This window comes from Zootoca vivipara, chromosome 1 (assembly GCF_963506605.1).
Source record: "Zootoca vivipara chromosome 1, rZooViv1.1, whole genome shotgun sequence".
Classification (NCBI taxonomy): domain Eukaryota; kingdom Metazoa; phylum Chordata; class Lepidosauria; order Squamata; family Lacertidae; genus Zootoca; species Zootoca vivipara.
In genome coordinates, this window is record NC_083276.1 from 102,861,483 (window position 1) to 102,927,149 (window position 65,667).

General features: G+C 43.1%; 2 protein-coding genes across 7 annotated transcripts; both read right to left on the minus strand.

The window, feature by feature from the left end:
- Positions 1 to 25,079: 25,079 nt before the first annotated feature.
- On the minus strand, positions 25,080 to 42,459 carry RBM43 (RNA binding motif protein 43). Of its 2 annotated transcripts, none has more exons than XM_035131453.2 (4): positions 42,380 to 42,459; positions 30,803 to 31,001; positions 29,808 to 29,902; positions 25,080 to 26,568 (listed from the first exon to the last, which is right to left on the minus strand). In XM_035131453.2, the coding sequence occupies exons 1-4, from the start codon at positions 42,380 to 42,382 to the stop codon at positions 25,798 to 25,800; spliced, it is 1,068 nt and encodes a 355-aa protein (XP_034987344.1). In that variant the 5' UTR covers positions 42,383 to 42,459; the 3' UTR covers positions 25,080 to 25,797. The 2 variants fall into 2 exon arrangements, with proteins under 2 accessions (XP_034987344.1, XP_034987354.1); XM_035131463.2 differs by lacking the exon at positions 42,380 to 42,459 and adding an exon at positions 41,245 to 41,832.
- Positions 42,460 to 44,233: 1,774 nt separating this feature from the next.
- NMI (N-myc and STAT interactor) lies at positions 44,234 to 60,209 on the minus strand. 5 transcript variants are annotated; one of them, XM_035131477.2, is made up of 13 exons: positions 59,951 to 60,209; positions 58,431 to 58,533; positions 57,600 to 57,732; positions 54,367 to 54,441; positions 54,191 to 54,265; positions 53,968 to 54,036; positions 53,149 to 53,307; positions 51,831 to 51,947; positions 50,408 to 50,570; positions 49,406 to 49,512; positions 48,021 to 48,207; positions 46,046 to 46,152; positions 44,234 to 44,956 (listed from the first exon to the last, which is right to left on the minus strand). In XM_035131477.2, exons 3-13 carry the CDS (start codon positions 57,615 to 57,617, stop codon positions 44,756 to 44,758), a joined length of 1,278 nt encoding a protein of 425 aa, XP_034987368.2. In that variant the 5' UTR covers positions 57,618 to 57,732; positions 58,431 to 58,533; positions 59,951 to 60,209; the 3' UTR covers positions 44,234 to 44,755. The 5 variants fall into 5 exon arrangements, with proteins under 5 accessions (XP_034987368.2, XP_060135680.1, XP_034987394.2 ...); XM_060279697.1 differs by lacking the exon at positions 59,951 to 60,209 and having other exon boundaries at positions 58,431 to 58,761; XM_035131503.2 differs by lacking the exons at positions 54,191 to 54,265; positions 59,951 to 60,209 and having other exon boundaries at positions 58,431 to 59,245.
- Positions 60,210 to 65,667: the final 5,458 nt, after the last annotated feature.

Below are 65,667 nucleotides of genomic sequence, written 5' to 3' on the forward strand. Positions count from 1 at the left end.
GATTAGCATATCTACTGAGCAAATTCACACCAATGGCAATGTCTGGCCTGGTACACCTTGCTACAAAACTGAGCTTGCCTAACACACTCCGGAACAATGTGGTGTCAGAAAATGCCTCAGCATTTGTGTCATGTTGGAAACCTGTGACCATAGGGGTATCTACAGCATTTGCATCAGTCAGGTTTAACTTTTTCAGCAATTTGTTGATTTTGCATGTTTGGTGCAGCAAAACATCACCTTTCTCATTTCTCTCTACTTCCAGAGAGAGATAATTACTGACTTCCCCTAGATCTTTCATGTCGAAATGCTTCTGCAATTTCTCAAGAGTGCTTTTGTAAATATTAATATCTTTCCACAGAAATAAGATATCATCAACGAAGCAAATACAAAATAGCTTTTGTTGATTACACTCTTTCACAAAAACACAAGAATCAGCCTTTCCTTGTTGGAATCCTAAAGAAAACAGCACTTCAGTTAGTTTAGTGTGCCAGCAACGAGCACTTTGCTTCAAACCATATAGGGATTTTTTTAACTTGCACACCATTCCCTTTTTGACTTGCACTCCATCTGGTGGCAGCATATAAATATTCTCATCAAGAATTCCGTACAAAAACGCAGTATTTACGTCGTGATGCGATATAGTCATGCCTTCTTCAGCAGCAAGTTTCATTAAGAGTCTAACACTCTCAAATCTGACTGTTGGTGAGTATGTCTCATGGTAATCCTGGTCAGGTATCTGAGAAAAACCACGTGCCACTAGCCTGGCTTTATATCTGGCAACTTTACCATGCTGGTCCGTTTTTACTTTGAAAATCCACCTGCTGTCTACAAATTTCATACCTGGTTCTCTTGGAACCAATTCCCATGTCTCATTTTGTTTCAGGGATTTTAACTCAGATTTCATGGCATTAAGCCAAGGTTCAGCATCCTTTGCGGACAAGTTTTGAACCTCTTTGTAACTGGCTGGTTCAAACACTGTATCTGAGTCGCTAGTAGTGACAGCTTTTGCAAACTCTTTGGAAAATCGCTTTGGCGGTTTCCCCTTGGTGGCTCTTTCGGACCTGCGCAAAATTCTCAGATCCTCTGGGTCCATTTCCTCCTTGGGAGAATGGTGACCTACTGTAAACAAAGGTTGTACATCTACATCAGTGTCTGATTCATCTGTCTGTTTAACTGAGGCTTTTGCACTCTGATAGTCTGTGTCAGTGTCAGATTCCTCACTAACGCTAGATTCATCAGCAGTAACAGGATCTGCCTCTTTCTTTTCTGGCTTTGTGTCATCATCACCAGAAATGGGGTAGCACTGAAAAATACCAACTTTGTCCCATTTTGGGTTACAATCCATACTTCTGGTCAACCTAATTGTTTTCGTGTCTGTCATTAGCACACGATATGAACCTTTCTCGTACCCTAGAAAGATGCCATGTTGACCACATTTACTCAGTTTGTCATTTTGCAAAGTATGCACCCACACTTCTGAACCAAAAATTTTCAAATGCTTCACAAATGGTTTTTTCCCAAAAAGCATTTCATATGGGGTGCAACCAATGGCTGATTGATATCTTCTGTTATAAACATATGTAAAGCACGATAAAGCTTCCCCCCAAAAGGGATTGGGTAGGCCTGAATCGTGCAACAGAGTTTTAATACCTTGTTGCAAGGTTTGGTTTACTCTTTCACACAAACCATTCATCCATGGAGATCTGGGTGTGGCAGTCATGTGCTCTATACCCTGTTCAGCAAGAAAGCTCTCAAATTGCTCTGAACAAAACTCTCCACCTTTGTCACTGTAAAAGTGACGCACCTGCTCATTGTGCACATTTTTTAGCCATGCACAAAACTGTTTGAACCTTAAAAAGGCTTCAGACTTTTTCTGCAGTACATAAACCCAAACATATTTGGAATAAGAATCAATCAGAACCATGAAGTAACGTGAGTTGCCTCTAGAGAGCGCTAGAGGCCCAACCAAATCTGCATGCACCATCTCAAAAGGTTTTTTTACTTCCCTCCCAGACTTTCTACCTTTGGGAGCTTGTCTAATCTTATTCTCTGCACAAGAGACACATTTCATGTGGTAAGGACACTTTTGGACTTTCATGCCCTCAACCATATTTTGCATTTTTGCCACTGCTTGGAAATGCAAATGACCAAACAAACGGTGATAATCATGAATACAGTGGTTATGCATTTTCTCATTCTTATCTACTGATATGTTACAGCATGCCTTTTCAGTTTTTCTAGTTGCTTTAGCAGCTGCACCTGTAACAAAAGGCAATACATATAAACCATCAATACACTTGGCATAAAGAATGAGTTTGTTATCTCGAAGAATTTCGCACCGAGAGTTTTCAAACACCACTTTAAATCCTAGAGCGTCTAACTGAGAAACACTTAGGAGATTATCCTGCAAATGAGGAGCATACATAACATTGCTAACTGTTGCATTTAGGCTCTGCAAAAACACAGTACCCTGAGCCAAACTCTTAATTGACGACCCGTCTGCTTGATGAATGGCTCCTCCCTGTTTCTCCAGATGAACAAAGAGGTCTTTATTATTGGCAACATGCCGGGTTGCTCCTGAGTCGACAATGAAAACAGAACGTGTGAGTTTTTTAGAGCAACGTGAGACCAAAGCCTTTGATGCAGCTCGTCCTTGGGGTTTTCGGCCTCCTCCCCCTCTGCCTTTGAAGTTGTCCTTTTGCTTTAAAGTCTTCCTACATCGATTCCTGTAATGCCCAAATTCACCACAAGAGTAGCAGCGTAGAGTTTTAAGAGCTTTAGCAGAAGTTTCACTTTCTCCTGCTGAAGGCTTGAAAACACTCTCAATAACTTTGCCTCGATTCTCTCTTGCAGTTTGTCTGCGATCCCATTCATTCATGAGCACAGCAGATACATGATCCTCTGTTAAACGATCATTAGGCAATGTGGATAGCTGAATAGCAACTGCATCATACGACTCATCTAGGCTATTTATCATGAGCATTGCAAAAACAGCCTCTGACAATTTCAAGTCTCGCTGGGCAAGGTCCTGTCTGAGACGTTTTAATTGAGCCAGGTGGCTGGGCAAATCGCCATCTTTCTGCAGCTCCAGCCTACATAGTTTCTTAAAAAATAACACAGTTGAGCCTGCATTTTGACGTAGATGCATATCTTTAAGTTTATTCCAAACAGCCTTTGCAGTCTCCTCATTCTCTAAATTGACCAACAAATGGTCTGAGACACTCAAAACAATTGTCCCCCTGGCTCTCATGTCTGCCTCATGCCAGGCTGCCCATTCATCATCAGTCTCATCGGGGGCATCATCCTCTATGGTATGATAAAGCTTTTCTCTTTGTAAAAGTGCCTTCATTTTAACTTGCCAGGTAGGGTACGTTTCTGGCGTCAGGAGAGGAAAAGACAGAGCCATTTGGCTGATATGTGCAGAAGCCATGTCTGCGTTTTAAATTAACAGCAAGACACTTCCCTTCGTGCAACACAAAAAGCCTTGACTCTCCCAGCAACTTCACTCCCCCTTTCAGCACAATTAATTTAGGCAAACTGGAAAAGCGTCTCTTATCTTTTTGGCAGCTTTAAGCATGCCTCTCTGTAAATCAGCTTGAAATTAAACAGCTTACGACTTGGCAATGTGCAGCATCAGAACTCCGTCCAGCCAACAGCAGCAACAGCTCATCCAGGCCTGGAGACGATGTACAGCATCAGAGGAAAACTGGATCAGCAGAACCGTCCTCCCTCTCAGCAGCCAAGCGACACAGCAAAGCACGCATCCACTGCGCAACTCATGCATCCGCACAAACCATCCTCTGCTACCATATGATAGTTTTATGAGGTTATATCCACGTCTTCAGTCCCTCTTCTGCCCCAACTGGGCTAACAGGACGACTGGAGCACCTCCTGCTTCAATAAACAATGGATCTGCGGCAGAGGTTTTTAATCCTCTTTTATTACTTCAAGCTATTTACAGAATATATACATAGGCTGTTACAAACAGCTCTCACTACAAACACACAGCATAACAGAGAGCCAGAGATACTCACAACAGCTACATAGCAATATAGCAATACCACGCCTTACTAAATTAGCTGAGTCAGGAAGGCAATTTACTGAAGGAACAGTTCCCGCCCACTTCTCTCTCTGGAGACTTTCTGATTCTCACATTGGGAGGGGTGAAAATGCTAACAGTAAGCTGGAGGAGAGGTTTGTTGGTGCCGTTTTTCCTGTCATAAAAATGATGAGAAAATCTGTAAGGCTGATTATTACTAGTGACATTTGACAAGAAATGTGGTGGTGTTGCTGTTGTTTTAATCTACCACAAAGACATTTCTGATATCTACATATTGTAGGGTTTCAACTATTACCTGACTGGGATTATAATGGTTGTTGAATGGAAAGCCTTTTCAGCAGATGTAACTAACTAGATGTAAATATTCCACAGGAGGCTGCACACCCTTTGACTCTGTCGCCACCACCAATAAGTCATAACTCTTCCCCGTGTCTTAATCTGAAGCCATTCTTCACATGGTGTGCTATTACTTCATGCGGTGTTTTAGCAGTACCCACACAGAGGGCATTGTCAAGGGAAAAAGAGGGCAAGAAAGGGGTGAAGGGAGGTCAGGGGGGGCAAAGTACAGCCCCGCTCCCCAGTGGCAATCCCCAGCTGCCTTCAAATCCCTCAAGGACATGAGGCCAGCTGTCAGAACGGACTCTTCACCCTCTGACCTCATCTGACTGATCATTTTGCCTCCTGCCATTTTTCTCCTACCTCAGCTACGATTTAGCTAACTTGTAGTGCTCCACCAAGGCAAGCAGTGATCTTAATTGGGTCTCGCCTGTGCCGTATAAAGCAATATAATGTGACATCCCAAACCCCATAGACAGAAAGAGACCTACCGTAATCCATTTTTCACTTTTACTACTGCCAGCCACATGCTTTATGGTGAGTTTTAAGTGTCTTGTTAAATAAATATCACTAGCAGGACCCCGTGTACCGATTTTGACTCTTTGAGCACCAATGTGTGTCTTGTGTTCCATTTCCATGCAATTCCTACATCTGATATTTCATATATTTGTTTCTGTGAGGCCAATATCTGTAGGTAGAAAACTGCTTTAAGGTGCCTGGCAAGTCTGTACTGATGAACTTGAATAATTAAAACACATTAAAACACACACTTTTTTTTTCATTCTCTCAGTACTCAGAGTATATTATTTATACAATACCTATCTACCCTCTTAAAATGGGTCACTTCAAGCATCTGATAGAGTGGGCTCTGGCCCATGAACTCCTAATACTAAAATAAATGTGTTTTGTTTCTTCTTCTTTCCAAAAAGCAGATCAGCCATAAGGAAAGCACACAATTTTTCTCCTTTCTCTCCCACACGTCCCCAAAATACAAATGCACACACACATTTCAGTTTCTATCTCAATTCTTTTTTCCTGTGTACTTGAAGACAGGAATAGCAGATATGTCAATGACTGGAAGCATCCAAAAACCCTGAGGAAATTTTGCCCTTAAACACATAGACCTAACTGCATTGCTAATGCTATATATATATATATATATATATATATATATATATATATATATATATATATATATACCGTGTTTCTCATATTATAAGACATGTCTTATATTTATTTTTTCCTCAAAAAAACACACTATGGCTTATTTTCAAGGGATGTCTTATTTTTTTCCTCCTCCTCCTGCCGCGGCCGGCATTGCTGCTGCGCCTATCACTATGTCTTATTTTCGGGGTATGGCTTATATTCCTTGAATGCTTAAAAATCCTGCTATGGCTTATTTTATGGGTATGTCTTAAAATATGAGAAACAGGGTATATATATATATATATATATATATATTCACTTCAGGCTATTTAAGCAAACAGAAATTTAAATGAACATATTCCAGAGTAGCTGTGTTAGTGTCTTGCAGCAAAAACAACAGAGTCTTGTAGCACCTTAAAGACTAAGGCATTGATTAAGCTGTCACCTTTGGTGGATATGCATCTGGTGAAGTGGATGCTTCTTGACTCCCAGCTCTCTGACCCTCGGACCCTTGGCTTCCGGACTCCCATTCCTGCTCCCACCCCGCAGTCTTGCCCCCGGTCCCAAGTCCTCAGCCGGGACTTCGACCGCCCATGACACCTGCTCTGTCTTCTCTAAACAAATGACTCTGCCTTTCGGCCACTAGGTGGCGACAGCATAAACCTGAGACTTCCCCACCTTGTCTGTCTTTGCTTTGCCCTCTTCACACCTCTTCAGGTTCTGGGAGACCAGCGAGGAACTGGTTGCCACAAGGGGGGAGCCTGGCTTCTTCACCAACCTAACTCATTGCTGTCTCTTGAACCCCCCCCCCAGCCTCTGCTTCTGCCTCTGTTCCTGGAGTGCTCTCTGCCACAGCCTCTCCCTGCTCATGAAACCCTGTTACCTATTCAGCTTCCAACACCTCCTCCTCCCTGTCTGCTCCCTCTTCTCCCTCTGACCACTCATTGTTGCCCCACCATCAATCCCCCGGCTGTGAGCCATCTACCCTTGGGGGTTCCCCAGTTGGTGCCTTCCACCACACCACTCCTCTGCATTCAGCCAGTCCATGACAATAGTCATGAGTTGAAGGGGGGGAGGAAGTAGGCCGTATGAGAGATCCTTCTAACCCCTGGATCCAGCAAGTGTTAAAATATAAGCCAAGTTAGCTTTCTGTGTTGATAGCCTGGGTGATGGGCCATTAAGAGAACAATGGAAAGGGGCCAAATGGGTGGTGCCCCTCCCCCAACTTGTGGTTAGTTAGAAGAACGAAGCAGAGTTTTATTTAGAGTTGAGTTGCAGTGAAGTGACGTAGAAGTAAAGCAGCAAGCTAGAGAGACTCCGAGGCTGTGAGGAAAAACAAGATCCTTTTGAGATATTAATGCTGTGAACTCCTGGACCGGGATATATATAGATATATGGATAGGGTTCGTGCATTCAGCGCTAATTGCTGAGTTGGAATAATAAATGGAGAGGTGTCAAGTGATTTATAGGCATGTGTGAAAGAGACCTAAATGACCTGCTACAGCATGTGTGAAGTTCCTCTATTTTTTATGTATTACATAATGCCAGATGATGCCAGATGATGCAAAAGCTCTATCTGTGCTTGATCTCTGGTGGCTGCTTCGCACATAGAAGCAAGTACCTGATGCTGTGGACATCAGACGATGGAAATTCATGTGTGAATACATGCTCAGGCAAGCTCTCCAGATTAAGTTTTAATGCAAATAGTCTGTTTTCCTCAATCACCTGGGACCACCTCAACCTCAACCTTGCTAAAAATTGCCGGTATGAACATTCATATTTTATCTTCTGTGAAGATGGATCTCTCAATCTCTCTTGTGGGAAGAACTGAGACAACTGGAAAGCAGAGAGCTGCATTTTCTTCTATTATTGGAAGTTAAGATGATTCTCCAAGGACCTGTGAGTGCCTTCATACTTATCTTGAACTTCTTCACTGGTAACTTTTTTTTTTTAGTTTTCAAAACAATTATAGGATCAGCACTGATAGCATTTCACTAGGACTCTGGCAATTCTGATGATCCACACTGGTGAAGTAGTGGTTTTAAGCAGCCATTAATGTGCATTTGTGCTACAGCCAGACCTACTATCAAGCAGAGTGAGGCATGCACTGAAAAGTGTGGGGTGACAACTTGCTTGATGCAACATTGTCTAATCTCTTCACAGACAAGTTGGGACGAATGATAGTTAAATAGCTGATGTTGTCCAAACACTTTGCAAACGAATCAGGCTGAATGTCATCTGGAAGCAACCATAGTCTAAGCCAGGCATCCCCAAACTGCGGCCCTCCAGATGTTTTGGCCTACAACTCCCATGATCCCTAGCTAACAGGAACAGTGGTCGGGGAAGATGGGAATTGTAGTCCAAAACATCTGGAGGGCCGAAGTTTGGGGATGCCTGGTCTAACCACTGTGTAAGCTTTGTGTGAGCAAATCAGTAAAATGGTCATCTGGGGACACAGCTACATTAGCAAAAGAAAACATTATACAGTAAATGCGTTATACCACTGACACCACATGGCGCTGTAGAGCTGAAATCAGAATTCTATGAAATTTTCCACTGTGAGCTTTAAAACAGTTTTTAAAAGAGCATTTTCATAGTGTTTTTTTAAAAGCTGTGTAGATGTAGTTTTTTTTTTTGAATTTGTGTTGATTATTCCAACACCCTTTGGCTATGAGCAATAAAAGTTTGGCAGTAACCCAACATTTACACTTGCTTCTGTTGGTGGCAGTTTTTTCATCCACAAACCAGGAGCTGATTTCCATTTGCTCTGATTCAGCAGTAAAGAGTGGGTTTTCAGGGGAAAGCTCTGGAGCAAAAAGTAGAGTGCTTGGACATGGAACTATAAAGTGTGACCCATGTCTGGAAAGCACAGGGGAAAGTTAAGTGTGGACAAGCCCTATGACTGTGCTGTGCTATGGTATCCTAGGAGCAAAACCTCTACCGTGTAGCAAGTTTGCATACTATGCTCACCATTTCAATCTCCCTCTTAGCTAGAAGCCCAGACTTTCTGCTCTCCTTCAGTGCAGTCAAAGGAAAAGTGATCTTCTCTGTTGGATTTAGCTTAAGAAATCCTTTGACAAGGCCAAGAAAGAAAGGAAATTGCATCTTGACTTTTGATTCAGGTCCAAAAATGTCTAAAGCCAACACAGGTTCTAGTTATTTCCAGGCTGGATACTACAGATTTTACTACAGGGGTAGCCAATTTGGTACCGACCAGGGGTCGCTCCCATCAGCCCCAGTCAGCATGGCCAATGGTGAGGAACGATAGCCCAACTACTACTGGAGGGTACCACATTGTCTACCTCTGCTTTCCTGTATTACTACAGATTTCCATAGCAACCACATCAATAAAAAGGAGACCATGCTGTATTCATATAAAATTTACCATGATACCATTATGGATATTGTTCTGTCCCAGTCCCAGAAATGCATATCTGGCTAGGCTGCAAAGCCTATAAACTCAGAGCTAGCATACAGAGACAAATAGAATTCATAAATGTAAGGCGTTGCTAATGCTAACACACCTGGATGCAGTTAAACACTTGTAGATGTAAAATTATAGTTGACAATGCTGTATATCGTGGGAAATATTTCTGCCTTTTTTTTCTTTTGATTTGACAAGTGGCAGACTAGAGCACAAAATTTAACTTTGCAGCTCCCTGCAACATTTGTTAAAGTATAGCATCCGGATAGATTTCTGCTGGTTGTATTTTTTTCTTTGTGGCGCTTATAAACGGAACTATGGGTTTGTATATGTTCATGTACAACTCCTTTAAAGTTCATTGTATTAACATGTACAGATGTTAAAATGTATTGACCCTTTTACACGGTTGGCTCATTATGACTTTTCAGTGGTGAAAAAATGTACTACAGCTATTGGACATTTAGCCATCATTGGCGGGCTCCGATAGCCCATAAAGAAATCATTTGTGCTGCGGATTATTTGGAGCTGCGCCCTTAACAAGAACTGTTGCGGAAATGGAGAGGGTTTAAAGGTAGTGCAAATTGACCTGGCTTGGACACAAAGAAGGGGTGAAGAAGGCACCAAAACAGCAGCCAGTTGGAACTGCAAAATTCATCATCCTGGAGTGTCTCTGTCACCAACAGGTACTGACAAGAGTACAAGATGAAGGCACATACCCTTTCTTCCTACACCACACTAAAAGAGTAGACAGTGAAACTGCGCTTGCCGTACAGTGTAAGAAGTGGGGAAGTCTCACCCCATTGCTTTGGTAATGTGGAGAGACATTTTCAAGCTCACACAATGGATTGGTTCCATACCTCTTCATCTTCCTGATAAATTATGTGAAAGGGGACTTGTTTTGAAAAAAAAAAGGTTTTGTGAAACACTCTTCCCATTTTTCCTCCACTCTATTCAGCATGCATTCGCTCATGATACTTCTGTGTGTGGTCTTCTTTTGCATTTCATGTCAAGATTCTGGGGAACTCGTGTTATTAAGTACTGCAGAAAAGACCTGCTGATGCTTATTGGCTTGCAATCATTGTTTCCACAGCCATTTCAGAACACTGCACAAAACCAAGTCAGGAGTGATTTGAAGAGGCTTTCTGCGGTGAGTGATGATGAATGTAATTGTGGAGTTCTGGAGTGGTTTTGCCTTTGCTTGAACTCTAAAGTAGATTCACTTTGAACTCTGAGATGAAATTTTCAGAAAGTCAGACATTTTACTTTGAATTGCTTGGGATTTTCTCTCTGAGCCACAGAAGTGTTCTTGAAATTCCTCTTCCTATTTTCTTTCAAATTAATTGCTTAAAAATCACTTTACTGAAATAGGATTGTTTCACTGTACAATATGGACATGCATTTAGTGTCATGGTTACTCCTCGCAATAGGCTCTCTGTTTTATTGTAAAAACAATTATTGCACCCAAAGATGTTATGCTTCCACTGATATATATTTTTTCAGATGAAGCAAACTGTGCACAAAATTTAAAATAAAATCATTGGTTACTTTGGTAGATGCCACACAGCTGCTATCCGGCAAACATAGGAAAAGGAAATAAGAAATAAAATAAAATCTATTTTTCAACAGATTTTCTGCACAATTGGCATGCTGGGAAGGGTGGAGATCAGAGAATACACATCTGGAAGAAGATTTGTATTTTCCAAATACAGTACTAGAAGTAGCCCACCCACCCTCCCTAGCACTTTATCCTCAAGAATTCCAGACATTTTTTAAAAGTCCTCTCCAAAAGTTTGAGGATAACTTACTTATAACTTCATCCTGAGGGTTGGAGATAGACTAATAATAATAATAATAATAATAATAATAATAATAATAATTGGAATAGGAGTTAAACTGTGTTAAAGAAATGCTCCATGTCTAGGAAATAACTTGACAGATGTGCTCAAATTACCTCCGGTAATGTTGAGTGGAAGCATTTAAATCCTGATTGCACCCAAAATGTAATGCATGATGCTTATGAAGCTTTTATAGCTGACATATAGACTGTTACCTGACGACACCTTTTCCAACTATCTAGAGATCATTCAGCTAATGCACTTGGAAAAGGCAAAATTAGAGGTAGTGGAAAGTCATTAAACTAGAAATTATATAGATTGCCTGGGCCTTTATGGAGATTATATATATATATATATATATATATATATATATATATATATATATATATATAACTCTAATGTCTCTACAAATGTCAGCCAGCTCCTCTCCATTCCTTATTCCAGTTATTTGCACTTTCTTCTTCCTCCTTGACTAGCAACAGTGCCTGTTCTGACTATGATCCCATTCAAAGAAAGGAGCCACATGGCAACAGTTATGGGACCAGTTGACATGCTAGGGTTGCTATGGGGAGATGGCTGCTTTAAAATGATATACATAGAAGAAGCTGCTGATATCTGGTGAGCCTCTGGTGTGCAGCCACCCCACTATCTAGAATAAGCAATGGTCTCCACACCATGGCAAACCTCCAAAGCAGAAATGACTCACCCCACGTGCAAACTTGAGCTCAGCCGGCTGCTTAAAGCTGTGGATTACATTTTCTTCTTGAAAACCGCCTTCCATTTTCAGCCCATTTTAGGTTCTCCTGAAATATTTGCCTCAGTTGTTTTGGATTTAAATTACGGGAGTCTCTGCTGAAGGGCAGTCGCGTCCCAGTGTCACTCTAAACTCTTGCGATTACATTCCAGTGGCACCAATCTAATGCCGTGTGAGGGGTTCCCGCCACACATGACTTTTTGCACTGGCACACAGCGGCATGAACACCTCATGCATCTCATTGCATAACATGAGTCCATTTCTCGCACTGAATCTTTCATTGCTGAACTGGGCCATAACAATGTTCTTAACCGAAGCTGCTTACAAAAAAAAAGTAGTCGGTGCCAACAGCAGCAATGGCAACAATATATTTTTGAGCAACAAATGTCCGTTTTGTTTTTTCCTTGGAGGTAGGCACATGCAGCAGACAATCATGGCTGACTGAAATCTTCTGCTTGGAGGCCCTTTGGATGATCTCCCATGTCATTTTACACAGCAAACTTCAAGCACACTGAGATCTTGTATCTGCCCTCATGTAAACAAATCCTCTGAAAAATTAAAAGATTGAGGCCACCAGTTCAATGCTATATTGTGTTCTTGTAGCTTAATTCAGAGGTGCTAAGCAAGTTTTGCGAAATCCCAATGAAACTGTTAGGTATTTCCTAACAGCCCTTGGCTGATGTGGGGAGAGAATTCTACTGATACGAATATAAAGCTCCAGAGAATTTTTTTTTTTAAAAAGAAATGGCATATTGTGGAGGGTCAATAAAACGCTACTTTTTTCCTTTTTTAATGAACAAATATATGTATGAAAAAGGAATGGGCAAAATACTGCTTGTAAAATGTTTAAGGCGAATTAAATTGCTTACACATGCTCTGAACACAGCGTTGCCATGGTTTCCTGTGTCAGGAGAGGCGGGTAGAGTTAGAAGCTAGATATCCCTTTGCAACAGTGATTATGAAAAAGAAATGCAGGCCACACAGAGAAAAGGAATTTGGGTGTTTCAATCACGTCGCTCCTGGAGAACGTTAATAGCAAGTATTGACAGATAGAAAAGTCCTGGTTCCTATGCCAGATTGGAGTGTTTGAGAATAATATATTCTGTCACACAGGACACGACTTCAAAACCACTGCAATTCAGGATGTTGTTTGGCCTCTGGTGGAAGGAAGTGTTTTTCCAGGAAGGAGCTTCAGGATATCCTACAAGCTACTTCCCAGAATAGATCTAGATGAGTAAATGACAAGAGGCCACACATAATGCCCCGGGAAGGGTCGCCGGTCTAGGGGAGATTTGGATAAACAAAGCGAAAGGCAAGATTAGTCTGTTTAGAATGCAGTCACGAAAAATGACACTAGGACAAAGGAGCATCTGGTGGCTATTCATGGGAAGACACGCAGCAAATCCAACCAATGTCTTAAGGCAAATGATCGAGAAATAGCCTACCATGGGTGAAACTGAAAAGTGGGGCTTCCTCACACTTCTGTTGCAACCACACCAAACATTTAAAGCACATGGCCTTCCCCCCCAAAAGATCCTGGGAACTGTGGTTTGCCCCTCATAGAGTCACAATTCCCAACACCCTTAACAAACTACAGCACCCAGAATCGTTAGATCATGCACTTTAGTTGTATGGTGCATGGCTCCCAACATTTTCATACCCAAAATTGGGGTGTCAGGAGGGGCTTGCCTTCTGGCCCGGCAGCCCGGCGAATATCTGCAGGGTTGTCCCAGAGCATTGGGAGGACGATGCTCTGGTGTGACCCTGCTGGCAAGTGCCAGACCGAAAAACGGGACCTGCTGGGATCCAAACAGAAGCCAGAATAGGCTTCTGTGATCTGGGATATCCTGCGTAGAGCAGGACACTTGTGGGGTAGGATGGTGCTGTTTGCCTTGAGACGAAGGAATTTCTACTGTTTCCATGTGAATATTCCCTTTGTAGGCTGAGATTGGGTGTCTGAATCAAAACCATGATGTGGGAATAATAAAAAAAAGGGCGGGTTCCCATTTCCTTACATCATGAGCACTGTCCTGTGGACACTCACACTGATATCTTTCAGACAACACTTCAAATCACATTCACATGGGAAACCTTTGAACTTTCAGTTCAGTGCATTTGGCTTAAAGGTTGGGCCCTGCAATATCTCTGAAACAGGAGTGCTTCCTTAATATATATGTTTGCAAACTAATAAAAAGAAATACCATTTGGAGCATTTCTAGCGGTATTTTAAATGGGAAAGGGACTGCATTTATGCAAACACACACACATAGAGATATAGGTATGTGCCATAAGCTCTTCTGGGAGCCTTTTCGACTGAAAAACATGAAGGGGAATTAAATAAATAAAAGGATCTAGTTGTTGCTCTTGATATCTAAAGAATTTCTTTCCCAGCTTTTCATATTGCCCCCCAAAATATGAAAGTTTTTGCCACAGCTGATCCTTGGAAGAATGGGAAAGCTAGTTTCTATTTAAAGTCAGTTCCCCTGTTCAGCCAGGCAATCAGTTGCAGTCAAAATGTCCAAAACAGTACCTCTTGCTGCATGCGCACTTCACTCGCACAAAAATTGTTGCTGTTCCTTGCTTTAGTCCACCCAACAGACTTCATCTGTGCCTTTACCTTGTCCCACCTATAAAACCAGATAATAGCTTTAGCTCAGTACTCATGACATCTGAACACCCCTTAGAATTCCAGACAGAAGCATCTGTTGTCCTTGAGCACTCTCTATCCACCCATGGCAAGAAGCTTTTAGACATTACTGCTTTTACATGCAACTGCCGCAGGGAAAATCTTGTGAGTGGTGTTAATATCTTTGAGTGCCAATGACCAGAGAATAACCATGGAAGGTGGTAGAGGGAATCAGGCACTTTGAGTAGGCACTCTCAATGCTTGAAACACTAAAGTGCTCCGTTGATTTGGGGAGAGTAAGAAGCAAGGTGGCTGCCCACTTCTTTTTTGTATTTATAAAGCCTTGTAAAACAGGCCTGTCTTTGGGTGGGTGTTTGCAGGGGGCTAACAGACCCTTGCTTCTCTACCATTCTGAGCCGCAGCCAAGTCAAATGTGTTTCCCCTAAAGTGGAAAGTTGCATGCATAGCAATTACTGAAGAATTGGCTGTCACTGGGTTGAAGGACTGGAAAATGGATAGGTTCCAGTTTTTCCTCTCCATTTCCCCAGCCTTCTCCCGATGCCCTGCAAAGGCCAAGCGGTGAGTTGCAGGACTGGGCAAAGTGTCAAACAAAATGTTGCATCTGACATTAAGCAGGCCTTGACACTTGTGAGGGGAGTTTGTGGCACACCTCGTTCTAACTCTATTAAGCAAATTAACTTCATTAACAAGTATGCATGTTTTGTGGTTCATTAAATTGGAACTGCTCTCTAGATCCAGACTAAATGAACTTTTTTGGGGGGGTGGGCAAGGAAAATTACATTTGTTGCCAAGTATATGATTTGAATTAAGCCCTTGTCTGAAGTGTCAGAGGCAAGAGTTGAAATCTACATTAAATGTATTAGCAGCAAAAGGTGGGAACTCCTCCCCTCCCCCAATACTGAAACAATGAAAACAAACAAACCACAATATATTTTCTGCTTGTAATGTTTATACACTGAAGTATATCTCCCATGGACCAAACACTTGCAATAATAGCCACAGCCTACTTAGGTGCAATAGGGATTAAATAAATACACGGAGGATGCATGCAAATCACAAAAGATTTGCTCGACAGAACAAAGGAGTTGAGAGTAAGTCGGGGGAAAGGGTAGTCAAAGCCCAATCTGAGTCATTTTCAGTGCAGTGTTAGCATTGATAAGGCTCTTCTCCAGCCTGGAGGGTGTGGCATTCGAAAACAACAAACCCGATCCTTCAGTCCTGTAGCTCCTAGAAGACTGCTCCATGGCCCATAGGATACATCAGGTCTCCTGCTCCAAGGTGGCAGATTGGGTGGGGGAGAGAGATCAGGCCTTGGGGAGGAAGATTTCGTGCCGGATTCCCCCTATCTGCTTATGCAGGAAATTTTCACGGTCTTTGCCTGACCCCCATCAGAGCTCTGGCATCAGTAGGGCTGGGGGTGGCTTGGAAGCACGCCAGGTGAGGATCCAGGAAGCCATGGATCTGAAGGATCAACAACCTACCCAGTTCATCAGCATCCCTCCAAGACAGAGACAACGTTACACCAACCCCAGAACTGGCTTCATTAGTAGGAAAAATGAGATACCTGGAAAAAGATGGAGAGGTACATAAGTGCTCCTCCATCGTGGCTTGATGGGAGTTGTAATCTAGTCTTAGAGAATCATAGGTTCCCTGTCCTAGTACTTTTTATCACGGTCAAGTTAGAGCCACGGGCAGTCGTATCTGGAATTATCATAATCCATGGCCAACCATATCTGTAACTCAAGACTTGAAGTGGGAGTTTCCTCGCAATCCTCTGTAACAGGCTTCCTCAACCTCGGCCCTCCAGATGTTTTTGGCCTACAACTCCCATGATCCCTAGCTAGCAGGACCAGTGGTCAAGGATGATGGGAATTGTAGTCCCAAAACATCTGGAGGGCCAAGGTTGGGAAAGCCTGCTCTGTAATTTTCAAGGATTCATCTTGCCTGCAAACTTGGGCAGATGCAAAGAAATAATTCTTTAATTATTTATGCCAAGTTTACTAACGGGTTTATTCTTTGAGTACCATATCATTCTCACACATGCCCTCAAATGCGCAGATTATATTTTTAAATCCGTCACTCTGCAAACCTATAGATTTCCATTTGTTATAATGTTGTTCTAAAACAAACTCAATACCTGTTTTATACAAAGGCAAGCGCTTGTCTGGAACTGTATCAGCGCTTAATGAATGTACATGTTAGTCCATTAATCAGAAGTGAGCGGCCTCTCATATCACACCGACCTTCAACTAAGAATTGTTGCGGGGTGTGGGCTGTTCATATTTACGCTTCTCGTGGTATTACATTAGCTAGACCATTGATCTTATCTGGCTTGGGACATTTAAGTCTATTGTAATCATATCAAACACTTTGAATATCAGGAACATCAACGCAGCAGAATATTGGGTTATATCCAAACTGAGCTTTGCTTAGAGTAGACCCACAGAAATGAGTAGACATGACTAATGATGTGTGCCAAACCATAACTAGAAGCCAAATGCATTTTGACCTCCAAGAGTTCTTCTTCAGTGGTCATGGAATATGTAACACACTATTTGTCACCCAAAGGTAGCCGTTGATGGATCTATTTTTTTATGAGGAGAGTTAACCCATAATCAATGCAAAACAAAGTAATACACAGTCTAAATAAATTTCTAACAAAACTAAGAACCCTAGTCTGGTGTGGGGAGAGGGGAATTAAAACTCAATAATCATATCCCTAAGGCTACTATGCATGCATTGATTAAGCTGATATTTAAAAATGCTGCTTTTCTACTAGTGCCCAATCTGAACTATATTGTCCTAATATAATGCAGATCATGAATATAGGATCCAACCAAGAAAATGCATGGGTGATCTTTTATTCGCATTTCATGGTTCCCAGTCCAACAGGGGTTCCACACACAGAAGTCTCTTTGGCATGTAGAATAGCCTGCTTAATTGTGGTACGTGTGTCAAGTTTGATTTCATAGTATAATAATGTTATAGTTGCACTGTGTATATTACAGTTAAGAGCTAAGCTTTAACTCTAATTAAAACCTGGCTTCCTGCCAATTGCACTGAAAACATATCAAGCATAGGACCAAGTGAACTAATTAAAACATTAACTGGCATCGCAGCCGTGTATATTAACAGTCCTGATCACAGTTCTGTTAGCATGTTTTAAATTTTAATTGTGTTCATCCTCACAGAAACCCCATGAAGTTAATAACTAGAGCTATTCAGACAAATGCTCTCACACATCAGCCATATGGCTCCATGATGTCATGGCTGTTGGCCACACCCACAGGCAGCTGTGCATTCAGCATCAATATGAAAGTGGGCCTGTATGTAGGGGCATGGCCAATCAAAATTTCCACTCCCAAAGAGAAGTCCTGCACATGGGTACAACTCTTTCACATTGTTGTTGAATGCTTGGCTGCTGGGCCAGTGCACAGTTTGGCATTGAAGAGGCATGTCTTGCACATGCAATGACACTCTTCATCTTTTTGGAATAAATCAGTTCAGTTGAATGGAGTTCACTGAACTATTTCAAAATCTCCAAACTACGCCTGAAAGTAGTTCCTACAAATGTCAGGTGACCTAAAGGTGAATCAAGATAATTTGGGAGCAGAACTTTAAACAATTCCTTTATGTTCATGTTCATTCCTGCCACACACCCCTCCCTACCTGCAAGGCCCCAGAATGTTAGCTTTCATTATTTTATTTTATTTTATTTTATTTTAGTCAACCAGGCATTGATAAAGAAAGCCAGAAAGCAACACCTGGAGGCAGTGTTCTATGGCTTATTAGGCAGATAGAGAGGCACTGCTGATGCTAAGGTTGCTTAGCCATTAATCACTGTGGCTAAGCAATCAAAAGGAAGGAATTAAAATCCAGAAGGCAAGTGTCTGAGCCACTATGACCTTCCCTGTTGTCTCACTTATCCATAATGTTCAGCCAATGGATCCATAAGTTTGAGTGAATAAATGATACAGCGATGTAGAAGTCGGTTTGACACAGAATGACACAGGAGTTAATATGTCCTTCCCATTTCCAGATGGAATGCCAAAGTCCACAGACAGGATGTGAGAGATTCGACGCAGATCATTGTCAGCTGGCTTTGTTTTCTAACAAACAAACCTAAATGACTTAACAAGCGAAACTAGACATCAAAATTGAAAAATGCATTGTTCTTTGTTTGTTTGTTTTTAAGAACCCCACATTCTTATTCATTGCTTGCATTTGCTTTGTTTTGTGTACATCAGCTCACCCGAGTCCTAACTGGGTCCGGGCTATGTAACTGGATTAACAATCACTGTTTATAAATATTTTAAGATGGAACAACCATGGCGCCTGACAAAGAGCTGCGATACAAAATTGGCATGAAGACGGTGGGAACTATGGAAACCTCTAAAGGAGTGCCAAGCAGTGCCACTTTATTTTCCTCTGCCAAACTGCAACAGCTACTGCAAGTGGTTGGAACATTCTCTCTCTCTCTCTCTCTCTCTCTCTCTCTCTCTCTCTCTCTCTCTCTCTCTCTCTCTCTCTCTGGCTCATTAGCAGCACAATGCTGTTTTCGCAAGGCAAATGGGAGCTTTTTTGATATAACACTAACTTGGAAAAAGCAACAGGGTTAATTACCACTTAAAGTGTAAATGGCAAATGTCCCATGTTGGGGCTCAATCCTTGGTATGTTAAGACAGAGCCAAAAGACACTACCAGTTGCTAAGAACCTTTGCTCAAGCACTGGCCCAGCACTGAAGTGCTCCAGTACCAAAGGTACACAGAAGCGAGAGTGTTTCTTTTGCCCTATTGACTCTGGAAACCTGGGGTCTCCATAAGATCATCAGGATGACCTAAGTGTGAGGCTTCCCTGAAGAAGCATATGTGCATATGTTGCAAACACCTGCTTTGAATCAGTGCAGCAAAGATCACTGCCTGCTAAACCCATCTGCTTGTGATACCACACTTTTGCCATTGAATATTGACTTGCTGCAGCAACATCATAGTGACAATCCCAGAGCCTCCAAGTGTCCCTATTTTCCAGGGACAATCCCAGATTTAGAAGCTGTCCCGATTTCTGATTTGATCTCGGAATGTCTTGCTTTTCCTTAGGATGTCACTATTTTCACTGGAGAAATGTTGGAGGATATGGAGATAACTATACAACTATACAACTATACAACCTTTAGGAGACATCTGAAGGCAGCCCTGTATAGGGAAGTTCTTTTATATATTTATATAAATATATATTTTTATATATATAAATATTGATGCTTTTGAATTTTGGTGCTGGAGGAGACTCTTGAGAGTCCCATGGACTGCAAGAAGATCAAACCTATCCATTATGAAGGAAATCAGCCCCGAGTGCTCACTGGAAGGACAGATCCTGAAGCTGAGGCTACAATACTTTAGCCACCTAATGAGAAGAGAAGAGAAGGCTCTCTGGAAAAGACCCTGATGTTGGGAAAGATGGAGGGCACAAGGAGAAGGGGACGACAGAGGACGAGATGGATACAGATCCTGTCCGTACAGTGAACAGGCTTTTCTTTTAGGAGGCAATTTTGCACCTAGCACCATGCAAATAGGTAAACAGATTGTCTATATTCACCGATCCCCTGCTGGAACTTGAGGGTCCATGCATTTAATATTAGACCGGTTCTTGCTGTTATAAGCATTCTAGTTAGAAAGTGAAATGCAGTTATTTGTTCATGATAGGTATTGTGTGAATTTTACCAGTCCAGTAAGCGGTAAAGGGGTCGCTATTTTCCCCCAATGTTTACTGATTCCACATGTCATGAAATCAATCCCAGGTGCTCCCTTGTTCATCAGCTATTATTTTACTAGATGTACAGTACGCCGTTTTATTCATGACTGTATCACCGTTAGCACTGTGGGGTTCTGCGCTATTTTTTCCAGCAGAGCTGCCCATGTAATAAATGACAGGCCTCCCAGAGAGAGTCTGATTGGAATGCATCTCCTCCGTCCAAATCAGGCAGAGTGTAGGAAGCCGGCTCACACATCCTGCAGCGTGCAATCCATTCTTCCCGAGCAATTGCTCAAGTTTCCCTTGTCAGAAGCCAACCACCTGTGGTATCTGTTTGAAAAGTACATCTAAGTTTAGAGCAGTTGTAGGAGTGCACACCCTCTGCATGAGGAGGAAGAGCAAACAGTTCAGCTGCTATGCAGAGTTAATTTAATTCGGTGCAAAGTCATTCCTCCTCCTGTTAACAAAAATAACATTTACCATCAAAGGGGAGCACTTGAAAAATGACTTCTTTTGCATTCTTAAGGTGTACCGCATGAAACTCTTGCCTCCACAAGATGGGAGGGGCTCCTTTTTCCATGCAAAGTGGCAACACAACCCCCAGCTAGCTGTTGTTGTTGTTGTTGTTGTTTAAAGCAAGGCAGAGGCAGATCATAAAACAGAAACATCACAGAGGGAACGTCTTCCAGCCTTCTCTGGACATTCTCTTTGGCTGCCAGTCAAAGTCACTCACTGCTTGTTATAGTGCTAACCTACTTGGATGGAGAATTTGTAAACGGCTCACCTGAAAACCAGACCGTGATACGCATGGCGAATTAACATGGTTAGAACTGGCATCTTTTTATTTAGAAAAAGGAGTTGCACTGGTGGTCAACACAGATCTGAACCATGGCACAGGTGAGAGGGTTTAACGCTTTCCCCCATCAAAATTTCCTGACAGTCCCCCCACCCCACCCCCACTGCAATATCTCCTGCTGGAAAAGAAAGAATTTGTGGTTCTGATTTTCCATACCACTGCTCAGCTAACATTAACAGTGCAATCCTATGTATATCAGTGGGACTTGCTCACAGGCTAAGCAAGCATTTGGCTGTTGACATTGGATTTGGAAAGTCCATTTCTCACATGCACAGAGCAGTCCCGGGTTTTAAAAAGGTAAAACAAAAAATGGGCAGCCACAGAGGGCGGATTACAACTGTGCAAAGCAAATGGGGTTATTCTCTAAGCATTTGCTGTATAAACATGTTGTTCATGATTGGAGCTCATTCTCGTTCTGAACAACCTATAACTGTAGATGTCGGTACCAAGATTGCTGCTCGCTGTCATTAACATTGCCAGGCAGCAGCCCACCCAGGTCGTTATTTATTTAAAATATTTTTAGCTTACTCTTCATAAAACTGCCTAGGGCAGGGAAACAACAACAACTCCAACTAACTAACTAACTAAACAATACACAAAATGAAATAATTTCTCTGTACCAGAAGAGCAAATGCAAAATACTTCCTGCTAACTGGTTGGGTCCAGCTAATTGCCTGTGACTGGTATCTTAACCCCACTTGCTTGTGTTATGAGTTGGGCGAGGTCATTCTAGATCAGGCATCTCCAAACTCGGCCCTCCAGATGTTTTGGGACTATAACTCCCATCATGCCTAGCTAACACGACCAGTGGTCAGGGATGATGCGAATCGTAGTCCCAAAACATCTGGAGGGCCGAGTTTGGGGGTGCCTGTTCTAGATGATGTGCTGAGTCCCTTCCAGCTCTTGGAATCCTCTATCTGTAGGCATAGAGCAGGCATCACCAAACTCAGCCCTAAAGATGTTTTAGGACTACAACTGCCATCATCCCTATCCAACAATCCTAACCCCACTTGCTTGTGTTATGAGTTGGGCGAGGTCATTCTAGATCAGGCATCTCCAAACTCAGCCCTCCAGATGTTTTGGGACTATAACTCCCATCATGCCTAGCTAACACGACCAGTGGTCAGGGATGATGCGAATTGTAGTCCCAAAACATCTGGAGGGTTGTTTGGGGATGCCTGGCATAGAGTGTATGAGAGCAAGCTTCCCAAACCCGACCCTTTGTCTAGGGTTGCCAGACTCAATAGTGGACAGGACTTCTGTGCCTTTAATTGCCCTGCTCTCTTTTGAGTCTGGAAACCTTAGAGAGAAACCAGCAGACCCTTTGCTTGGAAATTAAACAAAGGGTCTGCTGGTTTCTCTTTAAAGTTTCCAGACTCAAAAGAGAGCAGGGCAATTAAAGGCACAGAAGTCCTGTCCACTATTGAGTCTGGCAACCCTACCTTTGTCTAGGCAATGGCATTGGCTGACTACTTAAGAACCATAATCAACATAACCACAGAAGTTGCTCGGTGTCATAAAAATGGGTGGTTCTCCCTCCCAGCTAACTGCTAGGTAGGAGAACAAAAGTCAGGAGAGTTGTATGTGAGCAAGCTGGAAACCAAAGCTGTGACTAATGGAGAAAGAAGATCTGCCTGGGCGTCAATGTTGTGGGCCCTTCCATTTTACGTTCCCGTTGTATACATGTGTGAAAATAAAACCCCATATGTCCTAAAGCAGGCATCCCCCAAATTGGCCCTCCAGATATTTTGGGACTACAGCTCCCATCATCCCTAGTTAACAGGACCAGTGGTCAGGGGTGATGGGAATTGTAGTACCAAAACATCTGGCGGGCTGAGTTTGAGGATGCCTGTCCTAAAGACACCACAGTGTCTCTGTCAACCTTCATTCTAAGGAACCAGAACCCCTGGGATCTCTTGCAACACGGAGAATGGAGTGGCATGTACCACCAGGGAGTAAGCCCTACTGAGTTCAACAGAACTTGCTCCTGAACAGACATGAGGATTGTGCAGTACAACTATCAAAAACATAGGCACCTAACATAATAGAGCATTGAGGAAAGGAGGTCTTTTTATAGAACCTTCCCTTTCTTCATAGTGTTTGCATGCCGTATGTGTGCAGGAATCTCTTACAATCCAGTTTCACAAGTATCTCACAGGGGTTGTTGCAAACAGTGCAATACGAAGTATGTTTGCTCAGAAATAAGCCCAAAGTTCAACATAATTCATTAGGTGCATTTAGGATCACTGCCTGAATTTCTGAGCGTAACCTTTTCCACAGAGTATGTGTGCTCACGGCGATTCCCCTCTGCAAATAAAAGGAGAACCAAATACAATCTTGGAAGGCGCTGATGTCTTTCACCTTTCTAACGCATAGATGTAACATGCATAAAAAGACAATATCTTTTTGATTGGATAGTACTGTCTCCATTGGAAGGTGCTTTTAATTACAGTATATACACAATTTCCCTCTTTGGCACTTTACACATTGGCAGTTAAAGAGGAGAAATGATACTCCAAATGTACGAGGATTTAGCTGAACATCTATAGGGATTCGGGTTTCGTGAGCTGGGAAACATTTTGTGAGCTGGACGGTATTTGGCTCCCTCTTGTGCTTTTTGTTTTTATGACACTTGCAATGTCCCAGCCTTCCTTCCCTGTGTTCCTTTGCCAGATGGCTATATGCTTCTTTAGTGAAGGGCAGAGAAAAGAAGACTCAAATCCACCCTTGGTGTAAAGGAGTATCACGAGCCATGTATCAATACAGACTAATTCTCCATATATTTTTTCCTAGCTCATGCTGGTAGTTTCTCAAAGCAGACTAAAAAGCATGGTGTTTCTCATAGTCATATATAGTCTAAAGGTAAAGGGACCCCTGACCATTAGGTCCAGTCGTGACCGACACTGGGATTGCGGCGCTCATCTTGCATATTGGCTGAGGGAGCCGGCGTATAGCTTCCAGGTCATGTGGCCAGCATGACAAAGCTGCTTCTGGCGAACCAGAGCAGCGCACGGAAAAGCCGTTTACCTTCCTGCTTGGAGCGGTACCTATTTATCTACTTGCACTTTGAGGTGCTTTCGAACTGCTAGGTGGGCAGGAGCAGGGACTGAGCAACAGGTGCTCACCCCGTCGCGGGGATTCGAACCGCCGACCTTCTGATCGGCAAGCCCCAGGCTCAGTGGTTTAACCCACAGCGCCACCCGCGTCCCTCATAGTCATAACGGGATAAATGCAGCTTTGTCTACTGCAGGTCCCTGACAGCTCCGGGCAGGTCTGGGAATCCCTGTACACCTTTTCCAGTGATATCATGAGTAATATTAACTTGCAAATGCCCTCTATAGGGAACAGATGCAGGCAGTTGAGAGAAGGTGCATTTTCTTCCTGGGGAGGAAATCCCCATCATATTTAAATCCTTGCAAATGCTCTGGGCCTTTGGATTTTATTGTGCTGCTTCATTGCATATCAGGCCAATGGAGAACATTTGATATCAGAAGACTGCCCTGTATAGGGATATTATGCTTTTATATTTGTTGGGAGCTGCTCAGAGTGGCTGGGGCAACCCAGCCAGATCGGTGGGGTACAAATATATATATATATATATATATATATATATATATATATATATATATATAATCATTTATTATTATTTCTGTTGGGGACCTAAAATACCCTGCAAACTCCAATGTCCCATTTCCAACAGTCACGTTCCTTATCCATTGGAATCTTGATTGGAACCAATTCACACATGCAATTCATCATCATCACATATTTTGAGTGCCACATTTCAAATCAGAAACTTTTTTTCCCCTGGAGACCTACTCTAAATGAGAGGCAGGGGGGCTGGGTGGAGACCCATATCCAGCTCCTCAATCTCCCTTGAAGTGACCTCCCAGCAAATCCCTTGAGTAAAACAGCACCTCCCTCCACATTTCTTTCAGCTCTGGATTAGCAGTCGGGGGAAAGGGAAGGGGCAAGAGCAAATGCCTTCCTTTAAAGGAAGAGACCGCTGCCTGAAAACCCTGCAGAGCTCTTGCCAGTGTTGATAACTTTGGCCTGCATGAACCAATGATCAGATCCTGAGACAGCTACTTATGTTGTTGAGACTCCCATCACTACCTGCGAACATGGGCAACAGTCAGGATGGTAGGAGCTGTAAGCTCAGCGACAAGGGAGAGGGTTCCATGGGTTAACCACCCCTGTGCTATAAAACTCATGGTATGAGAGATACAGATCATTTTGTTTGATGCACAAAAAGGACTAACATGAAACAAATTGACCAACAGAGCCAGCTTTAATCCGGTGATACTGAACTATATACACCATGAAGAAATCTCATTTCCAGGTCTCATTGTCAAACACAGAAAACAGCTTCAGCTGTCCACACTAAACTATGATATCACCTTCTATATAACAGGACCATTGAAGAAAGCTCTCAGGTGAGCAGGAACTTGCTGAGAATGCTGGGTTGTTTTGACCAGAGAAAAAGGCAAGGAAGAAACAAAAACTTTCAGAAAGCAAAACCGCTCTATTAAGTAGTGTGTTGAAATCCTGAGGGACACACTGAAAAGGTCACACCTATAGGCTTAAAAAAAAAACACCACAAGTTGCTAAACTGTTCTACTTTCAGCTTTCCCATTAGGCAGCAGCTCTCCTTTCACTGTTACTGTCAATATGTTTCAGCTCACTTTATTGTCAGTGTAGAACTAACCATTATGGTCAACACAGTACTTCCGCCAAAAAATGAGCCTTGTGTAAAGCTCTTTCACTTTTCCTTTTCGCCACTTGCCCTGTGCCATTTTACCACTTCTTTTAACTACAGATGTGGTGCAGGGGTCGGGAAGCAGGCGATACAACAACACCACACCACTACCAAGTGTGCATAAAATGTTATAAGCAGAGAACACAACAGGTGGTTGCTGTTTTTGGTGGCAGCTCCTGTGCCAAACATAAAATCTAGGTCTGCCCTCAAGAGATCAAAATAACCATCTGCCTATCTCCAAGGTTCTCTGGGGGCATTTCCCATCATTTTATTTACTTGTTTTGCAAACTCATAAATGTCTGAGGAGGACCCTATAATATCAATGTGGGTTGGGTATTCTAGAACCAGAACGTTTGGATACTGGCTCCTTAACATCTCACATGTACGCTCACGTCTCCGTTTCTCAGAGTTGCTGCACCTTTCATGTGACAATCTTTCTTTACGCAGAAAGCCATATAATCCTGCCAACAAGCCATCAACCCTCTCTTTTGCATGTCTTAACGATCTGGAACCTGGTTTTGTGTTGTCACTCTCTAGATATATGGTGGTGACCTCCCCATCTACAGCAGCATAACTAGTGACACCACATTCTTTTAGACTCCTTTGGTAAAACTCTTCTCTAAATGTTCTCATATAGTGATATGTATCGGTGTCAAGGGCAATGGTTAGTCCTTCCTCCTTGCTTGCATTTTGCACAAAATTATTTTTCAGCTCTGAGGATAATCCGCTGTTTGCCTGTCTTGTACCAGGCCTGTGATCTGACGCTTTTAGATTTCTTGCAACATGTTGTTCTGAAAGGGAATGCTTTATGTTTAATAAGATATTCTTTTGGAGAGCGCTGATGGCTAAAAATGGACCCTGTACACTTATTAGCCCGTTAGTCTGTAATGGGCCAAAGCTCAAATTTGGGAACTTCTTCTTGAAGTCTTGCACCAGACTTTCCAAGTTGTATTTCTCTCCAAATGGGGACAAGTTGAGGATGCATGTCATGCAGGTAAAAATCTAGAGAGGGAGAGAGAGAGAGGGAGGGAGAGAGATCATAACTGAAAGGCAACACTAGACTTTTAGGTTACAGGCACCTGTGTGCATTTCTTTACACTGATACCTTATTAGACTTAAGACGAGCCCTGCTGGATCAGATGACTGCCCCATCTATTCCAGAAGCACTGTTCTCACAGTGCCCAACTAGATGTCATGGGAAGCCCAAAACAAGAACCTGACTGCTACAATACTCTACCCACTTGTGATTCCTAGGCATTCAGGGACATACACTGCCTGACATCAGGAGGCAGAACATAGCCATTATGGTCAGTAGCCATTGATAATCTACTCATCACTCCCATCACTCAACTCCTCAGTTGCCCCTTCTCTTTTTTTTTTTTTTAAAATATTTTTATTAATTTTCCAATTAAAACCAATTATATCACATTCAATATTTCAAATTATACACATATATATATCAATCAGACCGAATGTTATGCCAAATCATCTAAAGAATTTTTTATTTGGGTTCCCATGCTTCAAGAAATTGGGAATTCCTCGCAACTGTCCACTGCCGTCTTTTTTCTAAAGTTCAAATCGTCCTTCAAGTTCATAATAATCCAGATCTTCCCCTTACAGTCACATAGATGTTTTCCACTTTCACGATTGTTTCCCAGCTGCTGATATAAATATCAAACAAAGTCTCACAGATGTTCTTTCTCCTGTGTGAGTTAATCAGTCCAGCCTCCCCATAAATCTTCTTAATGGAGCTCCTGTTGCGTTGAAGCAATTCGAAGTAGCGCCATCTTAAAAAGCTCAAATCACTTTCGCTTTTCTCTCATAGCCATGAAGATTTACGATCATTATAGAATTTACAGCTTTTCCAGGCAGGAGACCCAAACATCAAACCATAGACTCTTGGTAAATTAATGGATCTCCTTGCCCTATAGCTGAACTTAGCTTCAGGTCGCTGCTCCAATTTAAAGTGCGTCACAGCTCATAAATCCTCCGAACGCATTCAGAACTCCTTCCGTCCGACTAGGGGGGGGCTTTTCTCATCGGCAACTCCACATCTTTAAAAAAATATGCTCAGTAACAACAGTTATAAGGTTCAACTCACACAGTCTTTTGCTTCTCTTTCACTCCAAACAAGCCAGGACATCGCGTCCGGGAAGGTACGAGGCAACAATATGAAGAAAAAAAATAAAATAAAAACTCACTCCCCTTATCGCTCCGTCCCCATCAATCCTTCTTCCAGATGCAGTACAATCTTTGACTCCTCTCACTCGGCAGCATAAATTTCTCAGCAGTAAACAGCGCTTCTTTCCCTCCTTCTGAAGTATGTCCATAGATTTAAGCCTAATTATCTTCTTTAACCATGGAAATCCCCGCCATGCAGATTAGCGTCCGGGAGTCCTGGCCCTTGTAAGTGCTCAGCCCAAGCTCCCCCCACTCCAAAAACAGTCGGAGTGGGTCTGGGGGCATCGCGGGCCAGCGGCCCCTCTCCGTAACCCCCGGAGAGGGTAGGGGGTTGCCATTTACTCCCCTAGCAACCGCCAAATTCCTTACAAAGGTCAGAGAGATGGAAAACAGGTCCGCCATTCCTGCAGGCGGAAACCGGAACCTCAGTTGCCCCTTCTCTGTGAAACATTAGACTGTAAGCTCTATGGAGAAGAAATCTACTGTTATTATTATTTACACAATGACATGGACATTCACTGTGCTGTATTGTTATAATAACGACGCTGTATTCCCAGAGGGGCAGCTGTTTTAAGTCCTTTGCAGCAAAACCAGCCAGGAGTCTTGTGGCACCTTAAAAACTAACAAATGAAGGCATAAGCTTTCATGGACTGTAGTCCACTTCTACAGATGCATTGCGGGGGTGGAGAACTGTAGATGATGAAATCAGAAGAAAATGAAACACAGAGTAGTACAAACTGTCCTGATTATGTTAAGAGTGAGTGAGTGAGTGAATGAATGAATGAAATGCATGCTGAACACTGCCGGACATATACATAAAAGGAAGTCTCATGGTTTCTTAGAGACAAACAGGGTGTGCAGCCAGTGAGTTCCAGTCCACAAAAGTTTATAATACTTATGCACTACATTATAGGCCATCTCTTCTTCAAGGAGCTCAAGGTGACACAGATGGTTTTCACCCTCTGCATTTTATCATCACAACAACTTTTCAAGGTTGGTTAGGGTTGCCCAAGGTCACCCAATGAGTTTCAGAGCAGAGTCTGAATTTGAACCCTGGTATCTAAATTCCTGGTCCATTTCTCCTCTAACCACTACTCCACTATGGAATATATTTTGATCGAATGAGCCAGTTCAGGTTATCATGTGAGTTAAACCAACTTCACACCATGGTTTAGCATCTGGCCTGTTCTGAAGCTAGTACAGTCGTACCTTGGAAGTCAAACAGCTTAGTTCCTGGACGTTTTGGCTCCCAAACGTCGCAAACTCGGAAGTGACTGTTCCGGTTTGCAAACTATTTTCGAAAGCCAAACATCCGATGGGGCTTCTGCAGCTTCCGATTGGCTGCAGGAGCTTCCTGCAGTCAATCAGAAGCCTTGCTTTGGTTTTCGAATGTTTTAGAAATCAAACGGATTTCTGGAACTGATTCCATTCTACTTCCAAGGTACGACTGTAACCATAATTTCCTGATTTGAACTAAGAACTCTGGCCAAGGAGAAACTTCCTAGTTTAGATTGGAGGTGTGAAGGGGCCACGTGCAGGGGCAAAAGGTTTGTGCATATCTTGGGCTTAATAAGGAGAGATATGATTCTCCAGTGTTAATGTAACTGGCCCTATAGGTCACACTGCAATGATACTCTGTGGGACCCTGGCATGGTATAATTAAGACAGGGTAAGATGATTTTTTTCGCATGGCAGCGCATGCCTCAGATGGACTAGGTGACCTGTAAAATCCTCTCATGTGTTGCATACAACAGGCTGAAACCAAAGAGGGACTATTAATCACAAGATGCTTATCTCAGCTGAAATTTAACAAAGAGCAAAGGTACTGACCTCCTGGCAAAAAAGAGCTCCTTGGTGGCATCTGCCACTTCACAACTCCCCCCATGCCCCCATTTCTCTCTCTCTATGGTATTATGTATCTGCATATATTTTCATTTAGCGTTAAGTCAGTTGGAGACCTTCAAGTGAGACGTGACTAATAAGTTTCATAAATAAATAAAATAAACAACTGCAAGGCTGGAGATTCTAAGAAGAAGAAAACTCGAGCTGGGGTTACTTACGCTTTTTCCGTATGACGACACTTTCAAGGGATAACCCACAAGCAGCCTCTTGTCCTCTAGGCTGTGGTCGCCTTTCCTGAGAACATTTTCTGCATCTGAGAAGGAATTCAGATTTTGTCTTGTAGAAAAAAGTAAAAGTCAGAATTCTTTGTTGCCAACCTGATTCCCGGAATACCTCGATTTTGTGGGAGGAAGGGGGGGTACCTCTCGTTGGTAGTTTCCCTCTGGGATTCCTTCCCCCGCCCCCAGTGTTCGATACTTGTCTCCTGATACTTTTTTTGCATCGTGCAAAAATTGCTCTGAGGAGAACGACGGCAGCCTGTCTCTTTAGAAGATTAATTGGCAGCAATTTTACTCCCCCTGAGGCTTAGCTGCAATTTTTTCATCTGCCAGGTAGGTTACTATACGTTTCGTTCCTGTGCAAGTAGTTTAAAACACCCACGCAAATGCTCTCTCTCTAAAGCCTCGCTGCATTTACAGATGAAACTCGGAAAATTTGAATATCGTCAAAAAGTGCATTTATTTCAGTAATGCAACTTATTATTTTTTATTTTTCTTTTAATTTTTACAAATGTTTTCTTTTGGAAATTCCACAGTAATAAAACAAATACTTACAATAATACAAAAATAAACATTGCTATTACATTTCATTAATTACATTCCATTGATAATTGACCCGCCTAACGACAAATAATTACAGTTACAACAAATATAGGCTTGGCATATCTTGCTTTGCATGTCATGCATCTATCTCATATAATGGTTTCACCTTTTAAGTTGTGTTACTGAAATAAATGCACTTTTCGACGATATTCTAATTTTCCGAGTTTCACCTGTATATGTCTGACGAACGGCAGGTGACCTTATACACGGTGAGAGGTTTCAAACCCAGAGTACGCCGAGCCAGGGCATCAAGAACGCAGGAGTTTTACAGAGCATGAATTCTGCTTTACGGTTAAGGACCCAAAACTCTAATTTCCTTCCTCTGACATTACCTCGTTCATCTTCAAATGTTACATATGCCACTCCTTCCATTGATGTTGGGTAGACAACATCCTCCACATCGCCCCCCTTATTCTTTGCCTTTTGAAAATGAATCATCAATATGTCAGCCATGACGTCGTCACTTAGGGCGCCATCTGGAACACCGCAGACCACAATGGTTCTTTTTGGCTTGGCAGCTTGTGCGGTGGCCTGTGAAGAAACACAAGGGATACTGAAAGCGCTGTCAGACTGTCACTAAGGAGGGATTCAGCCGCATCCACTGCCAAATTTAAGTTTGCGTGGACAGACGGAGTCCCCAAAAAAACCCGGCGACCCACCGAGCGGAATAAAGACGCATAACAACGTGCTATGGGATTCAAATTGGCCACAACTTTATTAAGATTCAGATGTAGGGAGACCTTGGCTCAGGCATTGGGCGTTATCCATCCACGCAAAAGTCCTTAATAGATTGCTCCGTTGGTACATGCTTGCTTGACTGAACAATCGCCCTGTCACATGCTGTTCTGCAGGTTCTCCTGAACCCCTGAGCAGATTTGGGGGAGACTGTGGGATGAGGAGTGGGGGGGGGGAGTCTTATTGTGCTAGCAGGAGTCCTCATCCGCGCTTTCGTTAATGGAACTAGGTAGGACTACATGCAATAAGGGAAGCGACAAACAGCTGTTCTAGGAAGTGTGGGATAACAATTGATTGATGAGAAGGCATATCACCTCCATCGAAAGAAATCAGGATAAATGCTGCATAAACAGCAAGTGTATTCTTATTATTCATTTGATTCAATTCAGCCCCCACCTCTGTAAAGTGGCATAGCAATGCTTGCAAATTTGTGATGCCATACCACTTTGTTAAAAAAAAAGAGGGGATTTTTATAGGCCTTTTAATACAGAAAGTACAAACTGCTGAGGAAATTGTATTCTCAATCAAGTCACGGCTGGTATTGTCGACATGGAATGGGTGTTGCGCTTCAAAGAAACAGAAAACAAAATAATTAACACTGACTCCTGCTATAGACTTAATTCCACAAAATACCGAAACGCTGTTCTGTGCACATAAAAATTTCCTCAGAACTGCCTTCTGGCCTAATTCCTATTCAGAAATTTTTTTCTTTGTTCTCATCCATTCCAGAAAAACAGCCCATAGGACTGAGGTCCAGCAGCGAGGGCGTTCTGGCGGTTCCCTCATTGCGAGAAGCAAAGTTACAGGGAACCAGGCAGAGGGCCTTCTCGGTAGTGGCGCCGCCCTGTGGAACACCCTCCCATCAGATGTCAAGGAAATAAACAGCTCTCTGACTTTTAGAAGACATCTGAAGGCTGTACTATACGTTCCATTCCTGTGCGAGTAGTTTAAAACACCCACGCAAATGCTCCCTCTCTAAAGGCTCGCTGCATTTATGTGTCTGACGAAATTTTTGATGTTTTATCGTGCTTTTAATATTCTGTTGCGAGCCTCCCAGAGTGGCTGGAGAAACCCAGCCAAATGGGTGGGGTATAAATAATAATAATAAGCCAGTGACATGGCTTTAGTATGGCTTTAGTATGGAGGAGCGGATGATTTTGTACATAATTTGGTGTGCCAGTATTGAGACGATGATAGGAAGAACTGTCAATAATTGCTGACATCTTGCAACCTAAGCTATTTTTGCATCAAATCTCTGTACAATGCACTTAATGTCTATTCCTTGGGTTCCTGCTTCAGAAAGGAGACAGGGCAGTGCAGTTGTGCTACAGCCTGCAAGCACTGCTCTAGGATGGCTCTTTTTTTAAAAAAAAAAAAAGTTTTAAAATGACAAGAAATCAGAACTATTATTACCATCGCTGTCTCCTGTTTCTAAAAGGAGTGAAGAAGCAGACTCAAACAGACAGCTCAGCAACCTTACCCACAAACTTTTAATCCAAGACGACACAAGGACTATTTTTAACACACTTCATGCTAAATAGTGCTGGAAGCATTCACTTATGCAATGGCCATTATATCCCTTTCTCCTAAAGCACTGCACTTTTATTGTGCGCTTGCAGAATGGAAACTGCAGAATGCACAAAAAAGTATACATTTCCTACAAAAGGGACACAAAACTTTTGATTCCGGAGTATGCTAAAGCTACCCAGTATTAGAAGCGCTGGGAAAGGAAGCAGATTTTTATTTTATTTTTTAAACCACAGGTATTTATGGGCATTTCCTTTCCATACCCTAAAACCCCCTCCTAGAAAAATAGCTTTCCCTCCTCCTCCCCCCCCCCCCGCTGTTGTCTGGCAGCTGATTAGGCTGGTTTTAATTTTTCCCTCTCTGAGAAATATATTTATGCCAGTCAGAAAATCAGGGTGTGGGGAGGGAGGCCAAGGTGAATGCTAGAAACGGCTGTATTCAATTCTTGCTGTTGGCATCCATCTGTCTCAAGAAACAACGGAATGCGCTTCCAGAGGTGAAGTCAAATCACTGCGTGGTGACCTCCCCGGGCTCACAGGTGAGAGCTGTGTGCAGGGTGGGGACCAAAAGTGGAACAACTACCTCAAAAAGAGTGCTATGTGTCCCCACCAGGAGTATTACGCTTCCCCATATACCCTGAGTTTTGAAATAAAGCTAGCATATTCCACACATAGGTTTGTTTGTCCTGCGATATCTTGATACCTGGCATGCAGGACTCCAGGGGTCTGTCTGCCTTTTATTGGCTTTCTATTGAAAGTCAAGCACCTGGTCCTCATGCCTGTGGGAGGAGAAAAGCTGGCAGAAAGATTCCTTTCTCACTTCTCCATGTAGCTCATGTGCTTGGGCGCACAGGTTGGGCACAAAAAGTCTAATGCCAAGACAAGCAAAGTCCCTCCTGTTAGGATTTCATAGTAGATTCTGTTCCACCTTAAACAGGAACAGGCTTGGAAGAGGATGTTGAATATGTATGTCACATGATATATTTTTCCGTAGGTTGTACTATTGTAATGCTGTTAGTTAGTCTTGCTTTCACTTTTGACGATGGAGACAGACACGTTTGGTCTATCTTCCGAGATGCTTTAGATGCTTTGTAATAAACGCTTGTAAATATGCAAGGACTTCTCTCTGAGTATTCCTTCTGCTGCTGCTGCTGCTGCTGCTGCTGCCACACTAACGCTGGAATGAGCTCTGCTGATTGCGTGCTCAGGTCACAAAGACCTTGAGTCGTGTTCCATGGGAATCACCGGGACTGAGAAGAAGAGGAGGCTGCCGGCTGGACCTCCCTATGGACTCCTAAACAAAGGGTTAACGGGCCCAGTGGAGACGGTGAACAAAGCGTCATGGGCACCAGACTATGGATTGCTGTGCAAAGGGTTCCGTGCCCAGGAATGGAATGGCTAATCGCCCAGGAGGCAGCAGGAAAAGGCAGTGTGTTCCGAAAGCAGCTGGAATGCTGGAAAACTTCGGACAGTGGAGAGGAGAAGGTATGTGAAAGCCGGTGCTTTTACAAGCATGCCGCGGCAGGCACGCAAGCAAGAGACTTTGATCTGCGTAGCCTGAAGTTTTATGGCGCGCAGTAAAACTTTCACAGTGATTAAAGACTGTGAGGACAGGGCACTGTGGAGAGCTGCAAGCATTTTTCCCAGTTAGTAAAAATGGAGTTTTTGCGCAGCTCTGGCTCTGAAGAGATAATTTTCCTTCGTGGAGAAAATCATCATAATTGGGCAAAAGGTACACAGAAAAGGCTGCAGGATGCTGGAGTGTTGTACACAATTGGCGCAAAAAGGGGAAGTGAAAATACCCCAGACCAATTCCCCAGCTGGAGGGAAGATGATTCTTTTGCAAGAGGATTGATTATCACAAGTTTGTGTCCGGGACAATTGATTTATGTTGGTGCATGCAATTCAGCTTGTGAGATGTGGGAAACATTGAAGCTAGCTTTTGGAGGGGGAGGAAGCTGTGATGGTGATTCCCCAAATGATTGCTGGAGTGCTGGGGCACCCGGTTGCAAACCACAGGAAGAGCTGGCTGTGATGTCAGACCTGGTGGGGGTGCAGTCTCCAGTGAATGCAAAAGCTGAGGGCGCCACTTGGGAATTGCAGCAGGAGCTGGCTGTCGCGTCAGACCTGGAGCAAGTGGCTGCACAGAGTGCTTCAATTGAAATTGCTGAGGGCGCCAGTTGCAAATCTCAGGGAGAGATGGCGTCATCATCCCACACAGACGTGCAGTCCCATGGGAACGAAGGTCAGTCTTCAAAGTTTTTCCAGAAGCCGACACGTACACAGAAGCTTGCAGGTGCAACAGCTTTGTCGCTAAGGAGGGGCGAGAAGAAGCCCACGAATGTGAAGCTTGTTGCTAAGGCCCAACCGAAGGGGGAAGAATTGCAGCCGACAACAGTATCACGAGGCCAGGAGCAGGGGGGCAGAGAGTTGAAGCCCACAACGGTATCTACTGCAGCTGGCAAAGAGAAAAAGTCTTTGGCTGGAAAGAAGAAGGGGGGCGGCCAGGAGCAGAAGCCCACACAGCAGCAAAACGGGACTTTGCTGGCTGGAAGAGTTCAAAGCAAGTTTGTTGTCAGTTCCACAATTCAGAAGCACATTTGCAATGACAAAAATTTGTTTACTTGCTTTTCTTCACAGGATGATTTCATGAAGTCTAGTGAAGGACTTTTAAATGTGCATGGAGCTGGACATGTCTACATAAAAGGACTGAACTTGACACTATATGATGTTTTGTATGTGCAAGATGCACAAAATAATTTGCTTTCCATTTCACAGATGTCTGAAGAAGGGTATGGAGTTTCTTTTGAAAATGGAAGCTGTCTCATCAAGAAAGGAGATGAGGAATTTCTGAATGCTCCAAGAGTTGATAATCGATATGTGTTTACTTTTGATTATGATGATGAAAATGTGGTTTATATACCTGAAGAGGCCTGTGATGCTAACACTGATCAGTTTCTTCTTACAGGTGGTTTTGATCACGCCAATGGTCACCTGAGTTTGCAGGAGGTGTCCAAGGAAGAGCCTGGAGAGGTTCAGGGTTTAAAGGTTCAACCCTGTGATTCTTTTGCTGATTGCAATGATGTAATTGCTGATGATGGGAAGCTGTCTAGCAGACAGACTTCCACACCCTGTGAAGTGATTCATATTGATCTAGCTGATCAAATGACACTTTCAGTGGATGAAGTTGCAAATGGCCAAGATGGTCAACTGACTCCCTCGGAGTGTGAAGAGGGGTACATCAGGAGTGATGATAATGCTGATCCCATTGGAGTGAAATGCTCCGGTCCCAGTGAAGGCGAATTCACTTCTCAGGAGCTAGATGCTTTCCTGGATGAGAAGCGAATTCAAAAGGATCTCTCACGTCCCAACAGTTCTTGGGAGGGTGGTTTGTGTGAGGGAGCTGGGAATTCTGGAAAATCAATGCAGCAGGGACTAACACCCTTGTTGCACAGTGCCAATCCAGAGAAGGTGCAAATGGGAGGTATTTCCCAGGTTCACCCAGATGGTGATGCCAATCCCAAGGGGATGGTAAAGGAGGAAATTTCCCTGGTTCACCTAGGTGGTGCTACCAATCCCAAGTGGGAGGAAGGTGGGGGAATTTTCCTGGTTCATGCAAATGATGTGATTCACCCAAGTGAGAATGTAATTATGCCAGGTGAGGATGGAGCAGCACAAGCTGCAGATGATGAGCAAGTTGGTTCAAATTCAGTGGGAGGTAGTGGTACTGCTGTAGCTGGTGATACAGCAGGCTACGAAGGTGTTGAAACCTCACTCAGACCTGCATTTAAGTCTGACACTGAATTGGGAGAACCACTGCTCACCATTGGAAATTTTTCTCTTGAGAAAGAGGAAATGAGTGTTTGCAAATCTGGAGAGGCCACAACAGGCAAACAGCCTGGGAGATTTGCTGTTGAGTTTGCTAAAACTGCTGATGCTGGTCTTAGTAGCTCAGAAAAGGTTTTTGAACCTGAAAGTTTCAAGGAGGTTCAGGAAATGACCTCAAAAGATGCTCAACCATGGCTAGCTGCCATGAAAGCAGAGATTGATTCCTTAGATAGGAATCAGACCTGGGAACTGGTCAAAATGGTCCCAGGAATGAAGCTGGTAAACAGCAGGTGGGTCTTTAAGGCCGAAGCTGACCAACATGGCAAGGTAGTGAGGCACACAGCCAAACTGGTCGCAACTGGTTTTTCACAGGTTCAAGGTGAAAACAACATTGAGACTATTGCACCAAATGTGAAGTATGAATGCTTAAAGCTTTTGCTCAAGATTGCTTCGGAGGAGAAAATGCATGTATCGCATAATGTATTGGATGCTAATGATGCAAATGTTTTGACTGGGATTTTGCAGGAGGATCTGTTTTTACTTCCACCTGCAGGAGTGCACGTACCACAGGGGATGGTCTGCAAGTTGAAGAAATCCCTATTTGGTCTCAAGAGGAGTGCCAGGTGTTGGGACACAACACTAACAGAGATGTTGCTTTCTCTAGGTTTTCACCAAAGTACTGCTGATTCATGTGTGTTTGTCAAGGAAGAGGGGGAGCACAAACTGTATTGCTTTTGTTATGATGCTGAATTGCTTATCTTCTGGAAACACAAGGATTTGTACCAGCGCACACTTGCTCAGTTGCAGGAACACTACACCATGGTGGATCTTGGTGAGGTTTCCAACTATCTTTCTCTGGAAGTTGAGAAAGACAAAGAAGGTAATTTCCTGGTACACCAGACCCAGGAAATTACAGAGGTATTGAACAGGATGGATTTGGGTGATGCAAATCCTATAGACACACCTATGGTGCCAGGTTATCAGGGAGATGATAACGCAGCAGCATTTTCTGACACCACTTTGTATAGATGTGTTCTAGGCAAGCTATGCTTCATTGCAAAATGTTCGAGACCTGACATTGCTGCAAGCTGTAATTTGCTTGGCAGGCATGCAAACAATCCTACTGTTAAGGATTGGCAAGCTCTGCAGCGCATAGGTCGCTATCTTCGAAGCACTATGCACTGCAGGCTGAAGTTGACAAGTCAGAAGACTGAAGGTCTTGAGATTTTTGCAAATGCAAGTTTCGGAGGTGATGCCACAGGTGGCACAAGCTCTTCTGGGGTTTGCTACTTGTACAACCACTGTCTGATTGGCTGGATGTGCAAGGAGCAAACAATAATGAGTTTGAGTTCCTATGCAGCGGAACTCAACACTCTCTCATTCTCGCTCACAGATTGCGAGTGGTTGATGCAACTGTTTCAGGATGTCAAAGTCAAGGTGACTTGTCCAGCACAGGTGTATCAGGACAACATTTCCTGTTTGGATTTGCTAGCTTCAGAGGGTTGCAAGCAAAGGTCCAGGTTCTTGCAAATGAGGGTACGTCATGCAAGAGAGTGTATCAGGAAGGGACTGGTTCAAGTGTCCTACATGCCAGGTAATGATTTTCCTGCTAATGTGTTGTCCAAGGTTGTTAACAGAGAACAACTACAGATGGATGTGCCAAAGCTACAGTTGGGATTACTGAAGTTTAAGGTTACACAGAATGGGGGAGTTTTGTTAGGATTTCATAGTAGATTCTGTTCCACCTTAAACAGGAACAGGCTTGGAAGAGGATGTTGAATATGTATGTCACATGATATATTTTTCCGTAGGTTGTACTATTGTAATGCTGTTAGTTAGTCTTGCTTTCGCTTTTGACGATGGAGACAGACACGTTTGGTCTATCTTCCGAGATGCTTTAGATGCTTTGTAATAAACGCTTGTAAATATGCAAGGACTTCTCTCTGAGTATTCCTTCTGCTGCTGCTGCTGCTGCTGCTGCTGCCACACTAACGCTGGAATGAGCTCTGCTGATTGCGTGCTCAGGTCACAAAGACCTTGAGTCGTGTTCCATGGGAATCACCGGGACTGAGAAGAAGAGGAGGCTGCCGGCTGGACCTCCCAATGGTGATATCCCAACACCTCCCTCCCTCCCAACACATCCTTGACCCTCCACCTCCATGCTGGGGCCCAGATGGCTCAATGACATGTTCTCTGCATCTCTGGCCTCATCCCTTACCTTGGGAATGATGAAAGGTAAAAGGAAAGAAGGAATGAAAGGCGAACAGACAAACAGATGGAAGGACGGAACCCCTTTGGATCATACCAGAGGACTCGGGTCAGCCATACTCAGATCTGGCAATCCTTAAAAAGTCTGAGAAGCCAGAGAGATAGGGAAAACTAGTTTGCCAGTCTTGACATACCCACCTTATCCACTCTCTCTCCAATAAGCAAGCAAAACTCTACAATGGAGTGCACATACATTCCAGTGCTAATTCTGACAAGATTTGCTGCCACTAACCATCAAAACCTACACAAGTGCAGGAATATATGACCAGCCAAAAAAATAAGCCAGGGCACATTTGAGGCAAAATCAAAATCAAAAATCAAACCTACAGCCAGACTGGATCTACATTTCAACACTTCTCCTCCTATTACTATGCTTATCCTTTTAAAAAGTATATTTAACAAACAAACAAAAAACCCACCAGTGGATACCCTCCTAAAACTGATGAATCCATGGGCTGAAGAAAGAATGCAAAACAAGTTAGAGAGTGATGAGAAACACAGAAAGGAAGTTTTTGAAGCTTTCTTGAGGCAATGTAAATGAAGTGCAATAGCTCTTCAATGAGGTATTCTAGGTGGAATGAAATGCCCTGCTTACCATATACTGCACTCTTCAAACTTCCCATGTGGCAGCTCTAATCTTATAAAGAGGCATAAGCAGTAGCAGTTATCTGTAGCAGTCACGCAGTAAAATTAGTATTAGCATTGCCATGCAGTTTGTCCTTTGGGTTACTTACACAGCTAGAGAATGCAAATGATCCACTCTCTGCAGAGTTTGATCCAATATGCTGGAAACTTTTAAGACTGATTGCTGGTTTCTACTCTCTCTAAGTATACGTATGCATTAGCTGTGCTTCATGTGATATGTACCCATAAGTACCACAAGTAGCTTGTACAGTCCACACACCATCCTTTCCCTACTTGTGTCCTATTCATCTTTAGTGGAAAAGTTGAACCTCATTGAACAGGAATTAACTCCCATGCAACCAGTGTTCAAAACTCCCATTGTTCTAGGCGTGTTTTGCAACAGGGAATTTCATTAGCGTGAACAGTTTCTGAGCTCTGGGTGCAGTACTGTGCCTAAGATTTCATATTAAAACTGCAGAGTGGAAGGAAAGGAGGACCTTTTTCTGCCTCCCCACTTCCAGCTATTCTCTGAAGACCGGAGAAGAGACCCTCTTAAGAAAATTAGAGGTGCGGTCAGGGGGGAAATGAAAATAATATTTTGTGAAAAATGAACATAATATTTTAGCTGCAGTTCATTCATTTTCAGCTTTGTATTATTGTGCGCCTAGACATTCTGTTGTTGTGCCCATAACCTAGGTATAAGGTGTCATTTAGCTTCTAGCTTTCATATCTCAGTTTCTAACACTTCACGCAACAGAAGTCTTGACATTCTACAGTGTCTTTCATCTTGGTTAACATTTCAAGATTCCTCGCCCAGATTTTTTTTCCCCTATCCCTAACAGCAGAAATTTATTTCTCTCTCGCACTCCAGATACTTTTTGGTAATTAGAACTGGAGTACACCTGCACACCTTTTTCTGGAGGGTGGGGCGGGGTGGGGCGAGGAAGCATATTGCAGCAACGTTACCTACGTATGTAAGAATGCAGAAACACAACTACACACACACACACACACACACACACACACATATATATGATTGCCCAGTGGGTCAGTGAGGGACCTGAGAATAGGAAGCATATATGTACAGGAAAAGCATTCAGAGCAGGAGAAGGCAACCAGGGGCAACCCAGAAAACAAAGGACTACAACAAACTGCCTTGTCGGTTATTGCTCTTACATATGCAAGCCACTGAGAGAATCTTTTTCCACTGAAAGCAAGGGAAGGACAAAGGAATGCTAGTAGCAACTGGGATGCCTTGGTTAGCTTACTGGGACTTCCTGCTGGAAACCCAGGTCCAAATCTCCACTCAGCAATTAAACTCACTGAATTACTTTGGAAAATGTACAATCTCTCAATCTAACGGTACTACACAGCGTGGCTGTGGGGCTATAACACCACTCGAGTTAGCTGGAGAAAGTGTGAGATTCAAATGTTTAACTCCTCATCATCATCATTAGCCTAAAGTTCATCAGCTATGATGGAACTGTGTTTACTGTTTATTGCCATCCATCAGAGACAGAAAGGGGGAGGTAAGGTGGCCAGGTTGCCTATGCTTCATTTCAACTCTCTAATTTAGGTCGCTTCCAGATATACTTATTTACCATTCAACCTGTTCAGGTTGACTAAAATTTGCAATGAGGTTAGAGCTTGTCAGCTGACTTGTTTGCAGAGAGGTTATAAGATGTTGCATCAAGCTATTATGATTAATATTATTAATAAAATTTGTATACCTCCCTATACCTGCAAGTCTCAAGCAACTGTTACCACACAGCACCTATTTCCCCATCTCTTACCTTATTGCAAACAGTCTAGTTTTTCCAACTCTAACAGTGCAGCCTTGAATTTCCTGATATGTGTCTGAGAATGCCCATTGGTGAAAAAACAACTTTTTTCTTTTGCTATTGTTAAACAGTTGGGAGTCAGAAACCAATCTACCGAAAATCCCTGCAGATCCTTTTCTAGCTTCTGCATGCTCCTGCTCTTAGGGCCCTCATCTTATGTCCATAGGTTTATTGCAGTGCTATCCAAGCCAGCCTGGTACTGGGGATGAAGAGGTGTTTTAAAATCTTTTTGTATAAGCCAAGGGCAGAAATATATGCAATGATCTTTTGATTCTTCATGCTAGTGAAAAACCAAGTGACGCTGATCACAAACAGCTGCTAAGGTAACTAAAGGCGCCTATCAAATTACCAGAGGCAATGCATGAAACCAAGAGAGGCCCATTAAACAAAGTTTCCTGAGTGAGCATCATAAAAATATGGAGCTCAAGGGCTCCTGGAAAAATTGACTTAAGTTTCTCAACAATCTAGGTTTAAAATTAGTTTATGCAGATGCAGATTATCATTCTACTGATCTGCGTCTCAGGTGTGGCTTTTTATTTTTTTATTTTTTTATTAAAAAAACCCTAAGCATTTGCTAAGATGGAGCATACTCCGCCACTAGAGATCTCCCACTGGCGAACTAATGCCAGTGTAGTGGAAGAAGCAAAGACCACCAGTGTCGAAGCAATGATTCTTCAACATCCACTTCGTTGGACTGGTCATGTTGTGCGGATGCCCGATTATCGTCTTCCAAAGCAACTACGCACTCTATACCGAACTTTAAAACAGACAGCGTAATGCTGGGGGTCAACAAAACAGGTTTAAAGACTCTCTCAAGGCAAATCTTTTTTTAAAAAAGAAAATGCAGTATAAGCACCGAAAATTGGGAAACACGGGCACAGAACCTGTTTAGCAATTTGGTGTAGCTACAGAGGAAGGGAAGTATCGGAGGGCGCCAGAGACGCGACTACTCCACCCCGGGGGAGCGCTCCTGGTTCGGCGTCTTTCCAAAGAGCCATCCTCTAGGGAGCTTCAGAAAAACCCAGCATTTGCTCCCTGAGTCCCCGCCAGCAAGGCAGATATAAAAAGGCAACGCTCGATCACTTGCCATAGTCGCGCAGATCTCTCCTCGCGAAGCGTTCCTGCTGGAAGAAGCGACGCTAAAACATTTGCTTTCGTTTCTGTCGGGTGCTTCCCCTAAAACTTGGAAGGCGGGTTGGCGGAGTGCATGCTGGGAAGTGTAGTTCATTCCGGTTAGGCGAGAGAGGCATTACGCAGTTTTGTCTAGGCGGGGCCGAGAGGCGTCGAGAAGCCCTCGCTCGCTTTTTTTGTATTAAATTGCGGGAACCGAAGGGTCTCATGCTTTCGTTACAGAGACGAGGGAAGTAGTCGTTGCCTATCGGCGTCTTTTTTTGATTTAGAAATGTGAATGAATAAATGAATAAACTTCCATTTAATTCTCATTTAATCTTCCAAGAGCTGGTTAGCTCATGCTGCTAACACCCAAGGATGCAGATTTCTGTCCTCGTTTGGTACAGCTGCACATAGTATTCCTGTACTGCAGGGGGTTGGATCGACGATCCTGCGTTGATTCCTTCCAATTTTGCAATTCTAGGGTACTTACTTTTACAGCCATGCTGCAGTCTCGTCTAGTCTGTCAGGCAGAAATCCAAGCAGCCAAGCTTTTTCCATTACTGCATGCACAGAAAAGTTGTTAAAATACTATGCTGCATGAGCCATTTCTGTTCCACATCTTTTAATTCGAGCTGGGAGGTGGGCATCAGTTTAACATATCCCAGTAATTCTCTTTGTGCGCAACTTCAAATGTTATTTAATAAAAACTTCAAAGGTTTGTTCCTCTGGAAATACTTTTTTTAAAAATGCAAAACTGGAATAGGAATAACAACTGTGGGAATGTTAAGCAAGAGGTATTAAACATTAAGTATCAAGGGATGAATTAGGGCAATGTTTTGAGAGCGCAATTCTAATCTGTAGATATACTGGCAGATTTGACAGGAGGGTCTGGACAGAACGGTCTCATTGTAGAAGACCCCAGTATGCCCATAGGAAGCTCCTTATTCCAGGAGACACAGGGTGGGTGGGTCGTGGACCCCCGGGATCCAAAACTCCTTCGTTCTCCACAAGAAGTCTCAGGACTGAATCTATCAAGCCACTTTCCCTCACGCACAAACTCAGCCTAACCTACCTCACAGGGTTGTTGAAAAGGTAAAATGGGCAGAGGGAGAACTATTGACATCACCTCGAGCTCCTTGGAGATTTTAAATGTTAACAAAATAGACATCAGCAGCAAGTAACGGCCTCGGAAAGACAAGAATTCAGCACACAATGCGATCAAAATACAGCTCATACAAAAGTGTGGATGAGAACCTTTATTGTATAGTAGCATTTGCAGAGCATAACTTGTAGGAAGTACCTTCTCTGAGGCAAAAACCACCAGAGGAAAGATGTGCATTGGTTGTTAAGATGAAAGGAAGGGATTTCAAGGACTAGAAAAACGAAGCAAGCAGAAAAAGTGCACTAAAGGGGAGAGAGAAACAGTTCTTTAGGACCACAGGGAGTTCTTATAGTCTGGGGCCCAAGGAACTCACGCATCAATCACAATTTGGATTGGCTAAAAACATTGGAAGGCAGTGGCAGCCAAGTTAACTTATTCCTTTGTGATTTTATACCTCAGTTGGGCTGTACTCAGACTTTGGCTGTTTGAATTATCTTTTGCTAATGAAAGTTATTCTGACAATGACTTGTAATGTAATTGGATTCTGCTTTCTACATGTATCCTATTACAGGTAATGTATATGACAGACACACACCTTATCATATCACATATACCATATCTCTCTCTCTCTCTCTCACACACACACACACACACACACACACACAAATAAATAATAAATTAATGCAGTCCCAAGTTCATTAATTAGATTCTAGGAAGAAAGAAAACACTAGACATATATTCGAAACACACAAATTTATTATGAGCACTTATACAGCAATCTAGGATCCAATATTAGCTATCTGCAATGAACCTTCAACTCTAAAGACTTAGTATATAATCAATTTACTGAGATCGTAAAGGAATCGTGGTCATCTTATGTCAGCCATCATCTCTGTTGGGGCTTGTTTCCTATTGCGGCGCTAAGATCAATCAGTGCTTGCTTGCCTAGTGATGCCTTCTTTACAGTCTGATGAACATAGGCAGCAAACCAATGCACACTTTTTCAGAATAGACCCCGTTTAAAACAGTGGGAGTTACTTCTAAGTAAACATGCATAGATAGGATTGCACTGTTTGTCATTGCTTTTGCTGGATCAGAGGAAAACCTTCCTATCTGTGAAAAATGACTTTTGATTTAGAAAAAAAGCAGGCATGCCATCCAGTGTAATAATAAAAAAATAAATTCAGAGCATATTTTATTGTTCTATGAAGCCCTTGGCAGAATGGAAAGTCAAGTTCAACTTCTCTGTCATATAACATTCTCTGCATCATTCTCAAAGTAAGCAACTTTGTCTCCTTGTGAAATGAATTTGATATTTTCCACTTCACCGCCACCATTTCTAGGTTTCTGAAAGTGGATCGCAATCATATCTTGCACACTTTCTTTATCATCCTCTTCTGCCTTGATTCCTGTTAGCAGTATGGTTCTCCGGGAAACCCCTGAATATATCTGTCAAAAGAAAAAAAAAACACCACATCTTGTGACTACAATTCTCTTTAAGGAATATAAATTGGTGGAGTGAAAATGCTGGTATTAGCAGGTCATGTGTTCCTTCCCTTTTTTGATGTTTTAAAACAAATTATAAACCTGTACTTTTGGCTACAATCCTAACCATGTCTGCTCAGAACTAAGTCCTATTTAATTCAGTGGGGCTTACTCCCAGTTACGCAGGCAAAACCTTTAGGCTTTAGTCCTTAAGAACCAAGATAGTCACTTTAGATGCTCTTTGCTCTCTAAGCATACTTTCATTTGATTTAAAATGTAAATAGTGCCGCTGTGGGAGAGCTGATTTACTAGGTTTAACCCTTCCTTCCACACCTGTCTTGGTCCAGACAAAAATCATTCTTCAGAAGCTATTTGGACTGAGAGGAAAGTACCAATTGATGCAAAAAATAATAAATTCTTTTGTCTTTTTTGAGTACAGCAAGTAATGCCTGTGTGTCTAATTTTAAAGGTAAACCAATTGTTGTCCTGTAGGGTTGCTAACTAGCCAGAATAAAATGTACTTACACCTTTTGGCTGCTTGTTAAAAATGGCAACCTAATTCTGTTAGGAAAAATCAATAGTAGGGCCTCGGTGAAATAATTAAAAGCAGAAGAGAGAAAAAATGTGCCAGCCCAAGAATCATGAAAGTGCTTTTTGGGTTCTTGATGGGAGTGTCATATGCACTTCCTTATATTCACACACATGATGCTGAGGATCGCAAACATGGCATGGCAACGTTGCTAAAATTTGAGGGTCTCAAATCTATGCTTGCTTCTCTGAACGCTTCTAAGCTCTTAATTCTCACTCCCCATTACTTGACACCACAGCCTCTTTGTGATATGCTCTGTGAAGAAAAGCATTCTCTGGAAAGTGACACAATTAGGCTTTAACTATTATGATTGAAATTACAAATCTTTCACAGTTACCTGGAAGTAAGTACCACTGAACTGAGTTGGACTTACTTGCTATTAAAGACTGGGATTGTGGCACGATACCTGCAATTCTCCGTTCATTTACTAACCGCAATCAGCCCCACAGGTATGATCCATTTACCTGAAATCTTTTCAGAGTCTTCTCTATGATAGGAGAAACCAGGACAGAATGAGTCTTTTCACCTGTACGGAAAGGGCATTTCCCACATCTCACAATGTTGTTAGCAGCTAGGAGAGAAAAACAGTAGAAATGTAATGAAGAAATACAGTTTATCCAAAGTACAGTGGTACCTCAGGTTACAGACGCTTCAGGTTACAGACACTTCAGGTTACAGACTCCGCTAACCCAGAAATAGTACCTCAGGTTAAGAAATTTACCTCAGGGTGAGAACAGAAATCGTGCGCCAGTGGCGCGGCAGCGGCAGCAGCAGCAGGAGGCCCCATTAGCTAAAGTGGTACCTCAGGTTAAGAACAGTTTCAGGTTATGAAGGGACCTCCAGAACGAATTAGGTTCTTAACCTGTACCGAACTTCAGGGGCGCGGGAGAGAACCCAATTGTTTTCATACAGAAAAAAACCCCAAACTGCAAATTAATATTTTAATATGTACTTTAATTGGGCAATTGTTTTTTTTGTACGGAACTAGTATTGATGACAAATATTGTAACACTATGTATATTTACCTGGGATTGAGCATACTAAGACTGTAAGGTAAACGTAATGATTAAATGTCCCATTACGAGGCACCATTAGTGAACTCTTAGTCATGTCTACTCAAAAGTAGACCCCTAAATTCAATGGGACTTGATCTTAGGTTCAGTGTGAAGACGACTGCAGCCTGAAATCAGGAGGAACAAGGGACAGGTCCTCTGAGCGCAGGAAGAGCTAATAGGCAGCTTTCGCTGTGCGTGTGGGAACAGCTGGTAGGCGGCTTTTGCTGTGTGCGAGGGTGAGTGGTTTTTTGGCAATCCCCCCTAAAAGAAGCTCAATAACTATGGGCAATACTCCCCCCCAAAAAGCTCAACAACTCAGAGCAATTTCCCCCTATTTTCCTAATTTGGAGTCCCCCAAAATAGGGGGTGTCTTATACATGAGGGTGTCTTATACACGAAAAAATACGGTAGTGGGGACAGAGACAGTTCTGATACAATAAAAATGGTATTGCTTACCCTGAAGTAAGCTGGCAAAGACTGCAGTAAATAAAAGTAGAAAGCTGCGAAGAAGAAGAAAGAAAGAAAAGAAGGAACAAGGGTAGCCAGAGTGTGATGCTACACTAACAGATGTGTAGAATAAGGAATATCACGAAGATATTCAGGGACAAGCAATAACTGCTGACATTCCAGCTTCTACACCATTATTAAAGATGCAGGAGCACCAATCTCCTTGCATTATTTGGCCACCCTGCTAGAAAATGTGCCCAAGGAGGGCACAAAAATTCAAATAGCACTCTATAAACACACCAAGACTTACTTCTGAGTGAACATACATATTTTTATGATTTATTTCTAATGGTTTTTAGCACATCTGGGGTATAAACACCCTCCTTGTTTACAGTAATATTAAAACCAAGCATCATTTTTTTAAATGGTTACTGCTAGGGCAGAGGTTAAAAATGTGTACAACTGCACAATTGAATAAGAAAGATGTAAAATTGAATGCACACCAGCTTTTTCCCTTCCTAGGATTTTTTTAAAATAAAAATAAAAATAAAGGTTCGCCAGTGCAGAAGAATATGGTTTGGAACTGAATGCATTTCAGGTAACATTGCTAGATAGGTTGTCCAGATATCCTTTTTATTCTTAAGGCTGCAATCCTATACAAATGTGGTAGGGAATATCAGTTGAACTAAACAGGGCTACCTCTGAGTAATCCTGAAATAGACTGTGTTATAAGTCTACCAGTGCAGCAGCAGCTGGAGCCAGTGGGGCGGGGAGAGAGAGGAGATAGTACTTGGTGTCAATTCATCTTAGATCAGCTTTGCAACAACCAAATGATGCTCAAATCTGCAGTCAACTGAACAATGTCGAAGTAAAAGCAATGCATCTAAAAGGGGATCAGATTCTGTAAAGCTGACTTGTACAATGTTTCAGAAATTACCTATTGGCTGGCCAAAAGTAACGAGGGCCATCTGGGACTCCTGGTCATAGGTCACATTCTGTACTTCTCCCCCCAGTTTAGCTTTGTACAAATTCAGTTCCAACTTATCTCTCATCCATTCCTGAGGGATGTTTAGGTATGGGATGTTAGAAACATTGATCTGCTTTCTAGAGATCTTAGCATGGAGCTGCAAAACAATCCAAAATTACAGGTGTGAAATGAAATCCAAAAGTGTAGCCATGTTCATTTATAGCAGCAAAAAGGCCAAAACATATCATGACCATAGCATGGGTTTCACTAGCAAGAACACACTTCCTATCAACTATTATACCATGGGTTGCAGAACTTGTTGTTTAGTCGTGTCCGACTCTTCGTGACCCCATGAACCAGAGCACGCCAGGCACTCCTGTCTTCCACTGCCTCCCGCAGTTTGGTCAAACTCATGTTCGTAGCTTCAAAAACACTGTCCAACCATCTCATCCTCTGTCGTCCCCTTCTCCTTGTGCCCTCCATCTTTCCCAACATCAGGGTCTTTTAGAGGGAGTCTTCTCTTCTCATGAGGTGGCCAAAGTATTGGAGCCTCAGCTTCAGGATCTGTCCTTCTAGTGAGCACTCAGGGCTGATTTCCTTCAGAATGGATAGGTTTGATCCTTGGGACTCTCAAGAGTCTCCTCCAGCACCATAATTCAAAAGCATCAATTCTTCGGCGATCAGCCTTCTTTATGGTCCAGCTCTCACTTCTATACATCACTACTGGGAAAACCATAGCTTTAACTATACGGACCTTTGTTGGCAAGGTGTTGTCTCTGGTTTTTAAGATGCTGTCTAGCATCTTATACTTGTTACCAAACATCCTGTGACTATCAGACGTTAAATACATTTCTCACATATCGAGCTGAGAAGGCTGTAAGTAAATAGGTCCAATATTTTGCTTCACTAGAGTATACTATGCAAAAAATATGTTAAAAGTTTTGGGCTGTAATTCTATATTTGCCTCTGTGCGAGTAAGTACCATTGAACTCAATTGTGATTACTTCTGAGCAGCCATATACAGGTCTGCAATGTATATGATATAACTTGATTATGTGGAAGATTTATTCAAATACAAAGTCTGAGAGATGTGCACAGAGGGGGGGGGGAAGAAAATTCATTGGGATTTTTTTTATTAAAAAAAACACATTTTACAATTATCCTTTAAAAAAAGAGGAGGAGACAGAAATTTCTCTATAATGTTCCTGTTTTCCCCAGGCCTTCATATTTCTGAAAGTCCAAGTTCAAAAAGATTTACCCCTTAGTAACTCTGTATTGCAACCACCAACAAAACTTTTGTTTTAGAGTTCAACTCCCCAACACATAACACTTTAAAACCATGGCCACTAACTTACCTCAAATGTTACTCCCCTCTCCAGGATAACAGGCAGGGCTTTCATAGCTATCACCTTACTTTCAAAGTTCACATTATGGCAGTGTTTTTGGATCAGTCCCTGGGCAACTGAAGCACAGCATGTTAATAGTTTTCCATGACCAAGTATAAAACTAAGGAACAATTTCATACATAAAAATTGGCCATATATACATTTGGTTTTAAAAGCTCACGGGCGTCAAGTACCATAATCAAAAATTGTGAGGAATGAGCTTGCACAATGCCACAGAAATTTGTGTGAAAGGCAGGGCTGGCTAGACTATGGGTCATAAGGAGATTTTCTGCCCCACCCTCACCCCCCTCTGCAAAATATATCATTTAAACCATTATTAAATAATTATTGACTCCTCCTGTTAGTTCCTAGCTGAGATGCCATGATGTCAAAAGGCGAATGCAATCCGTTCCAGAAACCCATTTGGCTTTCAAAATGTTTGACAACCGAGGCGTGGCTTCTGACTGACTGCAGGAGCCTCTGAAAAACGTTTGAAAACCAGAACACTTACTTCCGTGTTTTCAGAGTTAGGGAGCCAAAACGTTCCAAAATGGAGGCATTTGGGAACCAAGGTTTGACTGTACTGATTTTATATAATTTTACAGACCACTTTATAGGTCAACGCTTCTTTCCCTGGTTCTGACATAAAGCTTAGCCATTACACTATGAATATCCTGCTGGCCCTATCAAGAGGGAGAGTGAGGTAGCTGCCTAAGGTGGCAGATTTGGGGCACCATTAAAGGGCATCCGATGGTAGGTTACTGTTATATCTTCACAGCAGGGCCATGTGGTCAATTTGTTCAATGTCTTGGGCCAGACTTGGCTGACATAAAGGAGGAAATAAGTAGCAGACTGATAACATATTAATTAGTCCTAAGCTTTTCCTGCCAGAAGAATGAAAGTGCTTGCTTAACCCAAACTTCCTTCCTTAAAAAAAAATAGCATTCATATATATGAATACACATTTCCTACCACATTCCTCTTCAAACGTGATGAGAACTTCTCCTTGGCTTATCCTGAATGGGATTTTTGTCGCTATGTGAAAAAGGCAGGTTATGTTCATATACATGTCCTCATCCTTGATATTCTCTAGCCGCACAAAGTTCATCTTCTTCTCAGGTATGTCATTTTTGAGCTGGTATTTTAGAAACCAAACAGAAGATGACAAGATAAAAGCAATTTATGACAGTGTTCATAAAAACACAGCAAAACCCAAAATGCTTTACTCATTGGATGAAATGTTTCACTGGCGTGTAGGCCCCATAGTGCCTGCTTGTTCCTAAAGTTTATAACAGGGCCGGGAACCTCTGGTCAGGGGCCAGTCTCGTTAAACTTGCAGGCTTCCAACAGGTACAGTGGTACCTCGGGTTACAGACGCTTCAGGTTACAGACGCTTCAGGTTACAGACTCCGCTAACCCAGAAATAGTACCTTGGGTTAAGAACTTTACTTCAGAAATCGCATGCCGGCGGCGCAGCGGCAGCGGGAGGCCCTATTAGCTAAAGTAGCACCTTAAGTTAAGAACGGACCTCTGGAACGAATTAAGTTCTCAATCCAAGGTACCACTGTATCTGCTTGGTCACTGTGCAAAAAGGATACTGGACTAGATAACCCTTTGGTCTGATATAGCTGGGCTCTTTTGTTCACTGGCCGCACTCGTACAATGCACTGGTAAAAAGCTATTAAAAAAAAAAAAGCTAGGCAATCTTAAATGCATAAGTAACAAATGCTCCTAGCAACGTTGCAAGGCGGAGGAGTAATGAGGGTGTTAACTTGTAGCAAACTACAAATTCAGAAATACAAGGAGGGGCACATTAGAATGGAGTTGCAAAGCCTATTCCAAGCTTTGGACGTGGGTGGCGCTGTGGGTTAAACCACAGAGCCCAGGGCTTGCCAATCAGAAGGTTGGTAGTTCGAATCCCCGCGACTGGGTGAGCTCCCATTGCTCGGTCCCAGCTCCTGCCAACCTAGCAGTTCAAAAGCACCTCAAAGTGCAAGTAGATAAATAGGCACCGCTCCAAGCGGAAATGTAAACGGCGTTTCCGTGTGCTGCTCTGGTTCGCCAGAAGCGGATTTGTCATGCTGGCCACATGACCTGGAAGCTGTACGCTAGCTCTCTCGGCCAATAACGCGAGATGAGCGCCCCAACCCCAGAGTCGGTCACGACTGGACCTAATGCTCAGGGGTCCCTTTACCTTTACCTTACAAATTCAGAAATATAAGGATTAGAATGGAGTTGCAAAGCCTATTCCAAATGTGCAGGAAATTTTGAAATTGGAATAGTTTAAAATATTGTCTCTTATGCCTTAGGCAGCCCAGTTCCAGCAACATCTCACCCACAGTCCTGAATACAGCTATGTCCCTTTGAAAGTTAAACAATGAAATATAAGTATTACCCGAAATCTCTGTGCAAGCTCTCCACATTTGGCTTTCTCTTTTGCAAGCCTGGCTTTAAGGATCTGAATTTCCCTTTTCAGCTCAGTATTCTTTGAATTTATTAAGGAAAGTTCCTCCTGCAGAATGTGAGAGAAGATTTAAATATCTGTCAATGGGAAGTAGCTGATGCTGGGAGGTAGAAATGGTTTTTCAAAGGTTATCGTTTTACTGAATGCCACAACCAAGCAGTTAGAGCAAACAAAATATTGCTTAATATTTACTATAAAAGTTTCCCTTGGTTTAATTTCCTAGACTCTGGTCCACACCCAAGAAAAAGTGTTCTGAATGCAGCCTCCCCTATTCTAGTGCCTTTCAGATGTTTAGAACTACAAGCCTCATTATCTCTGACCATTCATTGTGCTGGATGGGGCTGATAAGAGTTGTAGTCAACCACATCTGGATTGGACCAGGACAGAGAAGACTGCTCTAGCCCAAACAGACAGACCTTGATTATATTTAAACTTTGGAACAGCCAGCCTCTGTACGGCTTGGTTTCCTAAATTAACATTATAGAGGCCTTTTAAATGCCATAGTCACATATTGCAATTGTTTCTGTTGCTGCTCCACAGAACCCCTGTACAGTAATGCAATGTGGAAGCATTTCCCGCAATGTCCACGTGGTGGCCATAATGTTTGAATGGGTCGCAATATCCCTGTCGCTTGATTTTTGCTCTATTTAGTTGTTCTGTCCTTGTTTAAAGATAGTTTGTGTCTCAATCAAAAAGTATTCCAGTGCACAACGAACACTCAGATCTTAATGAGAGTGAAGATGTTACTCCCAAATCTTTTTTTTCTTTTTCTTTTTAATCTAGATCTTGATTAGCTCTCAAATCTGTTTAAATACCTCTCTTGGGACATGAACAAGAGTTTTTTAAAAAGTTGAGTACTCCTAAGCATGTGCAAAGTAACCTTCCTTCACTCCAAACTAACCACAACCAGCACCCCAAATGCTGGGCTTTCGAGCCACAGAAAGGAGCAGGATTGAGGCTCCCCACATCGACTATTTTGCTATTTGCTTAAAATAATGGCAGTAAAAATAGGCTCTCTCATTACTTGATGGGAAGGGGCCAAAATGACGATGCAAGCAGCTGCCTCTATCTTTCACTCTGCTATATTTTGAATTTGTAACATTTGCTGCTGACCTGCTTTAATCCACAGCAGGAAACACTCCCCACTGCAACATTTTGACACAGGTCCTGCACAACAACAGCAGCAGCACCAGCACCACCTCAGGACAGGGATGCAGAAAGGCAGCTAACTAATACAAATCTATATTACCTGATGCTTCTCCTGCACCATCATTCTTTCCCTCAGCGCCTCGTTTTCCTGATCCTTTAGCTTTGTGAACTCATCTTGGCAGCGGCACCTCTTCTCATCGGCAGCAAGTTTCAAAAGAAGCGTTTCGGCCTTTTCCTTTTCAGCTTTGCCAACCTTCTCCTTTGCAATGCAAGAGAAGTCAAGACGGTTTCAGTGGAAGGCTTTCTAAACAAATGTGGCTGCTTGCCGCGGGCACCAAAGGTGGGGAACCTCAGTTCTGGGGGGCTGAGCACCTCCTCCTCCTCTGGGGCTCTCTATCCAGCCTTTGGGCATGGCCCATACCTGTCATAGGGCTCTGCTCTTCACCCTCCTTGGATGCCTTTGCCTGGCTGGAATATATTATTATAGGATTGTAATGCCTCTTTGCTTGCCTGTAAGAGGAATGGAGGTGCGTAGAACCCTCTGGCTTCTGTGAGGCTGGAATGTAGCCTGCTCTACAAAGGCAAGAGCCCCGCCCATTTTTGCCCCAGGTCTCGCCCATTTTTGCTTATGGCTCCTCCCACCAGTGGCATGCAGCCCCTGGCTCTTCACATGGGAATGAAACCCAACCCCGGGGCTGGAAAAGGGTTCCACATAGCCTATGCATTAGGTCAGAGGCACAGGCAACCTTGGCTCTCCAGATGTTTTGGAACCACAACTCCCATGATCCCTGACCACTGGCCCTGTTAGCTAGGGATCATGGGAGTTGTAGTTCCAAAACATCTGGAGAGCCAAGGTTGCCTATGCCTGCATTAGGTTCATGCTGCCATCTTTGAATGGCATGAAAACCTACGGAGTTACCTCCCATTCTTGCCGTTCCCTTTCCGCCTCATTTACACGTCGGTCTGCAACTTGGCCTTCCTCAGTAGTCTACAAAACAAAAGTTAATCAAAACCAAATCTATCTATCCAGTAAAGCAATAAGTCTGGTTTAATTCTCACTTCCATCCAGTGGGAGACACCTACAAATTAAAACTAGAATCTTCATTTAATGGAACTGCACAAGGACCAGCTACAGAACTTACTTTGTCTTTTTCCCGTCCTCCAAGATGCTTTGTTTCGTTCACAAGTGTGCCTGGAGGCTCCACATTCTCCATACTCTATGAAATGGCACAAATGCACAATTATACACTCTGTAAATATCTGGGCTGCAAGCTTTAATCTATTTAAATGGAACTGCATTGGCACTTCAAGGACTTACCTTTAATTTATCTGGTTCTTTAACATTCTCCGTCTCATTTACAAGTGCTCCTGTAATCTCACTTTCCTCCATATTCTACAAACAGTCAGAAATACATATTATGAAAAAGGGTGGGGCAAACTTTAACCTTTTAACTAGAAGATTACTCAATAAAGGGATGCCAGTGTGTTACAATAAATGCTAGAAGTTAAATAAACACTGAAGTTTGCTTTTGAAGAAGCAATCCTAGACGATTCATTAGTGTATGTTCTTACTTCCTTGACATACATCCTAGATCCTTTTCACATGTATTACTGGCAAGCCAGGTGTCCTCCATTTTATATTTGCGCAGCTGATTATTCCGGCCTACGTGCAGAACCTTACGTTAGTCACAATTGAAAATTATTTTGTTAGTTTGAGCTCAGTTCTCCAATCTGTTAAGGTTATATTCAAACCTGATTTTGTCTTCAACAGTAATGGCAAACTCTCCAAGTTTGATGTCATCTGCAAATTTGATAAGCATCTGCTCATACCATTAATCCAAGTCATTTATAAAGATGCTGAGAAAAGACTTTCTCTATGTTCATTAATAGATTTTCATTCAATATGAATCATTAAAACCTAGACAGGAAAAGATCATGAAGTAATCTGTCTGTTGCCCTGTAAGTAACGGTTAAGGACATTCAGAATAATTTCCAAAGCTCTGTCCAACCTTTTTCAAAACACCTTCCACTACTACATGACACTTAAGCAAACATTTGTTTTAGAATAAATGTAAAGAATATGAGGAGAGACTACATCTGAAAATAGAACTTTTTTAATAGCAAGGGTGACGGCATCATCTGTGCATATTCATAGTGCAATTGTCATTTGAGCTGGTCTGACGTGTTAAATCCACTGGAACATGAAGTTTATTTTAACAAAACACATCCTATCGGAATATTTAATAGCAATCCAGTCAAAGCACCTCATATTCTTTACCAGTCACATTTGTTTATGTTCCCATACAACAGGTCTATGTTGTGTTTATTTGTTTATTAATCCAATATAAGTTCCACCTTTCGCTAACAATAACGACATTAAAAAAATACAAAAACAGACATGAAAAAGTTAATAAACAAAAAGGAGCAGTTAGCACCCAGTTTCCCTTCCTACCAACAGAGTTGTGATTAATCTGCACTGGTGTTCATTTATTTGTTGTTGTTGTTTTAAAAATCATCCAATAAGAAATCAGCATGAGTGAAGACAAATCGCTGAAGCCTCATCTACAGGAGAAGGCCTTCAGCTTCCCATGAAAGACTAACAAAAGGAATAAACAGGCCTCCTTAGGCGGGGGGTTCTGGAGCTTAGAGACTCCTTAGCTTGCAATATGGCTAACTTGCAACAATCAATCTAGCTAGCTGCTTCACATGCTGCCTGGATCAATATGAGATTTGCAGACTGTAAATGTACATGTTCTTACATAGCTATTAGGCAGGGTAGCTAAAAATCAATGATTTTTAAATTTAAATTGGATTTTTAAAATAAAATGCTTTTGGAGGGAAAATCTTTCTAAAGATAAGTTTTCTATTTAAGTTACATTATAGTCCAAAGGCTATTCATCAGGAAATAAGGATTTGTTTTAAGTTTTTCATGTGTGCTAAAACTCAGTCTAAGGTTGTTGGGTTTTTTTTTAATTGTTTAACCACATCAGTTAACAAACATGGATACATATGCTATAATGTTATTGCTTTAGTTAAATGAATTACCAAAATATATATCCGCCAAAGCAAGACTTTCACTTGGAATGTGCTGTACATTAAGAAAATCCAAATACTGAAATTCTGCTCCCTGAATAAGACCAATTCTGCAACCCGAATATATCGTGCAAATATGTGTGTGACAGCTCGTTCTGCATAAATGATTTACAATGCGGCTTAAATCTTTCAAATAAATATTGCTCTCTGTAAATGGCCCCTTCACATGGCTAATAAAGGTGTGGCCAGCAGGAGGAGTGTAGTGATGGCATGGCTGGTGTGGGTGGGGCAACATAAAAGACCCCTCCACTCCCCTCACACATGTATTTAAAATACTAGATGCTTGAGTGAACCCCTCTAATACAGGAGGCAAAATCTCATCATCATCTGAAGGCAGCCCTGTTCAGAGAAGTTTTTAGAATGTGATATTGTATTGTGCCTTTACTATTTTTTGTTGGGAGCTGCCCAGAGTGGCTGGGACCACCCAGTCAGATGGGTGGCATATAAATACGGTAATAAATTATTACCATCATCAAGTCACTTTTCTTGTTTTAGTCTGAATTGCATAAACTTTTGATTCTATGACTATATTGTCACTACCCACCCTGAAACCTTTAGGTAGGCGATTTTGAAAGGCAAGTCGTTCTCTCTATTGTGTTTTCCTACAGCAATAACACCTTACTTTACAGGGTTAATAATGATGACGACGACGACGACGACGACGACAACAACAACAACATTTGGCTGGATTTCCCCAGCCACTCTTGTAAGCAAACTGAGATTACTTTAAAAACAAGAACAGTACTTTGTGTAGCAAAAAACTGATATTTTGTAATTACTGCAAAACCTTCCCAACGGTAGAAATTGAGAATACCGTGTGTCATTCCCGCTGGAAACAAATGTTTCAAGATAATAATTCTTACTTATTACAGGGTCAGTTTACGACCTTTCCACGCTTGCGCACTTTTCCTGCTCTCCCCGTCCCGCTCAGCAGCGGAGACGGCACTCCAGGATGGGGGGCTCCAGTCTGGGGATTCCCCCCCCCCTTTCCCTATTTTCTTCTAGTCTCTACTGCAAGGCTTGGGGAGACGTCAGTTGCTGTATTTGGCTCCGCCCACCTCGCCAGCCAGGGTTGTGGATCATCTGCTTTGCTTTCACGCGCGGAAAGCGACCCACCCCCCCCCCCAAAAAAAAGTTAAGACGAGTAAAATTAAAACAGGGAAATGCACTTGGACCCTTTCAAATCTGGAAGTTATTTCCAGAGATCGACCAGCAAAAAGCCGGAGGTGGCACTCCTTGCTCTCTTTCCTGAAACCAGAGGCACCCACCGTCCTCCTGAGCGAGGAAACCACTTTTAGTTTCGCTTTTAAAAAAAGCAAACCACCACCAACGCTTCCCCGGAGCGGGTTTGCCTGGTAGGGTTGGAAACAGGTCGCGATGGGGAGGGCGGGGGACAACGCGGCAGACTCTTGTCCCAAAAGGTTCTCCTCGCACAGAGACACACACGCACAGACTTACAGGAGCTGAGCTTTGCATCCCCGACTGCAAAGGGAGGATCGCCAGGAAACGAAAGCAGAAAGTTGCAGCCCCTTGACTGGAAGTCACGCACAGGGAGGGCGGGGATAAGTCGCACAGGCGGTGCCTTTCCTGTCTGAGAAAATACAGTAGGAGCTTGGATTAGTGATGGTTTTGTTTCTGTTCTAGTGGTGGTGTTAGCTATTAGGTAGAGCATGGGAGCTGGTCTCTCTCCTCGCCCCCCTCCCTCAGAGCAAGGTATGTGCTAACCTAATTTCCCATTATGCAATGTTCAAATACACACAGACACACTCAAACGGGATTATTAGCTTCCTAAGAATCTTTTCTCTGGCCCTTGCGTAGAAAGGAATTCTCTACTCCACAAGAATGAGTCTCAAAGCTTTACTGCAGAACAGCCATCCTTAGGGGTTAATAAACGTAACAACACATTGCAAAGGAGTTCGGTCCTTTATGCAGTTCGGCAAACTTTTCATCCCCGGGGAAAGTTCCTATTCTTGTTTATCATTGCAGAGGTGTTCTGTAACCGCTGCTGCTGCTGAGGCCACCACCAGTCAATTTCAAAAAGCACCCCCAAGGCTTCTCAAGTTCCAGTTTCCTGCTGTGAGAGTTCTGCAGAAATGGAGAAATACCGGCCTTCTCTGACGCTTTTTCCATAGTGGAACCTCTTGTCTAAGGTAAACCTCCCTTTACAGCATTTTAAATACATTGCATTCAAACACAGCATTTTACGTACATTAAACTTAAACTTTTAACACCCTCTCCCCTTCCCTAACAGAACTTCTACATAGGAACCTGCCTGATAGTAATACAAACCATTGGCCTCTGCCTTTATCACAGTTGTTTGACTTGATAGGATTTGAAGGCACATCAGGGATGGATCTGGGTTTGGCCAGGGCTTGGATGAAATGATGACTGCCTGGGTTCCATGATAGAAGACAAGCACAGTATAAATTTAAAGAAGGTGTGGGTTGTGGTGGTTGTTTCTGTCATGTCAGCATCATGTTATGAGGAGAAACTGTGTAGCTCAGTATGTTGAGCCCCTGCTTTTTGTGCTTGGCATCTCCAGTTTTAAAAGTATCAGGTACTGTACTAAGTGATGGGAAAGACCCTGCACACCTGAGACTTTGGAGAATTGCTGCCAGTCAGAACAATACTGGGGAGAGAGAGAGAGAGAGAGAGAGATTTCATTAATTGGGTGTTAAGCTTAATTAGAGATCTATGTGATGAATCCATTTCAAATGCTACTTTGCATGGTAGAAAGGAGGAGTACAAACTGGACCTTTGTGTTTATAGAATTGTTCTTAAACCTGCTTCACAGTGAAGTAATTCAAAGTGGCCTCCACCTGGTAGCTTCTCGTTGCATTGCATTATGTCCAGAAATGCTAGCCGTGTGATCTTACATGCATCTACTGTGGTCAGTGGGTCTTACTCCCAGGTAAGCATGTATAGGATTGCAACCTAAGTAAGTATATTAAAAAGTTTTTCAGGCTACAGGTCAGCAAGCACCACTGAAACCAACAACTGTGGATCCCTCAATTCCCGGTTAACACTTCCAATTAAAAGGATCTCGGGTTGATAGCAAGACTAGGAAGATCTCCTCCTGAGACCCTAGAGACTTATTAATGCCAGTCAGTATAAAATGGAAGGTGCACCAATATTATGGCTAGGCATAAGGCAGCTTCCAAAAATAGAAAGATACACCATTAGTAGTTGTTGTGCAGGATCCAGACCATGTCCCAAAAGAATTGCTTATGTTTCCCACATTTCCCAACATTCCAGTGTTTTGTTGCTAAGTCAATATGCTTTACCAACCATCTAGCGCATCATTTTCAGTAGAAATTCAGAGTGCAGTTGTGTGTCAACAGCTATAGTTAGCCCATTTGTCACTGGAAGTAAGTGACACATCACCTCCCCATTCCCCACCCCATTTCTGATGCTGATATATATGGTGAATGGTCTTGTGCAATACCTTTCATAAAGTTCTTGATTTAAAAAGGTTTTGTTTGAAAGTTGATCATTCTACCCTCCTTCACTACTTGAGCTATTCAAATTTCAGTCCGGCCATCTCTGGCTGTAAACTGTTATCTGCAAGAGAAGTGACTGTTCTACTTCAACACAGATATCAAATCTTGGGGTTATTTGCTACCACCACCACTGGGTTCCTCCCCTCTCAATCCTTTATCTGATCTTAATTACAATTTCCCACCCAATTTATTAATCTCTAATTAATCTTTGTGCTTTTTGTGTTCGTGGGTTTTGTTTTTGTCAAAGTATATTTTAAAAAAAAACCTTTATGAAACCAACAACAACAACAAAGGCCCTATCATACTTACTTGAGTTTACTTCTGAGTCAATGTGCATAGAATCATGCTCCAAGGCAACATATTTTTCATAGAATCATAGAATTGTAGAGTTGGAAAGGACCCCAAGACTCATCTAATCCAACCCCCTGCAATGCAGGAATCTCAGCTAAAGACTCCATGACAGATGGCCATCCAACCTCTGCTTGAAAACCTCCAAGGAAGGAGAGTCCACAACCTGCAGGATAACATTTACAAAGTGTATTTCCTATTGGCCGCTCCAAAACAACAATTTCAACCAAAAAGTTTAATGGATGCTAAAAAAAAAAAAACCCCACACCATTGCAGCGAATAGTTTATTATGCAACCAGCCTTTTCGCAGATGTGAGCTTCAATTCAGGGAGAACAGTATAATGGAATCTAGGAACCATACTTCTGTATTAAGAATTTTTGAATGGGAAAGAAATTGGATGATAAATGTGCGGAAACACCCAAGATGCATGACACATGATAAAAGCATTATGCAATTTTGCAGGCTGTAGAAAAACAGGCATTTAAATTGTTCTTTCCACATGTGGGTAAATCATTATAAAAATCATGACTGCCTTGTTTAGATAGGTAAAGGGACCCCTGACCATTAGGTCCAGTCGTGACCGACTCTGGGGTTGCGCGCTCATCTCGCATTATTGGCCGAGGGAGCCGGTGTATAGCTTCCAGGTCATGTGGCCAGCATGACAAAGCCGCTTCTGGCAAACCAGGGCAGCACATGGAAACGCTGTTTACCTTCCCGCTGTGGCGGTTCCTATTTATCTACTTGCATTTTGACGTGCTTTCGAACTGCTAGGTTGGCAGGAGCTGGGACCAAGCAACGGGAGCTCACCCCGTCACAGGGATTCGAAGCGCCGACCTTCTGATCAGCAAGCCCTAGGCTCAGTGGTTTAACCACAGCGCCACCTGGGTTTAGATAGTCCAATGCAAAACTCAAAACTTCTCTTTTTTAAAAAAAGATCCTCGAAGGCTGGAGCTAGGATTCCTTCGACTGGAAAGGCTTATCTTGTTGATTGCAAGAACTTGCACATCGAAATGTTGTAAGGAAGCTCTAGATTCCCGTAGTTTCCATTAGCTTCATCCCACCTCCACCGCACTTTCCATGGCTCCAGTACTGAGTGGTGGATAGACTGAATGCATATACTACCTTTCTGCCAAGGCAGCTTACAATTCTAAAATACTAAAACAAGTAAGTTACATAAAACATTAAGTTGACTTGCCTGCCTTGCTCTCTTCTTTTTTCCCCCACGGGACAAAACAAAACTGGAACGTAAAAACAAAAACAGAGAGCCTGTATAAATAAGATCAAATTGTATATGCTGTGTGGTGTTTGCCTGTCTTCCAGTAGGGGGCAGTGTGGTGGGGCAGACGTACTGGTTTAACCTGCTGGCATGTGAGTTGCTGCTTACCTGCAGGCAGAGGGGCGAAGTTCACCTGCTGAGCCAATACGGTGCTTCTGCCAGGGTGTTCGATTCCACACTTTTCAGTGCAATTCCCCATCACTTTCCAACACAAACATAGCCTTTAAAGTGGATAGAGCACTTTAATTATGCAAACTTGCAGTTCTGGTATTCGGTTGAATCACTGCTACAAAATACTGAAAGTCTAGAGAGGGTGCCCCAAACATGATCAGCTGGATGTGCATGGAATGTGCTTGCTTAGCTACCCAGAGTGGCTGGGGAAACCCAGCCAGATGGGTGGGGTACATGGGCGTACCCAGCAAGGGGCGGGGGGGCAGCTGCCCCACCTAGAAGCAAAAAAAAAAATTACCGTATTTTACGGACCATAACCCACACTTTTTCCCTCCGAAAACTGAAGGGGAAAAGTCGCTGCGGGTTATGGAAATCGGGCTGTTTCCGCCCCCTCCGTGGCTGCAGCCAGCGACAGGAACGTGGGGAGGGCGAGAAACCGCCTGAAATTGGGCTGTTTTCGCCCCCTCCGCGGCTGCAGCCAGCGACAGGAACGTGGGAGGGGGGAGGAGCAGCCTGAGCTGGGGGACGCGGACGGGAGCTCCATCCTTCCTTCCATTCTTCCTTCCCCCCTCTTCCTTCCTTCCTTTTTTTCCTCTCTCCCCCTCCCTCCCTCCTTCCCTCTCTCTTCCCCTCTCTTGCCCCCCCCCCCAGTTTTGATCCTGGGTACGCCCCTGGGTATAATATTCATCATGGTGAATATTCAAGTATGCAATAGCTTGAATCATTGGTGGCTTTATGAACTCCGGGTTATTGGAAATAGTAGCCTTGACTCAGCTGATCGGCTAGACAGTTTAGTGAATAAGTTGTGAAAGGGATTTAGCTGTCCGAGAAGAATGAATCAATCCATGCTTTCCGGTTTGTTTTTATCTCTCTGCATCCTCTGTTTGCAGTCCCAAACGAACATTAAACCTCACAGTGTGGAATCAGAGTGGTAAAAGGAATGTAAGATAAATTAATGAGTTCATGGCTATCCTAGACATGATGCTTCTCATGTGGGTTTGTAGCTGTATGACTGATTATTTTTTAACCAATAGGCAGGGTATGTGAGGTGAAGCTGAAACATGGTGTGTGAGAGGGAGGCATGGCCTCTTTGCCTTGCCACAGTCCCCATGAGGATTGCCTCCTCCCCTGTCCCTGCTATCCATGATGGGAGGAAACCTTTCAGTGGCACCCGGTCAGATCGAGATAGTGGCAGGGACAGTCATTTGCCCCCGCCACACAATGGTCTTGATCTTGCATGGACCCTCCTGCGTTGGCTGTTTGCCTCTGGGTAGCTGATTTATTAAGCAAACTGTGTACATTATTTCCCTCAAAGAGTTATGGACACTGCAGTTTAGCCCTCACAGAATTAGAGTGTCCAGTAACACTTAACATGAAATGTTTGAGGGAAAGAATGTGCTTTGAATGTGTTATAAAGGTACTAGTGTAATTCAGCCCGTTGAGTAAACGGGCGCTAGAACATCCCAGTGGTTAGAGAACATGGGTGTGCAATTATCATAGAATTGTATATAGTTGGAAGGGAACCCTAGGGGTCATCCAGTCCAATCCCCTTGCAGCCCACCCATAAGGTATTTCCCTGTTCCTCCTTCCTTGCTGCAGCGCCTCAAGTTTCCCCTCTGAATCCTTGCAGAGCCAGTGGCTAGAGAACATGGGTGTGCAGTGATCACAGAATTGTATAGAGTTGAAAGTTACCCCCAGGGGTCATCCAGTCCAACCCCCTGCAATGCAGGAGTCTCAGCCAAAGCATCCCTGACAGATGACCCCATCCAACCTCTGCTTGGAAACCTCCAACATTAACCTATCTCTGCTTCACTTCTCTCCCCCCCCCAAATCCCCCCAATTATCATAGAATTGTGTAGTTGGTAGTTGGAAGGGAACCCCAGGGGTCATCCAGCCCAACCCTCAACAGCCCATACGATATTCCCTCCCTCCCCCTCTGCTGCAGCACCTCAAGTTTCCTCTCTCCAGAGCCACCCTATCCACCCTTCCCCCCCTCAGAATGACAATTAATTTCCCCCAACCCTCCCCGCCCCCAATATCAATCTCAGCAGCCACAGCATCCCTCCCCACCCCCACCTTAATAGTCGCAGCTTGACACACACACACACACACACACACACCACCCCTTTTCCCGCCTCAGTTTCCCCTCAATATCTCCCCACACACAAACCCACTACCCTCCTTCCCCGACCTGCTTCAGTTTCCCCTCCCCTCGAGTCCTTTCCCCTCCCCACGAAGGGTCGTGGGATGATACCTCATATCTATTTCTTCCCCTCCCTCCCTCCCTCCCTCTCACCTGCTACAAAGTTTTTGAAAGCAGCCTGGAACAGCGATTTGGAGGGAAACCTCCTGCTAAAAACTACAACTCCCAGCATGCCAAGCGGTAGCTTCCGCGTTCTGAGCCCTTGCAAGTCCCTCCTTGCTTTGTGGGCGTTGTAGTTTCCCTTCCCCTTCCCCTCCTCCCAACGTCGTTAGAGACTGCCGTTTGCAGCTGTTTGCCGTGGTTTTTTTCCCTTTCCCTTCCCCTCCTCTCACTGTGTTATTAGAGACGGCTGTTGCCAGGGGCCAGGCCGTGGCGGGCCAGGAGCGCGTCCTGCTCAACTGTGGGTGGCTGGAGGAGGCACACAGAGAAGTGGTGAGACGGCGGTAGCCTTGGGGGGGGGAGAGGCGGAGAGACGCTGGGAACTGATCAGGAAGAGGAGCAGAGAGAGCTGCCTCAGCCTGTAAGCCTTTGAGATGCAACCAACTGCAAATGGCCACGTGCAGTCTCTGCTGTCCAATCCCTGTGTCTCTGGGGGACATGCGCAGTGACCCAGGGACACACGGGACAACTGGACGCAGGGACAACATGGGCATTATTATATAGGATAGTGTGTACACAGCCCATGGGACAAATAACTGCGGGAGGAGCTAGAATAATTTTGGCCTCAATTTTAATGGACTACGACTCCCATCATGCCAGACCATTGGCCATGCTGGCTCCAGCTGGTGGGAGCTGGAGCTCAGCAACAACATCTGGCAGGCCACAGGCTCCCCACCCCTGCACCAGACTTGGCAAGAGTTCCTTGGGTTGGATCGCTGGCACTATCTGAAGCCTGCCATGTTGCAACTATGAGGCTTTCTTGAATTGGACTTAGGAAGGGAAGTCTATAGTGATATGTTCCCTATGATCCATAACTGAATTGAGTTTTTAAAAAGAAACAGAAAGGAAAACAATACAAGTGCAGGGAAGGAAGGGAGCCCAAGCTAACTATAGAAAAGAGGTTTTAACATGATGAACCCCACCCAAAGTCATCCTCTTTCTGGACCCTCGAAGAGAGTGTCCACAACTGAATACTGAGACCTAACAGTCGAAACATACCTGAAGGGTTTCCCCCCCATGTGTGACAAAAGAAAAGCAAGAGTCTTGATGTGCACCAAGGAGTCCCCATAGGTGTGGGATGAACACATAGCTGCCAAGTTATCCCTTTTTTAAAGGGAAATTCTATTATGCTGAATAGGCTTCCTCGCGAGAAAAGGGAAAACTTGGCAGCTATGTGAACAGAGAGCCTGAGTCCCTGCACATAACTCAGGTGGGAAGTTATTATCCTTAAGACAGGCTGACAGCTGTTAATAGGTTGACCACTTGTGGTCGTGGCAGTGGTTTGTTGTAAATAGACAACTTCAGAGTGTGCTTTTGAATGGTTTGATTGCATTATGGCATGGATTATGAGAAAGGCATTCACATATATTTTCCATTGTCCTTTTTAAAAAATTACTGGCCCAAGGTCACCCAATGAGCTTCATGTGAACTAAGTGGATATTTGAACCCTGATCTTCCCAGTCCTCACCCGACACTCAAACCATTACACCACTCTGGCTGCTCCAATATGGGAGTAACTGGAGTCAAGGAAATTGGAGAAATATTCAAATGACCAGTGAGACTGAGCCAGCACCAGTGGTCTTCCTTGTATCCTCTTATGGAGCCTCTACAGTAAGGAAGCTGAGTATTCCCACTGGCAGCTTCCATGCAGTTGGGATAATGGGTAGACTGACTTAGTCTCCACACGTGCCTTTAAAGCACATGGATTTCCTCAAAGAATTCTGGAAACCTGTTTGTTAAGAGTGCTGGGAATTGCTTTGAGAGGGCAGAGAGAAAAACAAATAGGTTAGGAAGAAATTGAGAGATATTATCTGCAACGGATAACATTAGCTGTCTGTTGGATTTACTGCACCACATACAATGCGTTG

Bases quoted from the DNA above. Each gene is read 5' to 3' on its own strand.
- RBM43 (XM_035131453.2), bottom strand. The intron at 29,903-30,802 runs GTAATGTCAGAG...ATTCCTTCTCAG, and splicing joins AACATTTGAAGATGAACGAG to ATGCAGAAAATGTTCTCAGG. The intron at 26,569-29,807 runs GTAAGTAACCCC...CTCCCTCTCTAG, and splicing joins TGTCGTCATACGGAAAAAGC to ATTTTTACCTGCATGACATG.
- NMI (XM_035131477.2), bottom strand. The intron at 54,037-54,190 runs GTAAGTTCTGTA...TTTGTTTTGTAG, and splicing joins GAGGACGGGAAAAAGACAAA to ACTACTGAGGAAGGCCAAGT. The intron at 46,153-48,020 runs GTAATTTCTGAA...TTTCTCTCCTAG, and splicing joins TACTTTTGGCCAGCCAATAG to CTGCTAACAACATTGTGAGA.